This window comes from Peromyscus maniculatus, chromosome 16 (genome assembly GCF_049852395.1).
Source record: "Peromyscus maniculatus bairdii isolate BWxNUB_F1_BW_parent chromosome 16, HU_Pman_BW_mat_3.1, whole genome shotgun sequence".
In the NCBI taxonomy this organism is placed as follows: Eukaryota; Metazoa; Chordata; class Mammalia; order Rodentia; family Cricetidae; genus Peromyscus; species Peromyscus maniculatus.
This window is the reverse complement of record NC_134867.1, coordinates 36,252,210-36,324,298: the sequence shown is the minus strand read 5'-3', so window position 1 is coordinate 36,324,298 and position 72,089 is coordinate 36,252,210. Positions and strand designations below refer to the sequence as shown.

The 72,089-nt window shown below is 42.4% G+C and overlaps 3 protein-coding genes across 3 annotated transcripts in view; all 3 read left to right on the top strand.

The window, feature by feature from the left end:
* Window positions 1–1,161, top strand: part of LOC102913732 (zymogen granule membrane protein 16-like) — a 1,301-nt gene extending 140 nt beyond the window's left edge. Inside the window, exons 2-3 of the mRNA XM_006986713.3 lie at window positions 84–216; window positions 755–1,161. Coding sequence (XP_006986775.1) covers window positions 84–216; window positions 755–1,070 — 449 coding nt within the window. The 3' untranslated portion in view covers window positions 1,071–1,161. The remainder of the gene's footprint in view (window positions 1–83; window positions 217–754) is intronic.
* A 16,950-nt stretch (window positions 1,162–18,111) lies between these two features.
* LOC102903835 (vascular non-inflammatory molecule 3) lies at window positions 18,112–29,655 on the top strand. The gene is given in 8 exon segments (XM_006986680.4): window positions 18,112–18,426; window positions 18,538–18,668; window positions 22,510–22,702; window positions 24,534–24,825; window positions 25,984–26,354; window positions 27,576–27,749; window positions 29,362–29,401; window positions 29,404–29,655. Coding segments are annotated over 8 exon segments (1,530 nt in total). The 5' UTR covers window positions 18,112–18,213; the 3' UTR covers window positions 29,520–29,655.
* A 16,725-nt stretch (window positions 29,656–46,380) lies between these two features.
* On the top strand, window positions 46,381–65,904 carry LOC102904155 (pantetheinase). Its single transcript, XM_006986681.4, has 7 exons — window positions 46,381–47,495; window positions 49,796–49,926; window positions 56,974–57,166; window positions 58,328–58,619; window positions 59,701–60,059; window positions 63,150–63,320; window positions 64,264–65,904. Exons 1-7 carry the CDS (start codon window positions 47,283–47,285, stop codon window positions 64,441–64,443), a joined length of 1,539 nt encoding a protein of 512 aa, XP_006986743.1. The 5' UTR covers window positions 46,381–47,282; the 3' UTR covers window positions 64,444–65,904.
* The last annotated feature ends 6,185 nt before the right edge of the window (window positions 65,905–72,089 follow it).

Sequence of the window (72,089 nt, the reverse complement as noted above, 5' to 3'; positions counted from 1 at the left end):
TTAGACTGGTGGGAAGAATAAAGATGGTGGGAAGCAACTGGGTTTCTGGGGTGTTTCTACCTCCAACTGCTTTCCCCCTCTAGTTCAGGCCAAGTCCTCCTCTTATAATGGGGAATATGGAGGTGTTCAAGGAAAGCGATTCAGTCATTCTGGCAACCAGATGGAAGGCCCCATCACTGCCATCCGTGTTCGAGCCGACACATACCACATCATAGGGTAAGATTCTTCACATTCCTGTGGTTTGGGGCGGGGGTGCCTATCGTGGATGGTACTAAATTGAGAAGTTCTCATTTACTTTGAATCATGTCTCGTTAAATCAACAAATCACAGGTAAATACACGAGCTGGTAAAATGTTGGAGGACCTAGATTCTAGACCTATAGGTTTTTGTTTTGTTTTGTTTTTTTGACTATTTCCCACAATATGCATGAAGCTGAAAAGCCATGTAATCATAAATTCTTAGGGGCCTCAAACTGAACTTGTTGGTCTGTCTCTTTCCAGTTCCCTCATCAGCTAGCCTCCATCTTTTCTTGTTGCCTCTCCTCAGATAGCTCCTTCTGTTCGTGTTGTTGGCTAAAGTTCTCCGTATGATCTTCTAGGGATCACCCACCATTCATATCCGGGGTGGGGACGTTGCAGGGAACTTGTCTGCTCTGTTACCTCTTTGAAAGTCTCATCAAATAGACCAACAGGTCCTGAATTTGGATAACCCTGTTCAGAGTTTCCCTTCCTTCCCTTCTCATCTCTGCCCCCAGGCTCCAGGTCCGCTATGGCAGGGTGTGGAGTGACCCTGTAGGAGGCACCCGTGGAGACTTGGAAGAGATCTTTCTGCACCCTGGGGAATCAGTGATTCAGGTGTCCGGCAAATACAAGCACTGTCTCAGGAAGCTGGTCTTCATCACAAACATGGGCCGCCACCTGTCTTTTGGAGGAGAAACAGGCATAAGTTTCAATGCTGTTCCTTTGCATCCTAACAGTGTACTTCGATACATCAGTGGCCGAGCGAATAACTACATCACTGCCATTGGCCTGCACTGGGCTACCAACCCTAGTAACCATAACAACTGCTGAGCCCTTGGCTTCTTGTTTGCCAGGGACACTGTGTGAGCACTCCCTTGGTACCAGCCCTATGAAAACAACTTAATAAATGCACATGACTAAACACAGTGTTTCATTTGTATCCTAGTTCCTGTGGAAACACATAGCTCTTATTTCTGACCCTCTTTGCATGTTAATCTTGGAAAAATGAGAGGATGAGGAGGAGTACTAGAACCCTGGCTTGTTTTTATGACTTATAATTGGAGATAAAATAATGGCTGCCGCTATATTCAAGGACGGCTTCTGAGAATGCCTATTCAAAGGAGTTCAGAAGGGAGGGAAAAGCAGTTGTGTAATCCTTCCTCAAACCCAGATGTCCCACTCTCCAGCTCTCCCTGCCCCCTGCCCTTTCCCTTGAGGTGTCAGAAGAATGTCACCTCCCTCTCTTGACCTTAAGCCATTTGTTGTACATAGTGGGCCTGGACCATCGTCCTTTGTTCTTTCCTGGAATCCACCTAACTCCTACTATGTAGCCATTCTCACATATTAGTTCACTTCCTCCCAACTTTACTCAGACGCACTGATGTCCTGGCTTAGATATCTCAGAACTGGGACTCACTCCTTGGCGAGCCTCCGCATTCCAATGCGAAACTGCCAACACGCTACTAAAACAAACAAACAAACAAACGAATGGACGAACAAAAAAACATACAAAGTGGGGCATGGTGGCTCAACTCTGTAATTCTAGAACTGGAGAGGCCCAGTCAAAAGGATTTCCACAAGTTCAAAGCCAACCTGAGCAACGTAATGGATTCCAGACTATTCTGAGCTGTGGAGTAAGACTGTCTCAAAACACTAACTAACTAAATGCCTGTAGCAGGAATCTTAAAGGGTCTTATTAATAAAAACAAACCTGGAGCCAGGAATTGGAATGAACGCTGGAAGATCAGAGAAGCAGAACAAGCCACAGCCACCTCACCTCGCCAATTCCTCAGCTGATCCTGCTTCCTTAGACTGGAAGCCTCTGAGTCCTCATCCAGAATGAATCTCAACTGAACCGCTGCTCAAAAGCCTAAAAGCTTAATCAGCATAGTTCCAGGTTTTTACGCCTTATATACCTTTCTGCTTTCTGCCCTCACTTCCTGGGATTAAAAGCTCACTTTCTGGGATTAAAGGTGCGTGTCACCATGCCTGGCTGTTTCCAATATGGTCTTGAACTCACAGAGATCCAGACGGATTTCTGCCTCTGGAATGCTAAAATTAAAGGTGTGAGTGCAACCATTTTCTAACCTCTCTATCTAGTGGCTGTTTGTTCTCTGACCCCAGATAAGTTTATTAGAGTGCACAATATTTTGGGGAACACAATACCATCACAACCCCTCATCAAAGAAGCTTCTTTTAAAAAAAAATAGTATTTTTATTTTATAATTAACTTAATTTCACATATCAGCCATGGATTCCCCCATCCTCCCTCCTCCCACCCCTCAGCCCTCCTCCCAATCCACCCCCATTCCCACCTCCTCCAAGGCAAGGTCTCCCCAGCTGGGGAGTCAGCCCAGCCTGGTAGACTCAGCTGAGGCAGGTCCAGTCTCCTCCTCCCTACACCAAGGCTGAGCAAAGTATCCCAGCATGGGCCCCAGGCTCCAATGTCAGCTCATGCACCAAGAAGTCCCAGTCCCACTGCCTGGGGGCCACCAACAGCTTAAGCTAATCAACTGTCTCACTTATCCAGTCGGCCTGCTCCAATTCCATGGGGCCTCCTCAGCCATTGGTTCACAGTTCATGCATTTCCACTAGTTTGGCTATTTGTCCCTGTGCTTTTTCCAATCATGGTCTCAATATCTCTCGCTCATACAATCCCTCCTTTCTCTCGCCGATTGGGCTCCTGGAGCTCCACCTGGGGCTTGGCTGTGAATCTCTGCATCCACTTCCATCAGACACTGGATGAGAGTTCTATCATGACAGCTAGGGTGTTTGGCCATCCTATCACCAGAGCAGGTCAGCTCAGGCACTCTCTTGACCGTTGCCAATAGTCTACAGTGGAGGTATCTTTGTGGATTTCTGGGAACCTCTCTAGCACTCTGGTTCTTCCTATTTCCCTGGGGTCCTCATTCATCATGGTATGTCCCTCCCTGTTCTCCCACTCTGTTCCTGATCTATCTGGGACCTCCTGCTCTCCTAAGCTCTCTTTGTCCTGACCCTTGCCCTCTATTACCCCTCCCCCAACTCCCAGTTTGCTCGTGTAGATCTCATCCATTTCTCTGTCATTGGATGATCCCTGTGTCTTTCTTAGGGTCCTCTTTACTAGGTAGCCTCCCTGGAATTGTAAGTTGCAGTCTGGTTATCCTTTGCTTTACATCTAGTATCCACTTATGAATGAGTACATACCATGTTTGTCTTTCTGAGTCTGGGTTACCTTACTCAGGATTTTTTTTCTAGTTCCATCCATTTGCCTGCAAACCTCATGATGTCATTGTTTTTCTCTGCTGAGTCGTACTTCATTGTGTATATATACCACATTTTCTTAACCCATTCTTCAGTTGAGGGCCATATAGGTTGTTTCCAGGTTCTGGCTATTACAAATAATGCTGCTATGAACATAGTTGAGCATGAGTCCTTATGGTATGATTGAGCATTGCTTGGGTATATGCCCAAGAGTGGTATAGCTGGGTCTTGAGGGAGGTTGATTCTCAACTTCCCAAGAAAGTGCCATATTAATTTCCAAAGTGGCTGTACAAGTTTGCATTCCCACCAACAGTGGAGGAGTGTTCCACTTGCTCCATATCCTCTCCAGCATAAGATGTCTTTACTGTTTTTGATATCTCATAGCCATTTTGATTTGCATTTCCCTGATGACTAAGGATGTTGAGCAATTCCTTAAATGTCTTTTAACTATTTGAGATTCTTCTGTTGAGAATTCTCTGTTTAGCTCTATAGCCTATTTTTAAATTGGACTGTTGAGTATTTTGATGTCTAATTTCTTGAGTTCTTTATATGTTTTGGAGATCAGCCCTCTGTCAGATGTGGGGTTGGTGAAGATCTTTTTCCATTCTGTAGGCTGTCATTTTGTCTTGTTGACTGTGTCCTTTGCCCTACAAAAGAGAAGCTTTTTTCTTGTAACAGATGTAGAACATCACAAATAACCACAAATGGTCAAGATGCAGAGAACAATGGGCCCTTGAGTGGCTGCCCCAACTGATGCATCTACATCACAATTCCCATGCTGGAGCCTCAGGGAGAGTCACAGAAAAGGGGGCAGAAAGAGGATAAGAACCAGTGGGTCAGGATGTGTGCTGTGAGAGGCTATCTTTTACATATGACAGGGAAGTTGTAAACAAAAAGTCCCAACACTGTGGTCACCTAAATTAGACCAGCAAAATGATAACACCAGTTGACATGCCAGTGTGTATGAGACAACGAAGATCTCTAGACAATGAAGCCTAGATGAAAAGCTCCAGGTAATTAATGGCTGCTAAGAGGAGAATCAGTCTTCCCTAGGGATGAGGCCCCTCATTGGTTATTCAATACCAAGTGGTTAGGCCAAACACACATACATATGACAACATTAAATGGATTCTGTATTGTACATATGTGTGTGTGTGTGTGTGTATACATGTATGTAACAATAATGATTGAAGAAGAAGAGGCTATGAATATGAAAGCGAATCTGAAGGAGACATGGAAGGAGTAAGAGAAAGAAGAATGAGGGATGGAAATGGTGCAAATAATGAAAGCGTAAAGGAAAGAAATAAGGAAGGAAAGCAAGAAGAGCTGAAGAGATCACTCAGAGGTTAAGAAAGTTGACTGCTCTTCCTGAGGACCTGAGTTCAATTCCCATAACCTGTATGGTGGGTCATAACTGTCTGTAATTCCAGTTCTAAGGCATCCAACACCCTTTTCTGGCTTCTATGGGCACTGCCACACAGATGGTACAGAGCATACATGCAGGCAAAACACCTATACACATAAAATAAAAATAAATAAACCTCATTTAAAAAAAAAGAAATAAAAAAGAGCATAGAGAAATGTATTAGGTGGGAGATATGTTAGAACAAAGATGTTTATAATTTTATTTTGAGGTCTGGGGATGTAGATTTTTGGGGACTATTGGGGTCCAGCCCTAATAGTCTCCTTTCCAGGGTCCGCGGAAGGCTCTATCAACCAGCTGAGAATCTATTCTTTAAGGTCGGTAAATCAGTCTACGCACGCAGAGTTCTTTGGTCCATTCGCTTTAATTCTTTTGGCATAACATCCTTTATACACAGCTTCAGTTCTGTTCTCATGTCTAGCTCCTTTCTTGCCTGATTTCTCTATATATATCTACTGTCCCCTCTAAGTTCTATCTTAATTCCTTCATCTAGTTCTGTCCCTTCTAGGTTCACATCTATCTAGTTCTTTCCCCTATCAGTTCTGTCCCTTCTAGGTTCTCATCTATCTAGTTCTTTCCCCTATCAGCTCCTCTCCCTTTTCCTTCTCTCTCATCTGGCTCTTCCTCATCTTGTTCTTCCCCATCTGGCTCTTCCTCATCTTCCATCTCGTTCCTCTAGTCCTCTCTTTTAGCCCTTCAATCTAGTTCTTCCCCATCTCAGCTCGTTCCTCTCAAGTTCTTACCCATCTAGTTCTTCCATTCTCTTTTCTCTTCTCTTTTCTCTTCTCTGCCCATGCCCTGGAAGTCCCGGTATATAAAAGGGAGGGTCCGAGCTAAATTATGTAAAGCTATTACTTAACGTCCACCTCTCTTAGGCTGTGTCTCCTTGTGGAATTTACCGTAAGTCAGGAGACTTGCATGTGGGCTGTTATCATTGTTAGTCCACCTGGGACTAACAATGGGTGCCCACCTGGGTGGTGTTTCCTGTAGTCCTTGAAAGTGGCTAAGGGAGATAATCTGATTCCAGAGAAAGCCTTTCCCTGAGGCTGTTCTCCAAATTACCTGGAATGTGTATGTCCAGAGAGTGCTCAGTCTACACTGTTAGTCCTTCTTGGGGAAAAGTCAATTGGGAAAGCTATGAAGGTACACATGATTTTCATAACCGAAGACAGCTGATATATAACAAGCCAAGTAACACCAAAAACTCCTTGGGATTTGGCTTCCTCTGGAGGAATTCCATGATCCCTCCAGGTAGTGACTTTGCCATAACCAGCTGAGTTCTTATGATATATTCCTGCGGCCCGCAACAGTAGATCAGTTGGTAGTCTCCTTGCCTATAATACCTGATGCCCTGGGTTTGATCCCCAGCATTTCATAAAACCATATGCAGTGGCACACACCTGTAATCCTATTATTTGGGAGGTGGATCAGGAGTTCAAGTTCATTCTTGGCTATACAGAGAGTTTGAGGCCAGCTGGGCTATATGAGACTGATTTGTGTGTGTGTGTGTGTGTGTGTGTGTGTGTGTGTGTGTGTGTGTGTGTGTATTACTTGCATATGGGATACAATGTAATGGTTAAACATTTCTTTATTTCTTCTGAAAGTTTATCCAGGGGTTACCAACCTATCTTTTTGCTCCTGGGAGAGTTCCCACCCTTGGGTTAGAGATTATATCAAAGGACAATATCACAGTTTAATTAATTGGTCACCTTGATTAGCAACTCCAGAATGGAATTTGATTAGTTTCATTAAGCAACTCTAGAATGGAGCACCACTCCACAAATACAATGGTTGTTTTGAGAAAATTTAAAGATAGGAGCTGGTCTGTGAGTTAGAAAGAGCCTTTAATGGCAGTTCTCAGAAGGCAGAGACAATTATCTCTGTGACCTCAACTAGGATGTACCACGGGCACGTGAACATTGTTCTCAGCTCATGCTATAATCCAAACACTTGGGAGGCTAAGGCAGAAGAATTGCCATGCATTTAAAGCCAGCTTGGTCTGTAGTGTGAGATGCTGTGTTAACACTTCCCCCTACCCCTGAAAGTCTTAGCCAGTTTCCAATGTAATAGCCTTGTTTTCTCTAACCCTGTGTCTTCAGGTGGCTGTGTCTTCAGATGGAGTCAGAATCTTAACATAGTTTCTTCAGCATTGTGACTGATCAGTGTGTAAGAGTGTAACCATGATGATCAAAACATCTTCCCTAAAATACTTTAGGATTAGATGTCAGAGTGAGTAGAATAAGAGCTGAAAACAACCACCCTAGTGGCTGTGGATCACGAGCTAGGAATTCAGAGAAGGGAACAGCGACCAGAACTGGAGAGGTCAGAGCCTTGAGTCAGGAGGGCAAGACTTAATGAGGACTCCTAGTTCAAAGCCATACTGATAATGCTAAAATACAGCAAGAAGAATGGTTTTACTAAAGCACAGGAAGGGTGAAATGGGACCAAGTGGAAGAAACCTCTGATTACATTGGCTGGATAAACACGTGGAAAGAATCTTAAATAATGAAAGCTGGACTCAAAGGGACTTGAATGGTTGACAGTACTGTATGAGGTCAGGGAAGGAGGAAAGCAATCAGAGAGGTTGATGGAGAGACCCTATAAGAATAAGGGAAATGTGCTGATGCAGTAGCGGCAAGGCTGTTATGGGGTCCACCAAGGCTTTCTCCCCAGAATTGGGGTCTACTCCACAGGCGGCAATTCCTGTCTGGTACCATAAACAGAAGTCCATGTCTGGGGCTGGAGAGATGGCTCAGCGGTTAAGAGCACTGGCTGCTCTTCCAGAGGGCCTGAGTTCAATTCCCAGCAACCACATGGTGGCTCACAACCATCTGTAATGAGATCTGGTGCCCTCTTCTGGCCTGCAGTCATAATAAATACATAAATGTATACATGCTGCATACATAATGAATACATAAATCTTTAAGGAAAAAAAAAAAGAAGAAGCCCATGGCTGGAGAATAGGTCCTAATGAGAAAACTACAGCTGTTGCTAAATGGAAATGATGTACTGATTAAACTGGCTCTAAATAACTGTTTATCCCCATAGACTGGTGCTACTGCCAGCTTTGGTTAGAGAAACTTCTTTTTCGAGTGAGCAGCAGTAACAGTAGAGACTTATGATTGATCAAAATGCTGAGAATAAGTGACTGTTGAATTTTTAGCCAGAAGTGGGGCATCTGTACTACTCCACCCATAGCTCAGAGAAGGTGAAGAGGATGTAAACGTAGGATCATGCAGCGGACAGTTGCGGAATACTGTCTCCATTTGAGACATGACTGCTATACTCTTTTGTTAGTTTGGTTTTGGGACAGGGTTTCTCTGTGTAGCCCTGGCTGTCCAGGAACTCACTCTGTAGACCAGGCTGGCCTCGAACTCACAGAGATCCTTCTGCCCCTTCCTCTCGAGTACTGGGATTAAAGGTGCACGCACCCCTTTGCCCAGCTATGACTCTTAAAGTCACAGCAGATATGATTGGGTCCATCGAGGCTGTCATGGAAGAAACTGAGACTCACAAGAGTCCCTTCTTCCCCAGGATCTATAGGATGCTAATGGTTACTGGGAGAGAAAGAGACATTTTCCCCCCAAGTGGTGTAGGTAAGGTGCCCATGCTCCTGGAAAACAAAAAAGAAAACAAAACAACCCAAAACAATGAAATTCACTGAGTCAAATAACAAAAGAGTCTGGTAAGTTGGCTCAGTGGGTAAAAGAGCCTGTGCCAAGCTTGGCAACCCGAGTTTGATCCTTGGGAGCCACACAGTAGAAGGACAGCGCAGACTCCAAAAGTTGACCTCTGATCTTCATGTAAGCACTGCAGCACACACTTACACACACATTAAAAAGGAAATCAGGAAAGAATGAAAACAAATGATGTGAAAGGAAATGATGAGCTGAAGGTAATTAGAGGAGAAAATGAAAGGATGGGGGAAGCGGGGGGGGGGGGGGGGGGGGGGGGGGACGGGGGGACAAGAGGGGGTAACCGGGAGGGTGATCATATGATCTAAATACATGCATGCATGTGTTAGCAAGTCACAGTGAGGCTCAATATATGTAATTAATATATGCCAATAGAAGCATGAAATATAAAAAAAAAAAAGATATTGGCAAAAAGAATCATGGGAATGGAGAAGAGATCTCATAATGAATCTGAGAAAGGAAGGCTTGGAGAGTGCCAAGAATGATTTTATTCTGAGGTTTCTCCTCCCTTCTTAAAATTTCTCTTACACACACATTCACAGAGACATACTCATCTTACACTTACATATACATGGAGAGAGAGACTTGTAAACACACACACACACACACACACACACACACACACACACACACACACATTTTGATGATGTTGGGAATCAAACCAAATGGCCTCCTGCATACTAAGCAGTTCTCCACCACTGAGCAATATCTCTAGCTCTTCATTTAAAAGAACAGCTACATTTATTTTAGTATAAAACTTAAAACCTTAAATTTCCCAACATTACGGTAATCCAAACTGTCCTTGAGATTATGTGTAAAATGTTATTTCAAGTAATCTCTGTGGACAGTCCTGGCTCCTAAATACAGGAAGTAAAGGGGTTATTAACATTGCTGGGTAACAAAATATTTATTTTGAATGTCTATTGCTTTCAACATGATAGGTAGTGAACCATTTCTTGGACTGAAAGACGGGGAAAATGAAGGGAAATTCCCATACCTTTTCCTCTGATTTTATTAGAAGGTCAGGTGAGGCAAAACAAGTTAGAATTTCAACATGAAATTTAAAATGCAGTTTTTTTTCTTATTAGGAAGCAATCCTTAGATATTACTTCTGGAGTGGATTTATGGATATCATTTCAGGGCATAAAGACAGAGGGCCCTGAGAGAAGATATACCCAGTGGAAAAGTCTGAAAGACGCAGGAGGGCTTTGAAACATAGAATCAAGCCAAAGGGCAAAAAACCAAAAAGCAAAAAACAAAAAAACCCCAAAACAAACAAACAAAAAAACCACATTTCCAAAGTTTGTAAGTTTCCCTAAATCAGATGAACATCTGAAAGGACCCTTGAAGGAAAAACCAGTATTGATAATTCTGTAATCAGATTTAAATCTTAAAAGAAAATCTTTCTACCTTAAATCAACTCTTACGAAAATGAAGGAATTCAGTTTAAAACCAGGTTAAAAACAAGCAGTTAGCAAAGTAGGAATCAGGGCTTTGTAGTGCACAATTCCACATGAGCAGCTGAACTGAAATCTGGCCTCTGTCCTTAGAGAACTTATAAAGATGTTATGGCTACAAATAACAAACACTTGGCTGGAAGTGGTGACATACACCTGTAATCCCAGTACTCAGGGAATGAAGGCAGGAGACTCAGGAGTTCAAGGTCATCCTTGGCTATATAGTGAGCTAAACTGTGGAAAAATGAGACCCTGTCTCAACCAACTAACCAAACTGAAACAAAAAGACTATGTAATTTTTGAATTATCTGTAAAAGGGAAATAAGACTGAAGTTTCTTTGGTTTTGTTTTTAATTTTAAAAACGAGGGAGGACAAGGAAATCTGTTTGATATGTAAAGTGAATAGAAAATCTCTTAATAATAAAAAAAAAGAAGGAAAGGAAGAGAGACTAGGAAGGACAGGGACATGTGGGATCAACAGGCTGTTGACCTCCATGTAGGAGTCCTGGTTCTTCTCCAAAAATAGGAGCACACATATTCCCTCCCTTGGTGAATACACATGTAGAAGATTTCAGGAACACACAGGCCCTCTTGGGATTTCCCTAGGACCATTTGCAAGAATGTAAGTTTGTTAATTCAAAACAAATGTCATATATGCAAATGAGTTATTTGCATAAATATTTCTATGTGACCGGAAAAAAAAAAAACCCAACTTGTTAGTATGTGTGTGTGTGTGTATGTGTGTGTGTGTGTGTGTGTGTGTGTGTGTGTGTGTGTGTGTGAGAGAGAGAGAGAGAGAGAGAGAGAGAGAGAGAGAGAGAGAGAGAGAATGTGTTGTGTTTTGTGTATGTGAGTGCTACTATGCTCAAGACATGGACCATGTAGGCCAAAGGACAACTTCATGGAGTTAGCTGTCTCCTACTTTTTTCTGGGCCCTGGAGATGACATTCAGGCTCTCAGACTTGCTGAGCAAGCAAGCACTTTTACCACTGAATTATCACCTGACCCTGTTTGTTTTTAAGATATGATTTTATGTAACCCAGAACAGCTCGAACAGCTGATTCACCTTCCTCTACTCAAGTGCTGAGATTGCAGGTGTGCACCACCACACCTGGCTGAAGTTGCTGTTTTAAATGCAGAATGCACACAAAGAGACTTATAATCCATTTGAATATGAGGAAGAATTGTAGATGTAACCAACTGTCTCATTAAATAAGAAACACAGAACCAATGCAAAGAAGAAAGCCAAGAGATCAGAGCTAAGAGCCTTACCCTGCAGCTAGCTCTTAAGCCAAAAGACCTCTCCGAAAGAGGGTCTACTTCCTGTGTGTTTGTCTTTATATAGTCTTTCTGTTCTGCCTTCTCAGTGGTTGTAAACCCAAACACATGACTGCCTTGTCACTGCCTGTATGAACAGCCCTCCAGGTCTTCTATGGTATTGAGATTAAAGGCGTGTGTCTCCAATGCTGGCTGTATCCTTGACCACACAGAGATCTACCTAGCTCTTCTACCAAGTGCTGGCATTAAAGGCTTGCGCCACGAACGTCCAGCTCTGCTATGGCTTGCTATTAGCTCTGACCCCCAAGCAACTTTATTTATTAACATACAAATAAAATCACATTTCAGTACAAATAAAATACCACCACAAAGAATGTTCTAAATATGCATATTCAAATATCACTGGTATGCTAGGCGGTTGAGCAGGATGCCTATAACATAGGAAACATCAAATCTAGTTTGGTTATTTTGCACATTGTCATGAGCTGTTGCTGGCCATGACGCAAATACAGCTCATAGCAACTGATAATTCAGATGTCAACCCAGCAGAGGAATGATTTTCTGATGGAGGAGAATCCCATTCGTGCAAGGCTTGCAGGACCACCAACTCTGGAAACTGTTGCTCCTGTTTGTAATTTCACATGTGGGAAAAAGTTGTGGTATCTCCCCAATACCTGCACTAATTTCATATGAAGTATATATGTAATCTCATGATTGCTTCTCAATCTTATGGGCACATATATTTATAGACGGTCAGGAAGATGACTTCTCATTAAGCTGTATCATTTTGTTCTATGGGAAATACACTAGGACATGCTTCATAACTAGATCTATTGTCCCACGAGGACTGTAAGGCATTTAAAAGCCTGCTTTGTTCCTTCAACTCAAACTAACATAGAAAACAACAATTTTCCCCCAGTCTACAACAAGCTATATATATTTTCCCTATTTGAAACCTCAGAGCAGCTTCAAACTAGACTGAATGTTTTGGTAAATGGATCATAAGTTAAAAACTTTACAGATATGCACAAGGTCAGAACAACAGATGTCTAACCAAGGTTATTAACACAAAGCAACCTAAAAAATTCTTTGCTTGCCAAGTCTGGCTGATAAAGACCTATGCCTCAGCAACTTGTCTCACCAGGCACTGTGTCCCCTTGCCTCAGCTCACAATTTTGTACACAAGGGACCTTGAAATTGGGTGTTGCCATGGTTACTCACCCCCTTCAGATACAGCCCTTTTAGTTTTTCTTTTATTACAAACAATTGTGCTGTTGAATGTGTATATAAGGTATAGAGCATTGGAGAAGAGGAGGCTAGAGGAAATTGGAACTAAAGAGAATTGGAATTAGAGAGAATTGGAGCTAAAGATTTAGAACTAGAGAATTAGAGAAAATTAGAACAAGAGATTTAAGAGTAAAGAGCATGACCCAAACAGCATGTGTGGAACTTATTATAGATAACAACTGTGGGAGCCCATTCTCTGGTTCCTCGTAGCTTTACCCAGCAGATCCGCATAGAGAGGATGATAGGACCACGGGCCCGAGTGCAGGTGTCTGAGATGGTCTGCACTTGGCTGTGCTGGGGGAGAGGTCTTTTGCTCCACCCCTTGGTGTTTCTATAAATGCCTTAGGGCAGAGACAGTCAGGGCTGGTTGGAATAGGTTCCAGGCCCTCTAGAGGCTATCCTTTACTTTCTATCTGTTTATCTCCACAATCCAAATCCTTCTATCTAATATTTCCTGCTGCTTGCACTCAAGAAAACTCTGGGGGAACTGTGGGGTTGGTGGGTAAATGCCCCGCAAAAAACTTTTTCTAACTCCTCACCCTTGAGAAGCATTCCCTGAGTCACCCTGGGTAGTGGCTTGGGAGCTGAACTTCCAGGCTACCAAATCCCATAGATATTCCATTTTTCCTACCTTAATCTCTTTGAGAAGAGAAGATGTGCATCAACAAATTATGCATCAGTAAACCATTTAAATTAAAGGCCACTACAACATCAAGTTATGGGAGATAGTCAACACGAAAAAAGTTGTACGAGTTCAGAGGGGCTGTCAAGATGACTCTGACAGAGGATAAAGACACTTGAGGTACAAACCCTGGCGGCCTGAGCTCAATCCTCCAAACCTACTAAAGGTGAATGTGTAGAACCATCTCCACAAAGCTTTCCTCTCACTTCTGCGTGCATACTCTGACATGTACACCGTAAGCATATAATTAAACATACACATACATTACAATGAAAAGTGATGTTTTTAAAGAAAATATGTCAGGCCGGGCAGTGGTCGCACATGCCTTTAATCCCAGGGCTTGGGTGGCAGAGGCAAGTGGATCTCTATGAGTTTGCTGCCAGCCTGATCTACAGAGTGAGTTCCATGGCAGCTAGGGCTACACAGAGAAACCATGCCTCAAAAAAAATATTTCAGAAAAAAGCGTTTGGAAATACCACTTCTGACTGGGGTGGTTTTGGGATAACTGTAAGAGGACCTGAAGTGTAGACAAGTCAGGCCAGGGACCTTCTATGGAAAATGGGTTTAAAATCACTCATGTAGAGTGATGTGGGTAGTGCTCCTTGGATATAGTATGCTGTGATATCACTGAAGAGAACATATGCTAAGCAAGCCATAGAAATGAATTCTGGACATTCTTATATATAAGGTGAAAAAGTCAGCATTCCCCCAATTTTAAACGTGTTATCATCTTAAGATTTTTTTGTGTGTTAACTATGCACCACTCATTATGTTTTTATGAGAGTAGGTGAGTGAATGTGTGTGTGTGTGTGTGTGTGTGTGTGTGTGTGTGTGTGCGCGCGCTTATGTGTGTGCATGCCTGTGTTTTGTATATGAGCATGGGTGTGGGTGGCTGATGTGTACACCAGACTAGCTGGCCCCAAACCTTCTGTTTCCACTTTCCATTCTTCACAGGAATGAGAGGTTATAGGTCTGTGTTAGAGCATCTGGCTGACATGGGTTCTGGACATCCAAACTCAACTCCTTACACTAACGTGTGTGCAGCTTTATACACTGAGCCATCCTCTGAAGTCCTTAGCATTTTCTAACAGTGGTGGACAGCATTTAGGTTGCCTTATCCTAAACTCCACTGTCTATAAGTTTGATAAATACATCTAAGTTTTTCTCTAATAAACATGACAATTGTCTTGTAGCTTAATAAGTATTTAGCTGAATACCTTGAATTATCAACTTGTTTATTCCTCAGGGATCGTGGAGTGCAGACTGGACTGAAAGTTTTCTGTTCCTTCGATTCTTAGGTAGACTCTTCAAGGTCAAGGTGATTGTATGTGGAGTGGGGACTTACGGTGATCATAAAGGTAGAGTCCTCATCAATGGAATTGTCACCTTTACAAATAGAGACCTCAGAGGGTTCCCTTATTCCTTCCAGCAAACAAGAGCACAGCAAGGAAATGGTGGTTCATGAAATCAGCTAATGAAGTCTCACAAAAATCATAAACTTCTGCTACATTGGTCTCAGACTTCCCAGCAGCTAGAACTATGAGAGACAAATTTCCATTGATTATAAACGCTTTAGTATTTTGTTGTGGCAGCCTAAATAAAGTAAAGCAGCACATTTGTGGAACTGATGCTTGAAATAACAGAAACACTGGGTGTTTTGAAGTCTGGGTGGCATGGGAGCTGTGTTTTGGAGGGAAAATTTCTGGTGATATGTGTAGAAGGAACAATAGTCTCCAGAGGGGGAAATAGGAGATTGACAGCTAACTTAGAATGATGAATTAGGAGGAAATGTTTAAGAGAAATCTTACATATTAGATACAGGAATAGAGGGACAACAGGATGACACATGACTAAGTCAGTAGCTGAAATGAGGATGTTATTTTATATATAAAACATTTAAATTTAAATATATATATTACATTTAAATTTTGCAGCTTGTTTAAAGACACAAAGAAATGACATCCTGAAGGTGGACTTTGGGGTCATGTAATAGAAGAGGACTTCACTAAAGTCAGCAGATTTTATAAAGGTGAAGACAGTATGAGCGAGAATTGTTGACAGTATGAGCAAGAATTGTTGAGACCATGACTGGAAAAAGCACAGGGACAAATAGCCAAACAGTGGAAACACATGAACTATGAACCAGTAGCTGAGGAGCCCCCAACTGGATCAGGCCCTCTACATAGGTGAGACAGTCGATTAGCTTGAACTGTTTGGGAGGCCCCCAGGCAGTGGGACTGGGACCTGTCCTTGGTGCATGAGCTGGCTGTTTGGAGCCTGGGGCCTATGCAGGGACACTTTGCTCAGCCTGGGTGAAGGGAGGAGGGGACTGGACCAGCCTCGACTAAATCTACCAGGCTGGGCTGAATCCCTAGGGGAGTCCTTGCCCTGGAGGAGATGGGAATGGGGGGTAGGTTGGGGAGAGGGCTGGATAGGGGGGTGGGAGGAGGGAGGACAGGGGCATCTGTGACTGATATTAAATTATAAAATAAAAAAGAATTTGTTCAAGTGCATGTAGTATAATAAAGCATTGTTTCATGAGAAAAAAATAAAGGTGAAGACAGTACTTGATGCTGAAGTCTTAGATCCTCTGATTTCTGCATGTAACTTCTTCAGAATTAGCCATGTACCAGAGACATTCAACCCAAAGGTACTTGTCATCAATGGCTGTGCCAAAATCTAAGACTTATGTGGTGTCCAGCTAAATTTTCAGTGTTTCAGACTATGGTGTCGATATTTTAAGAGAGAAACATCAGCCATTGTTCTGGCTAGTATGTGCCAATGATGCAAAACTTGTGTCTGTTCATTCCTTAGCTTGTATGCATCTTTCATGAATGAGTGAGCCCAACATTTTTATATACCTGGGAGCCTAAGGTAATTGCTGGTTTCTTTTGTAATTGTGTAAACTCAGTCAAAACAGGAGCTCCTAATATGTAAAAGGCGTTTAAATGGAATTACTCTCTAATGGAGAACAATGCCTTTCCCAGACACCAGAGGTTATCCAATGATAGCCCAGTGCCAAGTTTGGATTTCCTCTTTGTGAATTGTTGGTCAGTGGGGATGGCTCTTGGTTGCCTTCCAGAGCGTGATGGCAAGACCCATATTGCTGATGACACCACATACTTAAGTCATAGGACATGGAGAATTAGGCTGGGACCAACCTAGTATCTTTGTCTCTAATGGCTAGCTTATATGGTGACAGAATATACTACAGGGAGAGAAAAGTGTTTAACAATCTTATTCAGCTGTGAGGCCTATGAACTATAGTAGGACCTGGCCTGGCAAGATACGCCACCAGTAAAATAATGGCATAAATGTTATGGGAGAAACCAAACACTTCCTGGTTGGATTTAAAGCCTAGTTCATGAGACAGAACTCATGCCTGGTACTGTTAACTGGGCCCAAATCCCATGGCTGATGTATTAGTATCTTTTCTATTGCTGGAATAAAACAGCTTGACCTAGGCAAATTTGTAAAAATAAGGACAGGTTTATTTGGCTTGTGGTGCCAGAGAGATAAGAGTCCGTTATGGCAGAGAAGCAGGGCATAGAGGCTGGAAGGGTTTGCTGAGAGCTCAATCTTGAACTTCAAGCAGAAAGCAGAAGGAGCAAACCAGAAATGGTGCGAATCTTTTACCCTCAAACCCCACTACCAGTGACACACTTCTTCCAACAAGGCCATACCTCCAAAGCCTCCCCCAAACAGTACCACTAACTAGGGACCAGGTATGACATGAGCCTCTGGGAGGGGGGCTTTCTCATTCAAATCACCATAACTAGCTAGTTTATAGACCCTAGAAAGAGAATCCAATACTATTATTCTTCTAAATGGACATAATAATTAACTGCCTCCTAAGTTCTTATCTTTGTACCTGTAGGTTAGTACATCTCTCAACCTTCATCAGAGAAGCTTCTTCTTCATTTTTGCTTTCCTTCTTTCCTTCCTTTTTTTTTTTTTTACAGTAGGTGGTGATTAATACAGTGACCTACAACTGGTTGACACGCAGAGAATGAGAAAGAGAGAGAGAGAGGGAGAGGAGTGCTCACTTCTAAATGAGACATCTATATCACTCACCTCCCCAAAGCTATAGGATGATTGTAGAAGAGGGGATGGAAAGAATGCAAAAGCCAGAAGTAGTGAACATCACTGCAGTAAGTAGTGTTGGCTGGACATGAAAGGACATGTTATAGGCTTGCATGAAATTCTCAAGTGATTAAAAATATGTAAGGGATGGAGAAATGGCTTGATAGTTAGGAGCACTTGTTCTTTCAGAGGACGTGGGTTTAGTTTCCAGTATCCTCATGTCGGCTCATAACAACCTGAAACTCCAGTTCCAGGGGATCTGTCACTTTCTTCTGAACTTCCTGGGCTCCGGTCACGGACATGGTACAATACACACATAGAGACAAAACACCTACACAAGTAAAATAAAGTAAGTCTAGCAAAAAAGTCTGGAGCTTTTCTTATACTGTTTTTTTCACTGTTGCAGCCATGAATATAAACCCTCCAGTAATTGTTGATGTGATAGCTGTCTTCTAGAACACCCCAATATTGACTCTAATATTGGAAATATTGTTGTACTAGTAAAATATGTTTCATCTTAAAATACACCAAATAAGAATTTGACCAGTGTGTTTTGGATGCACTCATCTGGTTGGCTCAGTCATATCCCTTTTAGAGGTGAGTTGGCTTCTGAGCAATGTCAACAGTTGCTGGAAACCCACATGCATGCAATTATGTACTTCTGGCTTCCAGTCTTGCACAACTGCTTTTCTCAATGCTGTGTTGCATAATATATTCATAGGGAGACAAATGTAGCTGGGTGTAGGCAGGACTTTAGTCTGAATATTTTTCCATTGATATACGGTAGAAGAATCTTTTGTTTTTCAAAGATCACTAAATTTTAGCTATGGTTCCATTATATTTTCTTAAATGTGTTGTGAGCTTTGCCCTCTTTGCCCAGGCTGTGGGTGCACTGGATACATTTATTGCTGCTGTATATGAGCATGCTGTTATATTGCCAAACAAAACAGAAACACCTGTTTCAGCAGAAGAGGCTTTGCTCCTGATGAACAAGAACATAGATGTTTTGGAGAAAGCAATCAAGCTGGCAGCCGAGCAGGTATTACTCTTTTGTTCATGTCTGGGATGGTACATAAATTTGCAACTAGACAAGAACATGGGTATTTAGAAATTATGAGAAACTTTTTCTTTTCATACTTACTTTGAGCAGGGTGCACACATCATCGTGACCCCAGAAGATGGAATCTATGGTTGGATCTTCACCAGGGAGACCATTTACCCCTACCTGGAAGATATCCCGGACCCTGAAGTGAACTGGATTCCCTGTAGAGATCCTAAGAGGTAAGATCATGCCAAAGGGTAATGAGTCTTTCAACAAAGAGGTTCTGATGAGGTAGAATAGCAAACTCACCAAGCTTGACTTGTCATTTTTCGGATGATTAGACAGTCAGTGGCGTTGGACTTTAATGTTTCATAGTGTTCACTACTCAGTGTGTCTCCCATCTGGTGAATGACTTCAGATAAGCACGCTTGATTTGTTTCTTACCACAGTTCTTGTTAAAATCTAGCATGTGAACACACTTCTTCCAACAAGTATGTTCAACTGAGTTTCAGCCAAGTGAGAATGTTGTCTCTGGAACCGGTTCTTTCAAGTCCAAGTCAGTCAGTTGACCCAGGAACACCTGCCTCCTTCATGAGGATAGTGTTCTATCATGAGGAGAGAAGATCAATGAGGCTGTGTTTCTAAAGCTGTGCTGTCACCAGGATTTCACAGTAGTCCATGGGGCTTCAGACAGGATGCTCTTTTTCTCAGTCCCCATCTTGCTACCTCCCAGCTGAGTGGTACGGGGTACCTAGCACAAATGCTTGTCATTCTGTCCCCTTCTTTACCTATAAAACAAGAGCAATGAAATCACATCTCTATTTCCCTTATGGAGTAGAGGAGAGCGCCAAATGAAATTGTGTGTGTGAAACCTTAGTCTGTAGCCTCCCCTTGAACGTCTCACGTCGCATGACATCTTGACAGGAGAAACTGACAGGGAACTACTCTGAACTCTTGTCAGAGTAGATCTTTAGCACTTATTAATAGCTGTGGTTTAGGCACAACTTTCTTGAGAATGTGTGTGTGTGTGTGTGTGTGTGTGTGTGTGTGTGTGTGTTATGTGCAATTACAAACGCTTTTAAAAGAACGACAAAATAGATTATTTTAGGCGTCATTATTTGCCTTGTAGCATAGTTCACAGGTAATTTCTTTAAGTGAAGAAATTTGAAAAGTGCTTTCAGTTGCTAATTTTATATCTGCATGCACCTGCTCAGACTCATATTTATTGCCTACGAGGAGGAACTTTTTAAATAATTCTTGCCACATGACATCACCTGGAAAATAAGTACAGTGTTCCCATACTTGAGCCTTGCTACGTAAATCAAGCCTCAATCCGAGACTTCTGCCTTTGGGAAAATGTTTTTAAATGTTACCTGGCCTGTGTGTCCAGAAAGCAAAGTGACTCAGTGTCATCTTGTCAAGGGTTTTCCCTAGGTCAGGAAGCAATTGTTACTTGCTGTAATTCTAGAGGCTTATATTGAAGTATGCTTCATGGGATAATGCCACTAGAGCTGACTCTCCTAGGAGAAGATGCTCATAAATCTGGTAGTTAGGCTTACGTGAATTCTGCTAAGTTGGGATAGTAAATGGCTCATTTTAACACTAATGATTCCAATGATAGATATTCAGTTTTGTGAGATAAGATGGGGAAAATCAAGCTGCGTCTAGCACTATATCCCAGCACTCAGGAACTGAGGTGGGAAGAACTGCTTCATGAGGTTAAAGGCGGCCTGGGCTACACAGTAAAACTCTATTTTAAAACAAAACAAAACAACAATAATAAAATGGAACTATTGGCGAGATGGCTCAGTGGATAAAGCACTTACCAATTAAATGTGAGAACTGGATCCCCAGAACCTATGAGAAATCCAGGCAGACAGGAGGGCCACCTGTCCACCTGTCATCCAATACTTGGGAGGCAGTGATGGAGGAATCCTAGGAAACCTTAGCTAGTTACACTAGTAGGGATTGACAAATTGTGTTTGCTGAAGATTCTGTGAGAATGATGAGGGAAGACATACCACATCAATTTTGGACATCCACCTGGACACCCACACATACGCACATGCACCTTCCCACATGTGTGCACTTACACACAATTGAGCACACAAGCACGCATACACAAGCACGCGCACTGCCACTGTTCTACTCGTCTGCTCACAATTACAGAAACCTGTAAGAGGTGTTGGCTATGCATTGTGCTTTTCCTGGATTCCGAGAGCTGTGTCTGGTGTGCTGTGTGTATTCAGTCTTTCACTAATGACAGTAGGCGTCACTATCTGCATATTAACTATGAGAAGAAAGGAGACTTAAGGCTGCATAATTAGTAATTAGGTTAAGTGGAATTAAAGAAAGCCATTTTCAGGCTGGGGCTCAGACCATAAAGTGCCTGCCAAGATAGTGTGAAGGCCTGAGTGTGATCCCCAGAACCTACTTAAAAAACTGGCAACAATAACACACACTTGAAACTTTGGCAGTGGCAAGTTGGGAAGCAGAATCATTCAAATCCCTAGAGTTTGCTGGCCAGCCAGCCTAGTTTTCTTCCTTGGTGAAATCCTGGGCCAATGAGAGACACTGTGTGAGAAGGGGCAGGGAGGGGGAAAGTGACTGAGGAATGGTGTGGTGTTATTGTGTTCCCCAATATATTGTGCACCCTAATAAATTTATCTGGGGTCAGAGAACAGAACAGCTGCTAGATAGAGAGGACAGAAAATGGTGGCACACACACACTTAATCCCGGCATTCAGGTAGCAGAGATCCATCTGGATCTCTGTGAGTTCAAAGCCATACTACAAACAGCCAGGCATGGTGACACTCACCTCTAATCCCAGGAAGTGATGGCAGGAAGCAGAAAGGTATATAAGGTGGGAGAACCAGGAACTAGAGCCCGGTTAAACTTTTAGGTTTTGAGCAGCAGTTCAGCTGAGATCCATTCGGGTGAGGACTCAGAGGCTTCCAGTTTGAGGAAACAGGATCGGCAGAGAAGTTGGCGAGGTGAGGTTAGCTGTGGCTTGTTCTGCTTCTCTGATCTTTCAGCGTTCACCCCAATACCTGGCTCCGGGTTTGTTTTTATTAGTAGGACCTTTTAAGATTTGTGATACAGAATGGCATCCAGGGTGGTCTTCTGATTCCACACATGTACATATGTGCACCCACACCCACAAGTGCACCTACACACACACACACACACACACACACACACACACACACACACACATGAACAAATGCATATATATAATCACAGCCATTTGCATTAAGCCATGGTACCTTAATAGATTTGTCAGCATACTACATTATACTGAAAATTATAATGACTAACAAATATATTTATTCAGGAAAGGTAGTCTGTGAAATCCTCCTCCTTATGCCTTTGGCCTCTGATCTGTCTTGCTGAGTACATTTTTATTCACAGCATATACCCCTCACATGAGAGACATTCAAATATTTGAAGCCCTCTGTCACCTCACCACATTCCCTTCCTATTTCTAGGATAAACACAAAGACTATTTCATAATGTGTGCTTTTCTCCATGAGAACCTTCTAAGACAGAAAGGAAGCTGATTTGTTGGGTGAGAAAATCAAGCCAAGCCCATGGACTGTCTATGTAAACTTTGTTTACATCCCCACTGCACAGTGCTACATTTGCTCCCTGTAGAGGACCACCTGCACAGGACCAACTGTTTTCTGCCACTTGGTACTTTGCTTTCAACCACAGTTTACAGCCACAAGTTTGTAATATTCTAGCTGGGGTTACAGATGAGGCCCTTCTCATAGAGGGTTTTGCTGCATTTCAAACCTGTGCACAGCTTCTCTTCCCCCTCTAAGAAAGAGTCTGTCTCCGTCTCCCATCTTTCTATTGCTAAGATTACAGGTGTATGATGCTGTGCCTGGCATTTACACAGGTTCCGGGATCTGAACTCAGGTCCTCACACTTGGAAGTGATTTACTGACTAAACCATCTCCCCAGTCTGTGTGTGAGTTTTAAATTCTTTTCTCCTGATTCTTGACCTAGAGCTGTTGCATTATAGGAAATGACAAACTATAGTATCACTTTGACATTTTGATATTTTGTTGAATTAGGTTTGGCTACACACCAGTGCAGGAGAGACTCAGCTGCCTTGCCAAGGATAACTCTATCTATGTTGTGGCAAATATTGGGGACAAGAAGCCATGTAATGCAACTGACCCTCAATGTCCTCTGGATGGCCGTTATCAATACAACACCAATGTGGTATTTGATTCTGAGGGTAGGCTAAAAGCCCGATACCATAAGGTAAGAATTACCCATGCCTTTGCTAAACTTAGTTTATTTCTGTTGTCTGTGATGTGATGTGTGTGTGTGTGTGTGTGTGTGTGTGTGTGTGTGTGTGTGTGTGTGTGTATTTTAATATTGGATATGTAACTGGTACAGAAACATCTCATAATCATTACCATTTCTAGTTGAAGAGACAATTTCATTTGTTTGTATACCAATTAAGGATTCTCTGTGTGAATTAGTCATAAAGTAGAATATGGTAAAATGTCAAAATGGATGTGATAATAGACTCACAAAGACTGAATATCTTTTGAGAAAGAAGGAGAAATGTTGTTTCCTATTTGAGTTAGTATCAGAGGGTTTGGGGGGATGTAATTTGTTATTCTTTAATACTAAGTTACTATTTATTTCAACATAACTTTTTGACTGCTATGCAACAAAAACTCCAACAGAAACTGGTTCTTAACAAAAAGGAACTGTCCTTGTTTGTATAACTGAAAAGAATCCTTATCACAGAAAAGGTAGATCTCATTCCAGGAGCAGTCAGTCCATTTCTCAGAGATATGATCCACCCCTCTAGGTCTTACTAACAGCTTTTGCTCAGGATAATTGTCATTTTCGAAGCCACGTGGCCACAACAGCACAACACAAAATTTTTATCTTTATGAACAAAGTCCACAGAAACATGCATTTCTGCATGTTATGTACACACTCAGCAACGGTCTCCTCACCCTTTCATGCCAGCTAGGTCACAGGCCCATCCTGACCCACTGACTATTCTATGCAGGATGCAAAACCACAAAGGAGGTGGGTGGAGGAGCAAGAGAGCCTCAGGAACACGGGGATGTGGGGTAGCTGATGCCAGACTGCACTAAGGCATGCATCAGACCGAGTGAAGACTCAGCTGAATAAGCGTCCTGCTCCTGAGCTCGAGTTAACTAGTCAGGATTCAGGAGAGACCATACTAATGGAAGACACATTCGGGTGCCTGACAAGGATAATGATGATGTGACAAATACCGGGAACGAAGAGCTGTGAAACTTCAGTGATCTTCAGTATTCCTGCTCCGTCCCCATGATTGCCATCAATACAATACTTAAATTTTGGAATCAACAATCAGACAGAAAAAAAAAAGATTACTAATAACTTAGTAAGTACCAAGATTTAGCAACTCCAAAGTTGAAAACAACTTTAAGTCAACTTCAAATGAATTCAAATTCAACTGATATAAATGCCACAGTAAACGTGATGAAGTTTGTTGTATTCACACATGTTAGACCTCGCACAGGGAGTGCTTGCCGCTCATGTTTAAAGAACACAGTGGAAACAGTTTAAAAATTATGAGACTCAAGAGGTCATCCTGTCTGTGGGCTAGATAGATGGTTCAGCTCAAGAGCACACACCGCTTTTACAGAGGTCCTTAGTTCAATCCCCAGCATCCATCTCGGGTAACCCACAAATGCTTGTCACTTCAGCTCTAGAGGACCTAAAACCCTCTTCTGATCCATTGGTACCCACACTCACATGCACGTGCTTAAGCATAGATACTGCCAAATCATTAAAAATAATGTGAACAATTTTTCATTCTGCAGTTTGAAAGGTAGAAATATCATATCTTAGATGTCATTTGATTTCATTTGTTCACTGATGCTTAAAAATAATGTGTTTTGATTAATGTCATGGTGTGGAAACTCACAGATAGATGGTATAATTGGCACGATGTTTGAAAATCTTTGCAAACCATACGCACACCAACGCACATGGAAGAAAAGATTTGGTGGGTATTGACCACCTCTATTGGCAAACTCGTTCTTTACTAGTTTCTCCCTTCTCTGCTTGTCTTGGACAGTACAATCTTTTCGCACCAGAGATTCAGTTTGATTTCCCCAAAGATTCAGAGCTGGTGACCTTTGATACTCCCTTCGGGAGGTTTGGCGTCTTCACTTGCTTTGACATTTTTTCTTATGATCCCGCTGTGGTGACGGTGAAGGACTTTCAAGTTGACAGCGTTCTCTACCCTGCGGCATGGTACAACACCCTGCCTCTCCTTTCAGCCGTCCCATTCCATTCAGCTTGGGCCAGAGCCATGGGAGTCAACCTGCTCGCTGCAAACACCCACAACACCACAATGCACATGACAGGTAACTGGCCAGTCATCCAACCATCAAGTGGCAATGACAGTCTTGGGGAAGGACTCCTCACTGAGTTTTCAAACCAAACTTTTCCTTGACGGCTAACTTCACTACCATAAAATTAATAATACTATAGATTTCTGTTGAAGGTTTGATTTATTTATATGTTTATTTTCGGAGGACAGGAAATCAGTTGTTTTATTTTTGAGACTGGATCTTGCTATACAGCCCAGGCAGGCCTTGAGTTTATGATCCTTCTGCTTCAGCCTCCCGATGGCTGGGATTACAAACATTCACTGCCATGTCTGGCTAGTAGCATAGGCTTCTGCTTAAGAAGCTTTTTCATGGCAAGGAAAGGGAGCAAATATTATCTCAATCTTCAAGATGGAAAATTGAAGTTATAAGGAGGTCAAGTCATGTAGGGGGTGGTGGTGGCTGCAGAGATGGCTCAGTCAATGAAGGTTAGGCTCACAACCAGAGTTACTAAAAGAAAAAACAAACAAACAGGTCAATGCTAGACCTAAGGTAAGTCCCAGCCAACCACCTATTAGTAGTACTGAAGTAAATCTTGAAATGACAGAATAACTAAGCTAAATTGGTTTTAGAGTTTACTCTTGGTAGTACCCTCACTAAGAGTAATACTTGACTCCCTCTTGACTGGTTTTCACTACGGCAAATTATGGTAAATTTCAAATCAAATCCATTAATTAGGTCACCAGAGAGTTGGAATTATTCATGTTTCAGGGAATTTTTGATTTTCTTGTTAAAGTGGTTTAAAGAAGAAACATTTTTTTGTTGTTGTTGTTGTTTTTTCGAGACAGGGTTTCTCTGTGTAGTTTTGGTGCCTGTCCTGGATCTCACTCTCTAGACTAGGCTGGCCTTGAACTCAGACATTCACCTGTCTCTGCCTCCCCAGTGCTGGGAATAAAGGTGTGTGCCACCACCGCCCGGTGGAGAAACAATTTTTAAAAGATTTAAAAAGTAAAATCTTTAAATGATCATTTCAGTACCTTATGCAGAAAGCAGAGTCAGACTGAATTTCCGATAACGTCTTCTAAAAATGCATTGTGCTTTAATAACATTATGTTTAATTTCTCACGGGAATGTTCTCTTTGTCGCCATCAAAAGTTTGGAAGCAATACTTGTGTTTCTCTGTGTTGGCCACAGGGAGTGGGATCTACAGCCCAGAGGCTGTCGGCGTGTACCACTATGACATGGAGACAGACAGCGGCCAGCTACTGTTATCAGAATTGAAGTCTCGGCCCTGCCGGTCCACGCCCCCTGCAGAAGTTGACTGGAGTGCTTATGCCAGAAGTATCACGCCATTCTCATCAGAGCAGGCAGACTTCCCAGGGATGCTTTATTTTGATGAATTCAGCTTCACCAAGCTTTCTGGAAGCACCGGAAATGCCACAGTTTGCCAAAAGGACCTGTGCTGTTACCTGACTTACAAGATGTCAGAGAATCGGATGGATGAGGCCTATGTCCTGGGTGCCTTTGATGGACTGCACACAGTGGAAGGCCAATATTACTTACAGGTAGAATGCTTGAATGTGTTAGGATGACCTGATGACTATGTTTTATTCTAAGTTGTTGGTTTTTATTACTGTGGTTAAGACCATGAATAAAAGTAACTTAAAGGGGAAAGGACTTAATTGGCTTACTGTGGAGATCACCAAGTCCATCACTGAGGCAAGTCAGGGCAGGAACTCAAGGCAGGAACTAAAACAGAGACCATGGAGGAATGTTGCTTACTGGCTTGTTCCCTGTGGGCTGGCCCAGCCTGTTTTCTCATACAACTCAAGAGCCCCCACCCAGGGGTGGCACCACCCATAGTGGGCTGGACCCTTCCTCGTAAATAATCATTAATGGAGAAAATGTCCCCTCAGACTTGCCCCACAGGCAATTCCTCAATGGAAGTTCCTCTTTCCAGATGACCTTAGCTGTATCAAGTTCACAAATAATTAAATATAAAATAATCAGCACAGGTATCATAGTTTTTCCTTCAAAACTGAATTAAATTCAGTTAGTTTGTATCCAGACATATGTAAATATGTAATGTCACACTTACCAGATTTATTTGCAGCCACCGAACATTTAATTTGTTCCATTTTTTTTTTTTCCAGAACAAATTCTTTTTCTTGGCTACAAGGTGAAAAGCATAAGGCAGATTGAGGAGTTCTCTGCAGGCAAGTTCAGGTTTAAAAGGCTGCAATGTCTATGCATCCTCTTGTTAACTTTAGAGAAATGTTTTGCAAACTATCTTCAGCTGGGGTCTAAATTAATTTGTGACCCAGTGTAGCATCTGGCTGCATGACTGAGTTAAAAGAAAAATTTAACCAAAACAAATGACTTAGATAATAATCCAAATTAGAATTATCCAGAGCACTGACCTTTAAAATTCAATCACATTTGCCTTTATTAAAAGTGTAATAATTGCAGGGTGGTGGTGGCAAACATCTTTAATTCCATCACTTGGGAGGCAGAGGCAGGTAAATCTCTGAGTTTGAAGCTAGCCTGGTCGGCAGGGTGAGTTCCAGGACAGCCATGGCTACACAGAGAAACCCTGTCTTGAAAAACAAAAACAAAAAAAAATCCAACCAACCAACCAACCAACCAAACAAACAAACAAACAAAAGAGTAATAATCTTGTCCCGCTAAATTTGACATAAGATTTAACAAGCTGTGACAGTTTAAATGGAAACTCTATTCTTTGAAACTGAATTATGACTATTTTTTCCTTCCCCCCTTTTACACAGATATGCACATTGCTGAAGTGTCAAACCACAAACTTGAGAACTTGTGGGGAGCCTGTGGGTTCAGCTTTCACCAAGTTTGAAGAATTCTCTCTCAGTGGCACCTTTGGGACGAACTACGTTTTCCCTCAGCTTGTCCTAAGTGGGAGTCAGCTTGCCCTGGAAGAATATTATGAAGTAGGAAGCCTCCAAGTGGACACATTTTTTGAGTGGATGAAGTAGAGGAACATAATCGTGATCTTTGAGATAAAGGGCTGGGCAGTGGTGGTTCACGCCTTTGGTTCCAGCACTCAGGAGGCAGAGGCAGAACAACCTTTGTGAGTTAGGGGCCAGCCTGGTCTACAGAGTGAGTTCTAGGACAGCCAGGGCTACACAGAAAGACCCTGTCTCAAAAAACAAAACAAAAAGAAAAAGAAAAAGAAAGGAAGGAAGGAAGAGAGGAAGAGAGGGAGGGAGGGCAGTACTGAACTATTGCCCTCTGCAGTCTATGAGAGATACTGTGAAACAGAGCAAGCTGTAGTTGCAGACTGTATTTATCCTGTAATAGACAAGTTGGGGTGCATTGTTCTGTAAAAATGCGAAGTCATGAGGGAATTAAAATTAGAATACAGATTGCTAGTAACCGTTTGTATAACGTAGAAGATTCAAGTTAAGTATAGTTCCTTAAATAGCACAAAGCTGGGCCTGGTGGAGCAGCCTGTGTTCTAAACTACTTAGGAGACTGAGGTAAAATGGACAGAAGTTCAAGGCCTGCAGAGGCTACAAAGTGAGTCAAAGGCCAGTCTGAATGGATAATTTTGTGAGATCTAGTCTCAAAATAAAAATTTAAAAATTTAATTCCAGTGCTTTGGAGGCAGAGGCAGGTGGATCACTGTGAGTTTGAGGCCAACCTGGTAGGCACAGCTAGGTTCAGGACAGTCAGGACTACACAGAGAGAGACCCTATCTCATACATACATATATATATATACACACAGAGCTATATATATGTAAACACACACACACACACACACACACACACACACACACACACACACACACACACACACACACGAGCTGGCTGAAGGGATGGCTTGGCTGTTAAGAGCATTTTCTAGTCTTCGAGAGAATCAAGATTGACTCCCAGCATGCACATGACCAGTTACAACGCTGTCAGTAACTCCTTTTCTAGGGACTCTGATGCCCTCTGCCGACCTTCTCAGACATTGCATGCATACGGTGTAAATACGTATGTGCAGGCAAAAACATTTGTATCCATAATATAAAAATTAAGCTGGAAACATGGCTTAGTGGTTTCGAGCACTTGTTGCTTTTGCAGAGAACCTGGGTTTGATTCTTAATATCCACATGCACGTAGTGAGCAGACGTGCATGCTGGTCAAACACTCACACACAAAACCAATAAGTAAGGTGAAAAAGTAATAGTATGTTTTAAAGAGGTTGGAATATAGATCACGGGTAGAGGCTTTGTCTAGCATCTACAATACCCTGAGTTCAGTGCTCAGTACAGGTGGGAATACTGCATATGGAGCTTACTTCATGGGAGCTGAGAAATTGTTATCATGCTTACAATAGTTGTGTAGTGGTTCATGAGTTTTAAAGGAGATTATTTGCTACATTTTCACCCCATCCCTCTATAATTAGACTAAAGTCAGAAAGGTGAGTCTTCTGCAACCAAATCGTGTGTGCTTTATACCACCCATTGCTGCTTTTGGAAGGATGTTTCTAGAAGGAGATGTTGGTGGAAACCGAGCTTTGTATTGGAGATAATCCTTTGCTATCTTTCCTCAGGTTTCAAGAGATGGACGTCTCAGAAGCCGAGGTGGAGTCCCTTGCCTGTCTTAGTGATGGCCCTATATGGAAGAATGTTTGAGAAGGACCCTCCACGCTTAGGGCAGGGACCTGGGAAGTTACAAAGGAACCCCTTCACTGGGGGCTGTCAGGATTAGCTTGGCAAAGAGAGGGGTCATGAATGAAAGAGGGAGCAAGCATCTGTAGTATTTGATTAGAAGATACAATGTAAGCTGTTGAAAGGGCAAACGAAATGAAGAAACAAAACAATAAAATAAAAAGCAGTTGGTATGCTATGGCCTGGATATGGTTCGTTCCCTCCAAAATGCACTATCAAATTTAATTTCTATTGTGAAGTATTAAGGGAGTGGGCCACTTCATTCAGCCTCGGTTTTTAGAAGTGAGCTTTTAGGGAAAAGATGAGGATTATCTAAATAACTAGGGTGGAGACCCATGGTTGAATATTGTGGCTTTATAAATGTGAAGGTGTGTGTGTGGGGGGCCGGGGTGTAGCACACAGCAGCACTGTTTCGTATCTTGTGATGTCTTGCACCACTTTGAGACTCTGTTGCTAAAAAGAGTATTACCAGATGAGGGCCCTTGTCTTTGAACTAGAACTGTGAGCCAATGTCAATCTGTTTTCTTTATAATGTACCCAATATACAATACTGTGCTGTTAGCAAATGAAAACAGGCTACCATAGGTAGGGGGTGCACATACTTGGGATAGCATAAATGTGTTGTTAGTTGGAGTGGCATCCAGCTTTCATGAATATGTCCAGATATATGCAAATATGTAATGTAGAATGTGTATTTAAGGGAGAGCCGGGCTTCTTTCGCAGGAACCTGCTCTGCTGAATCCAAACAATGATTCCATCAGGTGAAGGTTAATTTCATGTATTAACTCATTTAGACATGGATGCTCAGTTGGCTGATTAAACACTTCTGAGTATGTGATGCGGGTATTTCTGATAGATTACAATTGGTGGGCTGACCCTGGGTGAGGAAAGGCCCAGGCAAGCAGGCATGGAGAACAGGAGGGACACACACTAATGGACCAAAGGCTACAAGCTCTGTGAAGCTGGTTTAGGGTTCAAAATGCCTGAGAACGCCACCTTTGGTGTCTAGGAATAGATCTTACCAGCTGAGAATAAACCTGGAGATTGATGGTCTGAGCCCGAGGTTGGCAGATGGATCAAATTCTGAAGCTGTCAGTGACTTACTACTTCAGAGGCCAAGGATGGTGAAGTTCCAAGCGCATGCATTATACTCACAGCTCTGTCCTTCCACCTGGTTCGTTAGCACTCAGAAGGCCTTGTAAGTACGAAGGCAGATTTCTGCCTGAACTGATGGTAGTGCTACAGTTGCTTCCCGCTCTCCCAGCATCCTTGGGAGGCGCCCCTAAATAAAACAATCATTCTGGGGGCGGGGGCTCTGCTCTGGAGGCTAGGACAGTCTTCTTACTCCATAGACTGCAAAACCAAATGTGGCCAGCAGAGGCCCCTGATACACAAAGAAGTAAAGCAGCTGCCAGGCAGAGGATCCTAGCAGACATGAGACATCGGCTCCATACAGACCCTGCAGCCGCGTAAACCAAAGGGAAAACAAGAATCCACGTGTTCAGTGGAGCCCGCCTCTGTGCCTGTGACTGGCATCTCCAACTTTCCACAGATGACGAAGCTGCATCAGCACCTCATCTTCTCATGTGTTTCATTTTTACTCTCTACATGGCCACCAGGATTTCTACTGCATTGCCGATTTTTAAAATGTTCTATGTTTTTGTTATTTTCCTTCATACAAACATCTAATTTTGTCTATGTGTTTTTCCATTATTGGGCAATATATTTTCTTTGCCTCAGCTTTAGCTATCTTTGTGTGTGTGTGTGTGTGTGTGTGTGTGTGTGTGTGTGTGTGTGTGTGTGTGTCCCCTTCTGTCTCCTTTCTCTACATTTAATATTATCTCGGTTTTATTTTATTGGTTTCTGAAAAAGAGACTCTCATAGCTGGGCATGGTGGCTGTCTTAGGATTTCTATTGCTGTGAAGAGAGACCATGACCATGGCAACTCTTATAAAGGAAAATATTCATTGGGGCTGGCTTACAGTTCAGAGGTTTAGTCCATTGTCATCACAGCGGGAAGCACGGTGGCCTGCAGGCAGACACGGTGCTGCAGAGTAGCTGAGAGTTCTACATCTGGATATCTGGACCCGCAGGCAGCAGGAAGAAGAGACAGTGAGCCCCTAGGCCTGGCTTGAACTTCTGAGACTTCAAAGCCCACCCCAGTTACACACTTCCTCCAACAATGCCACACCTACTCCAACAATGTGACACCTCCTAATAGTGCCACTCCCTATGAGTCTATAGAGGCCATCATTTTCATTCAAACCACCACAGTGGTGTATAACTTTAACCCCAGCACTATCAAGGTAGAGGTGGGTAGATCTCTGAGTTTGAGGTTAACCTGGTCTATATAGAAAGTTCTAGTCCAGACAAGGCTGCATAGTGAGATTCGTCTCAAGAAATAAACAAAGAAGGCACTAATGATGACTATTCTTGGCTGTTAAATTGATTACATCTAGAATTAACTAAAACACAACTGACTGGTTATACCTGTGAAGGATTTTCATTTTTCTTAATTAAATCATTTGAAGAGAGAAGACCCACTTCTAGTCTGGATCTTTGAGGTGGGAAAAATCCACCTTTAATTCAGATCTTTTGAAGTGAGAAGATCCACCCTTAGTCTGGACCACACCTTCTGTGGGAAGCCTATATAAAGGATGTGGAAGAAGGAAGCTTTCTCTCTTTGCCTCCTTGCTCCCACTCTGGCTAGCAAGTCTATTCCTTCATTGTCATTAAAGCCTAACTCTTTGGGATTCCAGCCTATACTGAAGACCAACTGAAACATCCAGCCTCATGGACTGAACAACTACTGGATTCTTGAAACTTCTGTTGGTAGACAGTCTTTGTTGGACTAGCTGCACCACAGCCTGTAAGCTATTCTAATAAATCCCCCCTCTTTCTCTTTCTGTCTTTACACACACACACACACACACACACACACACACACACACACACACACGAAGGGCTATGTGCATGGTATGGGTACACATGGAGAAGCCAGAGAATGACAATGGGTGTCCTGCTCTGTCACTCTCCATCTTATTAACCTTATCAATGTTAAGAATGATAAGCGGCACTGGTTACTGCGCGGAAAGGTCATGAGCCACAACAAAACTCAGTATCAGAGCTTTATTTGGGGGGGGGGCGGACAAAAGAACCAGGCCTGGGGGAGACACATGTGCAGAGAGAGAGAGAGAGAGAGAGAGAGAGAGAGAGAGAGAGAGAGACAGAAAGACAGACAGAGAGACAGACAGAGAGATAGAGAGACAGACACACACACAGAGACACACAGAGAGACAGAGAAGAGATAGTGGGGGAGACGAGAGAACAGAGAAGAAAAGAAAGGGGTCTGTATCCGGCTTTTTAAGGGTTCCCGCAGGTGGGCTTATGGAGCTAAGCCACACGTGCTGATTGCATGACTGTGCTGCGTGCACATAATCACCAGCATGCACTGATGACACAAGATGCAAGACCCTTTGCTTAGCTCCTGAACTGCGCATGTGCAGTCCTGCAGCTGGAGTGGTGGCAGAATCCCAACAACTGGTTTCTCATTGATTCGGAAGCCAGGCCAGCGGTCCGCAAGCCCCAGAGATCCTTGTCTCTTCTTTCTACAAGGCTGGGGCTACCGAAGTACATGTGATCATCTTTGGCTTTCACCTGTGTGGTGCAAGTAATTGTCCCCCATAATCTCATAGGGAGTGGCACTATTAGGAGGTACGGGCATTGTTGAAGGGGGTATGGCCTGTTGGAGGAAGTGTGAAACTGTAGGGGCAGGGTTTGAGGTTTCCTGTGCTCAGGATACTGCTCAGTGTCTCAGTCAACTTCCTGTTGCCTGCAAGTTATAGATGCTCAGCTACCTCTCCAGCACCATGTCTGCCTGCATGCCATCATGTTCCTGGCCAAGATGATAATGGACGGAACCTCTGAAACTGTAAGCCCCTCAATTAAATGTTTTCTTTATAAGAGTTATTGTAGTTATGGTGTCTCTTCACAGCAATAGTAACCTTAACTAAGACAGCCTGGGTTCTGGAACTTCAAACTGAAGTCCACATAAGGTGGATGTGGTTTTGTGTGCTCCTGCAAGCATGGTGGAGGCTTCAGACCAGAGGAATTTAGGGGCTTGCCTATTAGTCTAGCCTAAAATCTGGAACTTCAAGTTCAGGGAGAGACCCTGCCTCACAGGAATAAGGCAGAGAGTGATAAAGAAGAACATTAGACTCTGCTCCCCTGCCTCTGCAAGCACTGTGTACATACATACATACATACATACATACATACATACATACCATATGCATGTATGCACACACATACACACAAATTCATGAATAGGAAGAGCTGAGAGATACCACCACTAAAGGCATAGAGAATCTAGTTAATAAATTATGGCAGAAATTTCCTTAATCTAAGACATTCAGATACAAGAAACATTTAGGATCCCAAATAGAAGTGGCTAGAGAAGAACATTTCTATGACATGTCAAGGCAACAGAAAACTGTTAGAAACTGTAAGAGAGAAATACTCCAACTCACTTTCAAGGCTGAAATGTCAGAATAACATAGGATCTTTCATTAGTAACTCTTAAAGCCAGAAAAGCATGGGCTCATGTATTTCAATTTCTGAAAGTAAATAACTGCTAACCAATATCCAGCAAATGTATCCTAAAATTGATAGAAAGGACTTTCATAATGAGCACAAACTAAGGCAGATTGTGATCAGCAAACAAGAACTATAAACCACTAAAAGGAATACCGATCACAGGAAGAATAACTAAGTCTCACTTAGCAGCGAAAGCATGGAAGGAATACATTCCAGAACAGTAGATGAAGAAAAATAAACCTAGGGGAAAATCGACCACGTTCAACACACTAAACCAACAAACCTAGGGCATTAATGGGGGAAAGGAAACAACAAACAGCCAACAAAATTACAAGAGTTAGTAATTATCTCTCTATAATAACCTTTTAAATGTTTCAGCACACCAAGGAGGAGACAAGCCATTTCTTTTTGCAGTAGATGAAAATTAATACAGAGATCCACAACTGGCCAATGTGTAGAGGGAAAGGAAATTTGGAGCTCTCAGCTCTAAATGAGACATCTATAATCCTCACTACCAAGGCTCAGGGATCATCATACAATATCACATCTATAATCCTCACCACCAAGGCTCAGGGATCATCATACAATATCACATCTATAATCCTCACCACCAAGGCTCAGGGATCATCATACGATATCAGGAGGAAAGACGGCAAGAGCCAAAGTAGTGGACATCTGAAGCAACACAGCATTTGCGGGACATGGCAGGGCCATCACACACTTGAATACATAGCAGCTGCCTCTACATACTTGTGCAAAACCTACATAGCTGTGTCTGTGACCTGTGCAAGATCAGACCAACCAAAGTTCCAGCATTGAAGTAGGGCAGTCCTTACTTCAGTGAAACCTACCCCTAACTGAGAAATTGATGGCAGCTGGCAGAGCAAGAGTCCATTTTTTAAAGGGGTGTGATCCTGAAGAGACGACCCATGCTCCAGTTGATGGTTCTACTCCCTTGTACATATAGACGACACTAAGTGGACAAAGCACATGAAATCAGGAGGGAAGGGGATGGGAAAGATAAAGGGCAAATTGGAGGAGAGGGGATGAGGGGGTGGATTTGGTCAAAATGCATTATATAAATGCATGGAATTCTCTAACAGTAAAAAAATAGGAGAATCATTTTAAGAAAAAAAATATTATAATCAACGTCTTGTTGTCTCCATGTAGAGGACACCCATGGACTAAGAGTCAAAGGACAGAAAGCAATCTATCAAGTGAACAGAAATTGAAAACAAGCTGGCATGGCTCTTATGGGGTCTGACTAAGCAGACAGAAAGTCAAAACTACTTAGAAGAGATTAGGAAAGCCACTGCATGTACATAAAGGGTTGTAATAATTGTAAATCCGAAGTACCAATTTTCATAAAATAAACACCAATGAACATGAAATGTCAGATGGATCTACATACAATAATAGTGGGTTATTTTAATATCTTATTCCCAACTCTAGATAGATGTGCAAAGACTCCTTAGAACTAAAGTACACTGCATATCGTGGAGACTTAACAGATAGTTACGGAATATTACAGAATATACACAGACTGTTGGTTATAGGCTATTTCTTCTAACAGATACAGACCCATGGAGCCTTCTCTAAAAAAGGAGCACATTCGAAGGGACAATTCAAGTCTTACCAGATACAAAGGAATTGAAATAGTCTCTTGTATCTTACCAGATCACAGTGCAGTAGAACTAGAAATTACTACTAAAACAATAGAAACTACACTAGTACATAGAAAGTGAACAATAGACCTTTACAAAAGATTTTTAAAAGTTTTAACATGCTTGAATGTTTTTCTTGCATGCGTGTATGTGTGCCCTGTGCATGCCTGGTGCCTTCGAAGGCCTCAGACACTTGGAACTAGAGTTAAGGGGTGGCTGTAAGCCATCATGTGGGTGCTGGGAACTGAACCTGGATCCTCTGCAAGAGCAGTAAGTGTTCTTAACTGCTGAGCCAACTCTCCAGCCCATGAACAATAAACTCTGGAGTGGCCACTGAACGTATCAGGGAGGAAATTTAAAAGTTCTGAGACTCAAGCAGGAATTAAATGAAAGCACAACCTACTAGAACTGTTGGAGTACAGGTAAGCAGTGTGAAGAGGAGATGTTATAGCTATGGACATTAAAACAGTCACATCAGGTGGTGGTGGTGGTGGTGGTGGTGGTGCACACCTTTAAGCCCAGCACTCCAGAGACAAAGCCAGGCAGATCTCTATGAGTTTGAGGCCTGCCTGGTCTACAGAGCAAGTTCCAGGACAACCAGAGCGATACAGAGAATCCTTGTCTCAAAATAAACAGTCTCAAAAATCTCATATAAATATTACTGCACTAAGGGCTAGGAAAAAAAAAAGAGCAATCTAAACCTTAAAGTAGAAGATGGCAAGAAATAGTAAAGATGGGCTCAAAAATGAATGAAATAAAGACTTAAGGAGCAATATTTTCTTAATTAGGGTTTCTATTGCTGTGAAGAGACACCATGACCATGGCAACTCTTTATAAAGGAAAACATTTAACTGGGGTTAGCTTATAGTTTAGAGATTTAGTCCATTATCATCATGGTGGGGAGCATGGTGGTGTGAAGGCAGACATGGTGCTGGAGAAGGAGCTGAGAGTTCTATCTCTGGATCTGCAGGCAGCAGGAAGAGATTGCCACGGTGGGCGTGGCTTAAGCATCTGAGACCTCTAAGCCCACCCCCAATGACATACTGTCTCCAGCAAAGTCTCAGTACTCCAACAGGCCACACCTCCTAATAGCGCCACGCCCTCTGGGCCAAGCATTCGATATGGGAGCCAGTCCTATTCAAATCACTACAAATACGTAAAGTTGGCCAAAGACTGCATTCTTTGCGAGAATAAAATTAATCAATCCCTGGCCAAACTAACCAAAGGAAACAGAGAGAAGATCCAAATTCATCCTGTGAGAGATGAAAAAGGAGAGATTACTACAGAGTCCAGTGAAATATAGAGAATCACCAGGAGGTACTTAAAAAAATATTTTGAAGTGCTGGGAAATATAGATTAAGTGTATAATTTTCTAGATATATATGAAAAAATTATTAAAGTAAACAAAGAGATATAAAGAAGCTAAGCAGATGCATCACAATCAATGAGGTTGATGCAGTAATAAGACATTTCACAACAAAGAAAAGCCCAGGTCCAGATGGATTCCCTGCCAATGCTTCTCAAGGTGTAGAAATAGAAAGACTCATTCTGTGGGGCCTGACCTGTGATACTTGATACTAAAACCAAATAAAGACATAATAGGAAAGAAAACTATGGACCATTTTCTCTGATGAACACATAAATGTTCTCAATTAAAATTCTTAGAAATTGAATTTGAGAACACATCAAGAAACTCATATTATAATGACCAAGTTGATCTCATTCAGGGAAATGATGTTGGTTCAATTCATATGAATGGTCACAGAAGTGTAATCCAGTATATAAATATACTTAACAACAGAAATCACACAATCATCTGTCAATCAGAGAAAAAAGGCCTTTGACAAAGTTCAACTTCAATTCATGGTAAAAATCTTAAAGAAACTAGGGATAGAAAGAATACATCTGAACACAATAAAGGCTGTTTATGACAAACTCATAGCCATCATTATACTAAATGGGAATAAAACAGAATTTCTTCTAAAATCTGGAACAAGACAAGTGCCCCTTCTCTAATTATTATTCAATATAGCGCTCAAGTCTTATCTGGATCAATAATAGCAGAGAAAGAAATAAAAAGGATACAAATAGCTAAGGAAGAAATAAAATTATGCCTAATTGCAGATGGAATGGCCCTCTACATAAACAAGCATAAGGACTCACCAGAAAACTCATAGACCTGATAAATACTTCCAGCAAAGTAGTGGGATACAAAATCAATACACCAAAATAAGTAACGGGGTTAGAGAGAGATGCTCAATGGGCAAAATGCTGTGAAAGCACAAGGACCTTACCTCAGATTCCCAATGTGAATGTAAAGGCCAGGCATGGCAATGCTTAGTGCTTTGGGGGTGGAGGGATGGGCAGAGACAGACAGATCCCAGAGGTTCACTGGCCAGCTAGTATAGCTGTATTAATAAATGAATAAACAAGAATGTCCTCAATTAGACTCCAATAATAGCACAAGAAACTATCCTAATAATGGACAAATGGGACCATCCGGAAATTATAAGACTTCTATTCTACATCACAAAGGAAACAATCACTAGGGTGAATAAAACAACTTACAAAAGAAAGGAGAGAAAAATCTTTGCATTTGACAGGGAATAAATATCAAGGATATAAAAAGAATTACAAAAATTAAACACCAAAACCCTCCAAATTATCTAATCAATAAATGGGCTTATGAACTGAACAGACTGTTCTCAAAAGAAGAAAACACGGGTAGACAATACATACTTGAAAGTTTATTGAACATCTTCATCCATCCGGGAAGTACAGACTAAAAATATTTTGAAGGAATAGTGGTCGAGGTTTTTAATCCTGCTGGGGAGGCAACGGGTTGCTGGGGCTTGTTGGACAACCAACCAGTTGAGTTAAGCCAAGACCCAACTACATTACCTTTGAGTATGTGCCTAAGTACTCATATCACAGAGATTCATCTTTGTAACTGTTCTATTCATGACATCCAGACAATGGAACCAGCCTAGATGTCATCAACAAACAAATAGATAAAAAAATGTGCTACATAATACAATGGGATTTTATGCAGCCATAAAGAAAAATGAAATTATGGCATTTGTAGAAAAATAGATGGATCTGGAAATCATATCTTAATCAAAATTAGGCAGCCTCAGAAAGACAAATGCCACATTTTCTTTCATATGCATGTCCTAAATTAAAAAGTATTTCTGTGTTTGTGTGTAGTCACAAACTATAAAAGAAATCATGAAACGGGGGAGAGATCTTCAGGAAGGTGGGGATTATAAAAATTGATGACATGTAAAAGAAAGGTAGAATGGGGGACCAACTGGGAAATGAATCAGCTTGAAGTAGGTAAGAGGGAAAGGGGAGGGGAATGACTGAGGACAAAGTGTAATGCCACATGCACATAAAGATGCCATTATGAAACTATGTGTGTTGATCTGAACAATAAAACAAAAGAAAAAGCACAACAGAATCAGCGGGCTGACATTTGGTATAATATCAAATTCTAGCACTAGGAGGTAGAGGCAAGAGGATAAAGAGCTCAAGGACATTCTTGGCTACGTAGAGTAAGGCTAGCCTGGGCTACATAAGACTTTGTCTCAAATACAACACCAACAAAAGAATTGGTAGGCTGAGTTAAGGAAATGGTTCTCCCCACTGTAGGTAGATGCTACGGTTTGGGTGTAAAATGCACTGCACCTCAACTTACGTGTTTTAACTCAGTTCTCAGAAGATGGTAATGTTTTGGGTGGGTGTGTCACCATTAGGAGATAGGACATGGCTGAGTGGGTCACAGGGGTAGGGGACTGGAAATGGGTGAGCCTTGAAGGTTATAGCCCCACCCCACTTCTAGCCTGAACAATCCATGCTTTCCTGTCTGATGAAATGTCAACAAGTGGCCTCATGACCTCTGACAGGGGCTGGTTCCATCACCTTGCCTTCCAGGTTTGATGGACTATAGCCTCAAATAGTGAACGCAAATACACCTGGTCACAGGCACAGTAAAATCACCATATGAGCAGATGTCACCCAGCCTCTGGAATGCCTGGATAGAACCAAAAGGCAGAGGTATTGAAAACAAGGACTTTCCACTTCTGTGAGCTGGGACACAAGATCTTCTACTGTCTGCTGCTCAGGTCTTCAGATCCGGATTTAAATCAACAGGATGAGCATTCCAGTTGTTAGGCCCTCAAACAATGCCTTTGGCCTTCATCCTCTCCAGGTTTTAGATAGCATCCTTCTCAGTTGCCATAATTGTGTGAGCCACTATTATTAATTAATCTCCTTCCCTTTCCCTTTCTCTTTCTTCCATACATCCTTTTTGATTTATTACTCATCCTTCCTTCCCTCATGATCACGAATCCTAACATCCATCATTTATAAATATACAGGGTGAGTTTTGTATATACAAAAAGTAATTGATATTAAAGAACAAGGGCATGAATCAAGTAACTATGAATGCCTTGTGGCCATGCAAATGGTTCCATTGTCTTGTTATTGTAGTCTATAAACTAGATACTTGAAATGAAACAATAAACAAACGATCTCCTTCAGAATCCTTTCATTTCCTGAATCTACTGTAGTCTAAATTTAACCAGTCCTCATTCAACTGCCTTGTAGTACTCAGGGATTTATTGTGGCCTGTGCTTGCCCAGAACTTCCTGAGGGCCACCTTACCTTTCCCCTAAAAACCTTTAGCCCATTTTTCCTGGTCCTGGGAGTCCATATTCAGGTTGGTCATTGATTAACTTTGGGAAGAGTTATGGGTCTTTGCTCACCTGAGAGCAGGTCAGTTATTTGGGTTGTGCAATGACAGTTGAGGGTCACTGAGTTCAGAGACACCTCTTATCCCACAAAAAGTGACACTGCATTTCTAGACTTTCTTGGGTGCTTCTTTCTACCCACTATAACCTACTTTAGTACCAGGAAGTCAGCAACAATCTGGGCACTAGAAAATGCTTTTGGACTCCCTGGTCCTGTCTTGCTTAGGTTCTTTCTGCAGGAGCTATATGACCCTCAGTTCCAAAGATGACAGGAAACCAAGGCTTGAATTCCTTTGTCCTTGTGAATCATTTTCCTTTTTTTTTTTTTTTTTTTTTTTTGTTTTTGGTTTTTCGAGACAGGGTTTCTCTGTGTAGCTTTGCGCCTTTTCCTGGCACTCACTTGGTAGTCCCGGCTGCCCATGAACTCACAGAGATCCACCTGGCTCTGCCTCCCGAGTGCTGGGATTAAAGGCATGCGCCACCATCGCCGGGCTGATCATTTTCCTTTCTTCTGGTCTCATGCGAGTTCCGTCTATACTTCTTCTTTGGCTCCCTAGACAGCTGTCTGGAGGCTGTCATGGTGACCTCAGCATCCTCAATATCCTGCACCTTGTTACATACACAATAATGTAGGTAGACTTCTGCCAGCTTTTTGTTAAAGAGGGCTCCAAACCCAGATCTCACTATCGCTTCTCAGCTCTTGTGTTTGCTTGGTTATTTTAGAAAAAGAGTCTCACTTTGCACTATATAGCCCTAGCTAAATAGAACTTATCACACAGACCAGCCTGGCCTTGAACTCACAGAAATCAGTCTGCCTCTGCCTCCCACGTGCTGGGGTTAAAGGTGTGTGCACTGCTACGTTTTCCCTCATTTCTCAGCTCTTACTCATAAAGACAAAACAATGAACTGGAATCTCCTCGAAACCACCTTGCCCTTTTTCTTTAATACCCATGCTTTTAATTTTCTTTTACCTCTACACCCCCACCCCGCCCCAACACACAAACTACAGTCATGCTTTTCACTTTATTTACCATGACTTACAAATGATGAGCTTTGCCAGGACTGGTTCAGTCTACTTGTTTCTTTCTTTGCTCTGGACCATTCCAGATGCTCTGGCTGTTCCTTTCCTCATCTCTACAATAAAAACCTCCCGCTTAACCATACCATGGAGCAGTCATGTCCTCAGTTTATACGCAAATGATGAGCCTTGCGTGATTCTGCTTACACAGTTGTGTCTCTCTCATCCAGACTCTGTGGAGAACAAAACCATTCCTGGCTTCATCACATATTTCTGGTATTGCAGAGTATAACTTACTAGTTAGAAGATCTTTTTTTTTCCTTGTGAGAACTAATTCAAGCTGTTAAATGAAAAATGTAGGGCGTTACTGTTTTGGACTTAGGTCCTGCTCTGGACTCCAACAAAAGTAGACTAAAAATCTGAGTAAAATCTTCCACACCAACCAAGCCAAAACCATATTGCTTATTTTATCCCCTGAGAAATCGGGATTATTAAGGTGACACCACAAAGACCCAATAGGCCAGCTTCTGCTAGCATTCTTGGCAGTGACTAATCCTCTGTTTTAACTCTTACTCCAAGAAGTCATCTGGAACAATCTGATGCTAGCCAAGCCCTTTCTCCCCCATACTTCTGTATGCCTGCCCACACCTGATGAGGAAAGCGACTTGGAAAGACTAGCTTTCTGTTCCGTTCCAGCTGCCAGCAGTCTCTTCCTGTTTAGATAAACAGGATTTTGCCCAAGACTCTCACCCATTCTTTAGGATATGTTGCTTTCTTCTGAGCGCCTTTCTCTCTTAATCCTCATGCTTAAATCTGTGTTAAATCATCTTTATTAAAGCTAGGCCTGGTGGCTCACACCTTTAATCCCAGCACTAGGGAGGGAAAGGCAGGCAGATCTCTGAGTTAGAGGCTAGCCTGGTCTGCAGAGTAAGTTCCAGGACAGCCAGGGTTACACAGAGGAAACTTGTCTTGCAAAAAATGGAAAAAACAAAACAGGACAAAAAAAGAAACACCACCCACCCCGTCTTTATTAGCTTCCTAGCCTCAGCTCCTGCAGGTGTTCTTGCTCAGTCCATTAGAAGCTAATTTTCATGGGATGAAGCATTGGTTGATTCCAGAACTGAAAATAAAATCAACAAAGATCTTAAAACAAACTGTCATTTTGTCCTTTGACAAGAACGTATAACTCTTAGCGGCAACCCTGAAAATTGAAGTGCAACGGTGGACCACTTACACAGCCTTCATGAAGCTCTGGGTCTGGTCCCCAGCACCATTATAAAAGTCAAAAGTCTATTCTTACACTACAAACAACTTTATGGACCACACTGCAGTTAATCAGAGAATTGCTTTGAAGTTATGACTAGCATCTATATATGCTGAGCAGGGACACAGAGGCCTATCTCTAGTCTTTCATCACAAACGTGCACACACCTGTACACGTTGCTCTGCAGGTTCAGAGTGCAGGTGGCAGTGTTAACCCCACTCAGTTCTTGTTCTCTATTTCTCTTCCCTAGTTTATGGTTCTGTTTGCTTACATGGTTAGGAATAGTTTCCGAGATCCTTTGGGACCTGCTGTCTGAGTTAATGTCATCACTGTTCTCTCAGCAAAGACCAGACCCGCCCCCTCTTTCTCCCTTCCTTCCTTTCTTTTTAAATGGAGTTAAATCCATTACCATGTAGTTTAGGTTGTTCTCAAACTTGTGAACCTCCTGCCTATCAAGTACCTGGATGGTTGGTGTGGGGTGCCACTCCTAGCCTAATGGGATCTTGTCTGCATTCTAAGGAGTGATGTCCATTTTCTCTTCAAGAAGTAATGTGCTGGGGCTGGAGAGATGGGTCAATGGTTAAGAGCCCTGGCTGTTCTTCCAGGGGACCCATTACAATTCCCAGCACCCACATGGGAGCTCACAACTGTCTGTAACTCCAGTACCTGACACCCTCAAACACATATATACGCAGGCAAAACACCATTGTACAGAAGGAGGAGGAGAAGAAGAAGAGGAAGAAGAAGAGGAAGGGGAAGGGGAAGAAGGAGAAGGAGGAGGAGGAGAAGGAGGAGGAGGAGAAGGAGGAGGAGGAGGAGGAGAGGAAGAAGAAGAAGAAGAAGAAGAAGAAGAAGAAGAAGAAGAAGAAGAAGAAGAAGAAGAAGAAGAAGAAGAAGAAGAAGAAGAAGAAGAAGAAATGTATTTCATCCTTGTAGGGTCAGTCTGGTGAAGCCTGGAGGTTTCTACCAGGGCTCCGCATTTTTAGCTTTTTTGCTAGAGACGGTCTCTGTGAGCAGACGGGCTATGTGTGTGAAGCAGTTTAGCAGGCTGTGGGAGACCTGATCGCTGGGATATCACAGATACTGGGGATCTGAAAACCCAGCAGAGGAGCTGAATAGAAGCTGCTGGCAGATCTCAAATCCAGGTCTGGCTCATAACACTCAAGAGCTTTAGTGTTGCCTTTGACGTCTGGTTATGTTTATAGGCCAGGAATGTCAGATTGATACACTGGGACACACAGGGCTGTGGGAAGCATTCCCTTGTTCTTTGGTGCAGCCTCAACCTTTCACAAAGTCTCTGCTCAATCTGCGCTTGGCTTTCTAAGAGGCCCCATTCATTTTCCTTCTGTGGCTCCCTGAGACAAGAACCAGGGAGAGGAGGCAGGGACTAGTGCTTCCTCCTGTCCAAGGTTACAGGAACTGGAGTTGTTTGCCCTTCTCCAGGTGGATTAGGATCTAGTGAAACCTTGAAGGTTTTTGTTTTGTTTTGGAGATAGGGTCTCTCTATGTAGCCCTGGCTGCTGTGGAACTCACTCTGTAGACCAGGCTGGCCTGGAACTCAGAGATCCACCTGCCTCTGCCTCCCAAGTGTTGGGATTAAAAGTGTGCACCACTGCACTTGATGTTTTATTAAGGAGAATAAAAATGGAAGGTTCTGGGCCTTTTGGAAGATGAGCTCACAGCACACTCCTCTTCTCAGCTCCTTATGGCAGGAAGCTCTAGGGGATAGAGCTTTGTTGTGAAAACTTGGTAGGGCTCCTGGAGACAGAACTCACCCTGACAAAAGGATGAGACCCCTTCACTCCCTGCAGAATTTTCTCTCTCAAGAGGATCTGCACCACACTTTTGTCTATTCACCCACCACAGGCAGTGTTGTTCCTGAAGGGTTGGCTCCAGCATCAGGCTCTGCTCCTAAAAGCTCTTGTTTCCTTTGCCTTTCTCTCCAATTCAGAGGGCTAAAGACTGTTCTGTGACCTAATTCTCAAGGCGTTCCTGATGAATCAGTTTTTTTTTTCTTTCTCTTGTGGTGAGATCCTTGCAAACCGTCATACATTTTGAACAGACACCTCAGTGGGAGATTCTTTTTAAAATATTTTGAGTCAGGTGTGGTGGTGCACACCTTTGATCACAGCACTTGGGAGGTAGAGGCAGGTGGATCTCCCTGAGTTCCAGGCCAGCCAAAGCTTGCTACATGGTGACACCTGCTTTAAAAAAAAAAAAAAGTAAATATTTTGAACGTTAGTGGGTCTCAGAAGGACTCTTCGGTAACTCATTCTGGTTGCAACTTTTACCTCAGAGTGCCCATTCACAAACTGTTACGTAACAACTACTTGCAATGCTTGTACTGTTTTCCACCTGCTGCTGACTCTCAGGACCTCTCAGAAGGAGCGGTCAGGGCTATAGCAGGTACTTGCCATTTTTCTTCTCTCCTTGCAAACTATATAGGTCCCTACCCACTTAGCCAGGGAAACCCCACAGGAGGCCAACACTAGTCTGACTGAACTGGCACTTAACTGTGTGACTGAAAGTCAAGTGGTCACATGGAGATGGCTTAATAACTTCAAAATTGTCAAGCTAGGGACTCTTTGTGCTACTTAGACAGGTCGACATTCTACGATGTAGGAGTTCCAAAAAGTCCTGTGTTAAAATCCAGTTCCTCAGGATGTGATGTTGCTCTCTTCAGAAGCAGGGTTTAAGATGTCATTAGTTCAGAGGAGGTCATACTGGAATGGAGTAGGAACATCTACTATCTGACAAAAAGGAGAAATTTGGACACACACATGCTTACCACACACGCTTGGGAAGAAGACAGTCATGTCCATGCCAAGGAGAGACAGGAGCATGTCCCTCCTCATGACCTTGAGTAGAGGTCAACCTTGCTACCAGGAGACAATACATCTGTGTTCTTCACACTGCTCAGTTTGTGGTATGTGGTTACCCAGGTGGCAGTCCTAGGTAACATCCACATGATCCCTTACTTGTTCCTCACATGTTATGTGAGAGAAAAGGCCTTTTGTTCTCTCAGCATAATGTGAGGGTGCAATGTTTACTTTCTTCCTTTCTTCCTTTCTTTCTCTCTCCCTCCCTTCCTTCCTTCTTTCCTTCTTTCTTTCTTTCTTTCTTTCTTTCTTTCTTTCTTTCTTTCTTTCTTTCTTTCTTTCTCTCTCTCTCTCTCTCTCTCTCTCTCTCTCTCTCTCTCTCTCTCTCTCTCTTTCTTTCTTTCTTTCTTTCTTTCTTTCTTTCTTTCTTTCTTGTTTTTGTAGACAGAGTCTCACTATGTAGCTCTGGCTTCACTGGAACTCACTATGTAGACCAGCCTGGTCTTGAACTCTCTGAGATATACCCTACCCCTGCCTACTGAGTGCTGGGATTAAAGGTGTGTGCCACTATACTTGGTTTGACAATGTTTTCTTTACCTTTACCCCCAAACAACAACTTAAAGACAATTGTATTTGAGATTCAAGAAAACCCCAGGGCAGGCAAACTGTAAATCTCAGAAGCTGCCCAGAGGAAAAAGAGTCAGAGCTAGGCTGTTTGAGTTAGGCTTGGAGGTTGGCCAAAATTTGAGCAAGCAGCCTTGGCTCTGGCCAGCATCTGAAAGAAAGAGCAGAACGAAGAAGAAGGAAAACAAGGAAGCAAGCAAGAAAGAAAGAAAGAAAGAAGAAAAGAAAGTAAGGAAGGAAAGAAGAAAGAAAGGGAGAGAGAGAGAGAGAGAGAGAGAGAGAGAGAGAGAGAGAGAGAGAGAGAGAGAGGAGAAAGCCACACCTTTTTGAGTCAGAAAGACAGGCTTAGTGAACAGAACTTCCAGATGCCTTTGGAGTAACTGCCCTAGGGTACAGGCACTCAGCACTTTATTTCTTGAAGGGACGGTTATTCTTTCTGTCTCTTTAGCTTGGCTTAAAGTGAATCCGCCTTCCTGAGGGGTGGTCCTTTGGCTAGGTGAAGGATTAGGTCCTTTGGCTAGGTGAAGTTAATCCAACACACCAAGTTGGATTAACTCTTAGGTCCTGGGTTGCTTGGAATGTTAGGTATCCACCCCGTCACAGGAATAGCTCTCCCTAACTGGCTTCCACAGAGCTCTGATCAAAGCTACTGTGATACCCCCCTCTGAAGGGCTAATTCTAAAGCTATTTTGGAGACAGGCTGAAATTGAGAGATGGATATAAGCCACGTTTACCCTGCAAATTTAGATACAGTTCCAAAGCTTTTCACCAAAAGGGACTAACCACAGGGACTGGAGCTCCAGTCCCAGCCACCCTCACGTGTGACTTCCAGGCACTGGGTGGGGCTCGCTTAGAAGAAGATAAGTAACCACAGTTCCCTTCCGGCATTCCTGACTACAGAACCAAGGACATTTCTGGAACTGTTGCTTTCGGGGACAAAGTTTTCTTACAGTTAACCTTTTAAGTTTATTTTGAAGATTCCAAGGTCTGGGAAACACGTGACCCGTGCTTTCTTTACATAAACAGCAAGCCACGCTTTGGTTTTTCAGCAGTCTTTGGACTTCAGCATGAGTGCGTCTCGGTGGCTGGCTTGTGCCGCGTTTTCTGTCTTCTGTGTCTTAAAAATCAGCTCTCTGGACACTTTTGTTGCAGCTGTTTACGAGCATGCCGTGATCCTGCCTAGCAACACCCTCTTACCCGTGTCTCCCAGTGAGGCACTGGCATTAATGAATCAGAATCTGGATCTTCTGGAAGGAGCGATCGTATCAGCAGCAAAGCAGGTATGGGCGCCCATCTCTCCAGAGTGCCAAGCCCTGAGAAGAATGGGGGCGGGGGAGTGCATGGGAGGGGTTGGGGGTGGTTCTCAGGGACCGGGTTGTTGTCAGAGTCGGTTACGCTTACAATATTGGCATAGCAAGACGCTTTGTTTTATTAGATTCTTTTCACCTCAAAATTATTAAATGTACTACTACATACCCCTAACAAAGGGAGGGAGCAAAGTTGGAAAATAACATTTTGCTTATTTTTAAGCAGGACTTTGAGGAACTGGCCATATATTGAACATTTTTTGTTTTCATTTTCTGCTAAACATGGAGGGTAAAGTATAACCAGGATTGGGACCAGTTGCTATTCTTCTTTATTTTATGTGTATGAGTGTTTTGCTTGTGCGTACCTGTGTTTACCAGGTGTATACCTGGTCCCCACAGAGGGTCGAAGAAGGCATTGGATCTTCTGGAACTCGAGTTCCAGGCAGTTTTGAGCAGCCATGTGGGTGCTGGGACTTGAACCTGGGTCCTCTGGAAGAGCAGCCAGTGTTCTTAGCCTAGAACCATCTCTCTAGCCACGCCCCCTCCAGTTGCTATTTTAGACTATACCAGCTTCAGGAAGTATATCTTGGTACTCTGCTTTCTAGGGTTCAGATAAGTTTACAATCTGACAAGATCTGGCCTGTGCAGAGTGCATGGCCACAGACTTGAAGCTTATAGTCTGAAACAATTAAACCAGTTACAAACCTTGTACACTAAGTAACATAGTCATCCATTCATTTTAATTCACTATCAAAGTGTCTGTCAATGTCACTGAGTTGGATGAAATGTGACCTTTAAAGCAAACTTTATACAATGTAAATGTGGTTTAGCCGGACAGGTTTAAGTAAGATACTCATAGGTCAGTTCTAGACCAGGGACATGTGAAGTAACGACAACAGTAATAAATAGAAACCTGCCAGTGTGGTGGGTTGTCGTGGCACACGCTTTTAGTCCCAGTGCCCCAAACGCAGAGAAAGTAGATCCCTGCGAGTCTCAGGCCAACCAGGGCTACATACACAGTGAGAGCCAATCTCCAACTAACATTTTTATATATATTAAAATTTACAAGGTTATTACGTGTTGGATATTGTATTTCACCCTTAGTCCAACTGTTTCTTTAAAGGTCACAGCAACCTTTAAGGTGACTCTCCAATCCACCTTAGCTGAGAGATTACTCTAGGCCAGGGATAGCCTAGCTGACCTGTGTATGAGGTTCTCCCTCCCAAGGAGCGGGAATCATATTTGTGGGTGTTGCGGAGGAGAATCTCGAGGCAAAAACAGGGATTGGGTTATGAATCAATCCAGATTCAGCCAGGCACAACTGACCAAAATTTAAAGAGGGCTTGACTTGGGGGGGGAGGGGTGGGAAGAAATAGGTTTATAATTAATGGGAGCAGGGTGTTACAGGGCTGTGAATGGCTTTGACAGCTGTTAGTGACCATTAAAAAAAAGTCACCAATGTGACAATGGCGGGTGTAGAAAATTAAAGTGCTTGGGAAAATCAGATGCATACTTGTAATCTGAGTATTATTGGGAGGTGGAGGCAGGAGGCTCGGGAGGTTAAGGTTATTCTAAACTATACAGTGAGTTTGAGGGCCAGGCTGGGCTACATGAGATCCCACCTCAAAACAAAACAAACAAACAAACAAGCTTGGAAAAAGCAAAATAGAGAAAACAGAAGAATAAGATAAAAAGTGCCCAAATAGTTTAGTTATTTGACTCTCTCTCTCTCTCTCTCTGTCTCTCTCTGTCTCTCTCTCTCTCTCTCTCTCTGTCTCTCTCTCTCTGTCTCTCTCTCTCTCTCTCTCTCTCTCTCTCTCTCTCTCTCTCTCTCTCTCTCTCTCTCTCTCTCTGAGATGGCATCTCTCTATGTAGTTCTGGCTGTGCTAGAACTCTCTATGTAGTATATAGGCTGGCCTCCACTCATTGAGTTCCTCTACCACGCCCAGCTTGCTACTCCATTTCCTGTTCTCACAGCAGCCCACCTCTGATTGTTTGCCTGTTTGAGAAATATTTTTATTATTTATTTATTTATTTATTTATTTATTTATTTATTTATTTATTTATTTTCATTCATTCATTCATTTATTTATTTGTTTTTTGAGACAGGGTTACTCTGTGTAGCTTTGGAGCCTGTCCTGGAACTCACTCTGTAGACCAGGCTGGCCTTGAACTCACAGAGATCCGCCTGCCTCTGCCTCCCAAGTGCTGGGATTAAAGGCTTGTGCCACCACCGCCCAGCGAGAAATATTTTAACTCTCCGTTTCTAACAGGGTGCACACATTATTGTGACTCCAGAAGACGGTATATATGGTATGCGTTTCACCAGGGATACTATCTACCCGTACTTGGAGGATATCCCAGACCCTCAAGTGAACTGGATCCCCTGTGATAATGCAAACAGGTGAAGAAAACAGTCCACGGAAGGGAGCGGGTTGGGGGAGATCTAGGGGGGAGTTGTAGGGAGGGGGAGGGTAGATATGATCAGATTTTACTATATACATATAAGAAATTCTTAAGCCAGGCAGCGGTGGCACACACCTTTAATCCCAACACTCGGGAGGCAGAGCCAGGCAGATCTCTGTGAGCTCGAGGCCAGCCTGGGCTACAGAGTGAGTTTCAGGACAGGCACCAAAACTACACAGAGAAACCCTGTCTCAAAAAACCAAACCAAATCAAACAAAACAAAACAAAAAAAAAAGAAATTCTCAATACACACACAAAAAATGAAAAATTCAACTATGAACCTTTACTTGCTTTACCTGGAAAGGGGTTGTTGAAAACATGGAACAAGTCCTGTGTAGTCAGATTGCTGCTGCTGTCTGTCACAAAATAGCTGAGACAACCAACTTCAAAGGAGACCCAGTTTCAGGGGTTTTAATCGATGGTCACGTGGCCCAGTTTCTTTAGGCCTATGGTAACATCATGCATCATGGTGGCAAGGCGTGGCAGAGCACTTAAATCACTCCAGGGTAGTCAGAAAGAAAAAAAAAAAGAGGAAGGGGCCAGGGTTCTAATACCTATTCATCAATATACCCCAATGACACACCTTCCTTCTCTTAGTTTTAACCTCTTAAAAGTTTCACCATCTTTAAGTACTCCCTTGGACTGGGGACCACGCCTTCAACATGGACCCACCATCAGCCAAGTTTGGTTTAATTTTCATCTCCTGTGAATATATTTATCAGGAAAATGAACATAAGTTATGAGATCACCAATCAATGCTCTAACATTTATTTCTATTTCCTAGTACCAAAGGGAATCACATCCAGTCTGGGGGGGATGGTAGCTGATAACTTGCTTAAGGTCTTAGAGGCAGTTAGCAGGAGGAACACGACCCAAGATATTAGCATGCCCACGTTTGCCTTTCCTCTTCAGAATCAGCTATTTTTCTCATTGCTCCAGCAAAATACCCAGTAAGGAGCAATTTCAGGAAGGAAGGAGTGACTTATTCTGGATTGCAGTCCGAGTGGGTACAGTCTATTATGGTAGGAGAAGACCCCATGGTAAGGAGGGTGAGGCTGTGGCCACACTGCACCTGCAGCCAGGAAGCAGAGAGTGATGAATGGCCTATTCAGCTAATTTTCTTCTTCCTCTTCCTCCTCCTCCCCTCCTCCTCCTCCTCTTCTTCTCCTCCTCCTCTTCCTCCTCCTCCTTCCTCCTCCTCCTCTTTCTCCTCCTCCTTCTTCCTCCTCTTTCTCCTCCTCCTTCCTCCTCCTCTTCTCCTCCTCCTTCCTCCTCCTCTTCTCCTCCTCCTTCCTCCTCCTCTTCTCCTCCTCTTTCTCCTCCTCCTTTTTCTTCCTCCTCCTCCTCCTTCCTCCTTTTCTCCTCCTCCTCTTCTTTTTTTTTTGAGGCAGGGTCTCATTATATAACCTTTGCTGGTCTAGAGTATGCTATATACTCAGAGACCCACCTGCCACTGCCTCTTAAGTGTTGGGATTCAAAGTGAGGACCACCCCAGCTATCTGAGCTGTGCTTCTTGGAGGTATCATATTGATGGGGCTCCTAGTATTTAATTTAAATTGCTGGTCTATGTCTTTCAGAGAGTTTAGATCATCGCCATTCAGAATTATTATTCAAAGATACGAATTCATTACTGTCTTCTTTTTCTTTTTGTTTCTTTTGAGACAGGGTTTCTCTGCATAGATTTGCTCCTTTCCTGGATCTCGCTCTGTAGACCAGGCTGGCCTCAAACTCATAAAGATCCACCTGGCTCTGCCTCCCAAATGCTCAGATTAAAGGTGTGCGCTACCATTGCCCGGCTTACTGTCTTATTTTTCTTGTTAAAATTTTTGATACTTTCCACTTTTCCTAATCCTCCTTTGCTTATATACTTTCCTAATCTTCCTTTGCTTATATACTAGTGTGGTTTATTCTTCACTGTAAATCCATACGTATGCTTATTTTGCTTCAGTGTGTAAAATTCCTTCAAACGTCTTCTTTAGGGCTGCCTTAATAGCTATGACTTCCTTTCAGCTTGGTTATCATGGCAAGGTTTTCTTTCTCTTTCAAGTATGAAGCTACAGCTTTGCTAGATATAGTACTCAGGGTTGACAGCTAATTTTCTTTCAAAACTTAAAGTTCATTGCTCCATGCTTTTTTGGTGTGTGTGTGTGTGTGTGTGTGTGTGTTTAATTTTTAGAAATCTACCATTATTCTGATAGATTTGTCTTTACACATGACTTGCTACTTCTCTACGGCTTTCCAAGTGTTTTCTTTGTTCCCTATATTTAGTATGCTAACTATACTATTACATAGGGAAGCTCTCTTCTTGTCTTCTATGTTTGGCATATACATTTGGGTGGCCATCTCTTTCCCTAGCTTTAGGAACTTTCCCTGCTATGATTTGAAAAAAAAGATGTATTTATTTTATGTGTGTGAATGTTGCCTTCATGTATATATGTGTACATGCCTGTCAGCTGCCTGGGAAGGTCAGAAGAAGCACAGGGTGGCCTAGAATTGGAGTTATGAATGGTTGTGAGCTACCATGCAGGTGCTAGGAACTGAACCCAGGTCCTTTACATGCAACATGTAGTGCTCTTAACCACTTAGCCATCTCTCTAGCTCCTCAGTTATGATTTTATAAACATACTGTTACTGCCCTTAACTTGTAGTTCTCCTCCTTCTGTGCCCATGCATAAATTTGGCTTTTTAATGGTGTCCCTTAGATATTGTGTGTTCTGTTTGTGTTTTCTTCTTACTTTTGATTTGTTCATCTGGGTGTCTTAAGTCATCCTCCTGTCTTCAAGCCTTGATATTCTTCCACTTGATTCAATCTGCTGCTAGGGCTTCTGTATCCTCCTCTTTTATATCTTGTAGTGTCTTCTTTATTTCATTTAGCTATTCATACTCTCTATCTTCTGATCAGGAGTCTATGTCCTCTCAAATTCTGTTCTCTGATGTCATTTAGGAGTCTGTTGCTTTAATTCTGTCCAACATCCTTATAATCAAGCCCTTATATTCATTGTCTGGTCTTTCTCGTTGGAGGCCATTTCTGTGGGGTTGGTGATTTTCAGGAGTCATGTTCCTTGGCTTTTCATGCATCCTGTATTTTCCATTTGGCATCTGTGCAACTGGGATTAAGTTGTTGGATTAAAAATCAAAAAACAAAACAAAATATAAATACAAACTCTCCCTTATTATTTCAAGTGAAGTGTTTGTAGAATCCAAGAGTGACTGATTGTAATAGGGTTGAGGTGCTAGACCTCCCCTCTGGGCCTGGGGTTAGGGTGTATGGTTTCTTTTTTTCTTCCTTCCTTCCTTCCTTCCTTCCTTCCTTCCTTCCTTCCTTCCTTCCTTCCTTCCTTCCTTCCTTCTTTTCCAGAGCTGGGGACCGAACCCAGGGCCTTGTGCTTGCTAGTCAAGCACACTAGCACTGAGCTAAATCCCCAACCCCTCTTCCTTCTTTCTTTCTTTCTCTCCCTCCCTCCCCTCTCTGTCTCTCACCCTCCATTCTCTCTGTCTCTCTCTGTCTCTGTCTCCATCTCTGTCTCTCTCTCTGTCTCTGTCTCTCTCTCTCTCTGTCTCTCTCTCAATACTGTTTTGGTTTTTCAAGACAGGATTTTTCTGTGTAGGCCTGGCTGTCTTGTAACTTTCTCTGTAAACCAGCCTAGCCTCAAACTCAAGAGATAAGCCTGCCTCTGCCTCCTAAGTACTGGGATCAAGGACCTGTGCTCTCACTGCCCAGTGGGTGTGGGGTTCAATGCCTAAACCTTCAGCCTCTATGCTCAGGGCACCAGGCACATTTCCCAACACTACTCCAAGAGCAGATTATCAACCCTAAAAACAACCTCAACTGAAGGCAAGGCCTGCTTTGAAATTGGAATTTTTTTCTCTTATCTGAGCTCAGGGTACCTGCAATCACCATCATCTAGGTGTGCCTACCCTACTGAATTTCAGTTCATACGATTCTCTTCTCCAGATACCATCTCTCAGTGGAGAACTGGGTTTTGGAGTTTGGAGACGTGTATTTTCTACTTTTCCAATCAATTGGCTGATTGTAGATTTTCTCTCAGGTCTGCTGTCTCCTTGCTACACCCATAATTTGTTGAGTCTCAGACAGTGGGTATTAATTTCTCAGTTTCTGCTTTCACAGTTTGTTGGTGTATCATCAAAATTTTTGGCTTTTGCTTCTGATCATCTTATTTTCCCTCTGTTTATCAGAGTAGGGGATAGAGAGGGTTTTCCTTTCTTTCTTTCTTTTTTTTCTAGCCAGGGTTTCTCTGTGTAGCTTGCGCCTTTCCTGGAACTTTGGAGACCAGGCTGGCCTCGAACTCGCAGAGATCTGCCTGCCTCTGCCTCCCAAGTGCTGGGATTAAAGGTGTGCACCACCACCACCGCCCAGCTTAGAGAGAGGGTTTTCATTCACTACTTTTGGTCAGTGTTTTAGGGTACAGTCTTACTTTCTTGATACATCTAACATTCTTTAAGGTCTCACTGTGTACCTCTGGCTGGTCTGGAACTTGTTGGAACTTCTAATAGGCTGTCCTCAAACTCCCAGAGATCTGTCTGCCTCTGCCTCTGAGTGCTGGGGTTAAAGGCGTGCGCCGCCGCCGCCGCCGCCGCCGCCGCCGCCGCCGCCGCCGCCGCCGCCGCCGCCGCCGCCACCACCACCCATCTCATGTACTATCTTTTGCCCCTTGTCTGTAGTGGTTTCTCCAGTCCCGCCTGGCCCCTGCAGTCCTCTTGGCCCCGAGGTACTGCAGCCACTTATAAAATAACCACTCATAGGCTTAATATTATTTACATGCGGCCTATGGCAGGCTTCTTGCTAGCTAGCTCTCATAGTTTAACTCAACCCACAATTACTAGTCTATGTATAGCCACATGTTCTGTGGCTTTACCTGTGTCTCATTACATGTTGCTCCTAGGATGGCAGTCTGGCATCTTTTCCACTCTGCCTTTCTCTTTCCTGTCTCTCCCTTTGGATTTCCCGCCTGCCTCTAAGCTGCCTTGCCATAGGTCAAAGCAGCTTATTTATTAACCAATGGGAACAACATATGTTCACAGCATACAAAAAGATATTCCCCTGGCCCCCAGCACTTGTCCTCTCATATTTCTCAACTTTTTGTTTGTTTGTTTTTGAGATTGGGTAGCCCTGGCTCTGGAGCTTATTATACAGACCAGGCTGGCTTTGAACCCAGTGAGATCTGACTGCCTCTGCCTCCCTAGTGCTGGAATCTATCTATCTATCTATCTATCTATCTATCTATCTATCTATCTATCTATCTATCTATCTATCTATCTATCTATCTATCTATCTATCTATCTATCTATCTATCTATCTATCTATCTATCTATCATCTATCTGAGACAGGGTTTCTCTGTGTAGCCTGGCTGTCTGGATCCCACTCTGTAGAATGGCCGCGAACTCTGCCTCCAGGTGCTGGGATTATAGTCATGCACCACCTCTGGGCCAGTCAACCTTTTTTTTTTTTTAAAGACAGAATTTCCCGAGTTCTGAAGTAGCTCTGAGTTTAATATGTGGCTGAGAATGACCTTGAGCTTCTGTCTCCTACCGTGACTGTTCTAGCGCAGGAATCATAGGAATCATAGGACTTACAGTGTATGTCACCATATCCAGTGTATTCAGTGCTGGGGATAGAATCCTGTAATTCAATCATACTAGGCAAGCACTCTACCAATTGAGACACATCCCTAACTCTCATCTCTCTGTCTCAGTCTGTCGCTCTCCCTGTCTTCCTCTCTGTCTGTCTGTCTGTCTCTCTTTATCTCTCTTTCTCAAAGCAAATTGAAACTTTTCAGACTTATGGGGACAAGAGAGTGCAGCTTGCCCCCCCTCTGCCATTTTCAGGAACAATATTTCTCTACTTGCTCTCAAATTTGTAATAACTACTGTAACTGCTGATTAAAGACATATCACCACACCTAGTGCCATTTTCTTACATTTGCTGTTTCTTTGTTGTCATATGTTTCTTTGTTGGTGGTTAAATATTTCAATCTTAAGATTCTTATTTCCCCCAAGGTTTGCTGTATCTCCTCTTCAAAATGGGGGGGGGGAGGTGCTCTCTCATACCCTGGTAGTCAATTCTACCAGCAAGAGCAGGTTTTTAAATAATGGAGCATGCGTACAAAAATTACTCTCTCTTTGTCTGTATCTCCATGTTCAGAAGCAGGTGTTCAGACAAGGACCTTGATATTTAGTGTCCAGAGTCCTTGTTGCCCAAGCTGTCTGCAAACTGTACCAAGAGAGGACAGCTTCCTGCTGCAAGGCTAGGGTCGGGAGATGGATGGCCACTGCTAATTAGAAACGAATTGATGACATTAACTACCATTTACCTTCTGGGCCTTTGAACGTGTTGACTATAGAATTCCAAAAAGTTGGGACAGACTCTGTCTAGGTAGGGAGTCAGACTCCAGAGTGTTCTCTGTTCTGCTATCTTTCCAGCATTCTTCTGGTTCTAAGTTTTGGTTCAGACATAGTGCTTCTTCTATTAGGCCTGGTTTCATCAATAGAATGTGGAAGGTTTTGCTTTATAATATCCAGAGTATGCTGCCGATATTTTAAAATGAATATACCACTGGGCGGTGGTGGCACACGCCTTTAATCCCAGCACTTGGGAGGCAGAGGCAGGCAGATCTCTGTGAGTTCAAGGTCAGCCTGGTCTACAGAGTGAATTCTAGGAAAGGCGCAAAACTACACAGAGAAACCCTGTCTCAAAAAAAAAAAAAAAGAAAAAAATGAATATATCACTGCATGTATAATTATAGATTTGATACATATTATGATTCAAAAGTATGCCTGGACTCTTAACCCCAGAATAGTTTTCTACTGCTAAATTCCCACTGTTGGTGTCCTTTGAGGTCTCTTATTTTAATCCTATTTCCCCCCACCCATTAGTTGGAATCATTGTATATACCAAGCCTTAGATTTTTGTTAAAAACTAACCCAGATTTTTAAAAAAATTCTCTTCCAATGGACATATACCAGATTTGGCTACACCCCGGTACAGGAAAGACTCAGCTGCTTGGCCAAGAACAATTCGATCTATGTCGTGGCCAACATGGGAGACAAGAAGCCGTGCAACACTAGTGACCCTCAGTGTCCTCCTGATGGCCGTTTCCAGTACAACACCAATGTGGTGTTCGATTCCCTGGGCAAACTGGTTGCGCGATACCATAAGGTAATATTAATTAATTGGTTAATTAAGGGACTATGGAATAAAAGTGAGGAGAACAATTATTATTTACAACAATAAACCACCTTTAGAGGGTGAGTTCAGAAAGTAGTATTTAGATGTAAACAGTTCCTACAAGGAGACCCAAGGCATTCCCAGTGCATTCAGCAAACCAGGAGTGTATCATTTGGGGTAGGTGAGTGTAGTTTTTTTTTTTTTTCACTTTTTGGTGTCCCACCACCCAGCTCTCAAATAAATACACAGAGACTTATTCTTACTTATGAATGTCCGGCCTTAGCTTGGCTTGTTTCTAGCCAGCTTTTCTAACTTAAATTATCCCCCCCTTTTGTTTTGTCTCTGGGATTTTTACCTTTCTTTACATATCTTTCTTTCCTTCTTACTCTGTGGCTTGCTGTGTGGCTATGTGGCTGACCCCTGGCATCCTCCTCTTCTTTTCCTTTTCCTGCTTCTAGCTCTCTTCTCTATTGAGCCTAATTTCTTCTCCTATTTATTCTCTCTGCCTGCCAGCCCCGCCTAGCCTTTCCCTGCCCAGCTATTGGCTGTTCAGCTCTTTATCAGACCAATCAGGTATCTTAGACAGGCAAAGTAACACAGCTTCACAGAGTTAAACAAATGCATCATAAAAGAATGAAATGCATCTTTGCATCATTAAGCAAATATTCCACAGCATAAACAAATGTAACACATCTTAAACTAATGTTTCACAACAGGTGAGACTCACCTGGAGCTACCTTCATTGAGCTATACTCTGTCATCTTTTGGGTTTTGACTTTAAAAACTCTCCTGAGGTAATGAGTCAAAAATGAATTAAAAGGGCCTTATGGGACAGATTTAGCTCTGAGGAAGGAGTGAAGTTCCTTGCACATAGTGAGGTGTTTTGTCAATGGTTGTCTGTTTCACTGTTACTTTTTAAGATTGAAAACCATCTGTACAGACAAGTGCACCCATATACAACATCTGTACTGTGAAGGGAGTTGCTGGCTCCATTTTATTGGAGTGGCTCTGATTTTCTAAGGCACCAGTCTTCCATAGAGACTGTGGTCACAGATGAAATGTGCACTGTTGAATGAGCACATTTTACGTCTAGAGTAACGTCCTGGGAAGCTTCCTAGAATTTTTTTGCTCTGCATTGTTTGTTTATTACAGCAAAACCTTTTCATGGGTGAAGAACAATTCAATGCACCTGTGGAACCCGAGTTTGTGACTTTCAACACCCCGTTCGGAAAGTTTGGCATCTTCACATGCTTCGACATACTCTTTCATGATCCTGCCATCACCCTGGTGACAGAGTACCAGGTGGACACTATACTGTTCCCAACCGCCTGGATGGATGTTCTGCCGCATCTGGCAGCCATTGAATTCCACTCAGCTTGGGCTATGGGAATGGGGGTCAATTTCCTTGCAGCCAATATACATCATCCCTCAAAGAGAATGACAGGTAGGTAATATGTGGTCTTTAAATTTTAGTTAGAAAGAGCATTTAAAAAAATAGTTTGTACATCTTTTATTTTTCAACTCCTATTTTTTAAAGCTAATGTAGTCTATCTTTTTTTAATAGAAAGTACCTTTTAAAGATTTATTTATTCATTGTATATGTAGGTATTTGCTATATCCATGCAGCAGCTGTGTGCATTACCCTTGGAGGCCATCAGATCCCCTGGAACTAGAGTTACAAACAGTTGTGTGCCACCATATGGGTTCTGGGAATTGAACCCTGGTCCTGTGGAAGGGCAGCCAGTGCCCTAACCAGTGAGCAATCTCTCCAGCCTAACTCCTAATTTTGAATATTAAGTTGGTGATATGCTGTCCATTCAATTTTTATTGAAATGTAGCTGGGTATGGTGGTACACAGCTGTAATCTGGGGAGACTAAGGCTGGAAAATCCTGAGTTCACAGCTAGCATGGACTACATAGAGAGACCCCCATCTTAAGACAAACAAAAACAACAACAAAAACCCCAAAGGAAATAAAATTATAAACACCAAAATAAAACATACCTCCAGCCGGGCAGTGGTGGCACCTGCCTTTAATCACAGCAGTTGGGAGGCAGAGGCAGGAGGATCTCTGTGAGTTTGAGGCCAGCCTGGGCTACAGAGCAGGTTCCAGGACAGCTAGAGCTATGCAGAGACCCTGTCTTGAAAAACAAAACAAAACCAACCAACCAAACAAAAAAAAACCCAAAACAACAACAACAACAAAAAACATACCTCCATTTGGTATATTTATTTAATATTAATTATCTTGAATATTTATTTAATATTATTCAACTTGAATTTATTTAATATTCTTCAATGTGCACCTTTTCTTCTTTTCAAAATTCAGTTTATGTGAACGTCTTCTTTTTAAATGTCCTTACTGTCATGCTCCACGTGTGGATTTCCTTTTGTCTTTGTCCCCGGTCAGCCTATATTACAGAAATTAGTGAAATATATTGCTTAGAGGGGGTAGAATGATGAATCTTCGATAGAAGTGGCAAACACAAAATCTCTTTATTTTCCTGTTTCCAACTTTATTTGCAGGAAGTGGCATCTATGCACCGGACTCTCCAAGGGCCTTTCACTATGACAGGAAAACCCAGGAGGGGAAACTCCTTCTCTCACAGCTGGATTCCCATCCACGTCACTCTGTGGTGAACTGGACTTCTTACGCCAGCAGTATAGAAGCACCCTCAACAGGAAACCAGGAATTTCAGAGCATTGCTTTCTTTGATGAGTTTACCTTTGTGGAGCTCAAAGGAATCACAGGAAATTACACCGTCTGCCAGAATGATCTCTGCTGTCACCTGAGCTACCAGATGTCTGAGAAGCGAGCTGATGAAGTTTATGCCCTTGGGGCATTTGATGGGTTGCACACCGTGGAAGGGCAGTATTATCTGCAGGTAATGTCAGTTTCAGAAAAGTCTCTAGAGCAAATGCACACAGCTGGGAAAAACTGGATGTCAGATAATCAATGGGAGATTGTTTTTAGTATGGTATAATACATCTCGCTTCAGGAAAAAAATACATCTCACTTCAGGAAATATTTTAGTTAGGGTTTCTATTACTGGGATGAAACACCATTATCAAAAGCAAGTTGAGAAGTGTCTTGGTCACTGCTCTATTGTTGTGAAGACACTCCATGACCAAGGCAACTCTTATGAAAGAAAGCATTTAATTGGGTCTTGCATATAGTTTCAGAGGTTTAGCCCATTATCATCATGGCTGGGAGAGTTTCGGCAGGAGTTCAGTCATGGTGCTGGAGAAGTAGCTAAGAGTTCTACATCCAGATCTGCAGGCAGCAGGAAGAGAGAGACACTGGACCTAGTTTGGGTTCTTGAAACCTCAAAGCCCTCCCTCAGTGACACACTTCCTCCAAAAATGCTCCATCTCCTAATCCTTTCAAATAGTGTCATTCCCCGGTGATCAAGCATTCAAATCCGTGGGCCTCTGGGGGCCGTTCTTATTCAAACCACCGCAAGGAGGAAGTTTATTTTGCTTATACTTCCACGTCAGTGTTCATAATCTAAAGAAGTCCAGGTTGGAGCCTGGAGAGAGGAGCTGATGCAGAGGTGGCGGGAAGTGGCAACATTAATTTTAAAATCATTCAAATTACAGATAAAGGATAATGTAATACTTTGGATATATATCCTGCATGGACAAGTTTAGCATTTTCTGTGTGCTCATCCATGCCTGTCTTTCTTTATAAAGAACTTAACACCAAGTATGCACTCAGTGATTAGTATAGATGGAGTTGCCCCTAAGATTGTTTCCAGAGTGGTTTACTGTAGCTAGAGTTTTCCTGCCTTGCCCACAGTCAGGACAAATCTTTGTCACCCGCCAGTCCCACAGCAGCTCAGACTCAACCAAGTAAACACAGAGACTTATATTGCTTACAAACTGTAAGCAATTATGGCCATGGCAGGCTTCTCGATAACTGTTCTTATAGCTTAAATTAATCCATTTCCATAAATCTATACCTTGCCATGTGGCTCATGGCTTACTGGCATCTTCACATGCTGCTTGTCATGGTGGCGGCTGGCAGGTCTCCCTCACTTAGCCTTTCACTTCCCAGAATTCTCTTCTCTCCTTGTCCTGCCTACTTCCTGTCTGGCCACTGGCCAATCAGTGTTTTATTTATTGACCAATCAGAGCAATTTGACATACAGACTATCCTACAGCAGTTTACTGTTGAGATGTAGGTATCTCCCAGTCCTTAGCAGGAAGGAAGGATGCAGGAATCTCCCAGTTCTTAACAGGAAGGATGCAGGCATCTCCCAGCCCTTAGCAGGGAGGATGCAGGCATCTCCCCGTCTTTAGCAGAAAGGGTTCAGGTATCTCACAGGCCTTAGCAGGAAGGGTGCAGGTATCTCCCAGCCCTTAGTAGGAAGGGTGCAGACATCTCCCAGTCCTTAGCAGGAAGGATGCAGGTATCTCCCTGTCCTTAACAGGAAGGATGCAGGCATCTCCCAGCCCTTACAGCATACTCAGATACAGTCTGTGCTTTGATTCCTTGGTCTGGCTTTCAGCCTATCTCACTCAAAGTATTGCAATGCTCTCCTAATAGGGCTACTTGTTGACAGTTTCTGCTCTATCTAATCTATTCCTTATACGAGTACAAAATAAATTACAGTGCTTTTTCTGATTATATGATCTCCTTGCTGAAAATTCCTCACTAAACTAGTAATTGACAAATCAAATACTTGAATATCAGAGACCCAGAAAGTCTTATTATATGGTCCCTGTAGCCTCTTCTTACACATGCTCCAGGATTCTGTATATTGAGATGCTTCTAGCATTTACCCCAAATTTCCAGCATCTAAAGGATCTCTACACGTTTTTAAAATTTTATTCCTTTATTGATGGTGTCTCCCACCTGCTCACCTTTCATAGCACTTTTCAGTTGTTATCTTTGCCATAAAGGATGCTTGCCACATCTGCGGGACCTCTGCCACTTCTCAGCTAGGTTATTAACCTCATTTATACGTTCCAGAACATCCTCTGTTTGACTTTATCAAAGTCACAACATGCTATATTATTTACACACTTGAGACTGACAGTCCCGGAATGCTAGAACTGTGCCTACTGGGTGACATTTTGCTTACTGTGTAAACCCTGCAGCCACACCTGTTCATCTCCACAAACATTTGAGTACTAAGTATGTACTAGATGCATAATAGTGTTGATGATGTAAAAGTGAGTGTCAACCATCCACTTGAGAAATACAGTGCCTAGTGGAGTAGAAAGTCATGTGAGTACATAGCTCCTCAGGGGCTGACATGTGATAGAGCATAGTGTATCCATTTGGCTGCAAGAGTTTCAAGTTCCTGAACTTAATCTAATTTGCAGATCCAGGGAAATTTCTAGAGCTGCTGCTTGTGAGAAGAATGGGAGTATGGAGGTATCCTTCATAGACCTAAATATCTACGGTCGATACCTTTGCAGTGCATTACAGGAAGCATTGAGGACTAATATAATTAAGTACATTGGTTGTTGAGCAGTAAGCCAGATGACTCTGATGAGGAAGAAATATTTTACCAGCTAAAGATGCAGAAGCAGTTTTCTAGAACAGGGCATTTCAACTGACTTTCTTTTCATCTTCCTTCCTTCTTCCTTCCCTTTCTCCCTCCCTCCCCCTTCTCTTTCTTTCTTTCCCTTCCTTTTATTATTGTTATAAAAATGGGTTCCTATTATGTGTCCCTGACTATGTAGTTCAGATTAGTTGCGAACACTTCATTCTGCCTCAGTCTCCAGAGAGCTAAGATTACAGGGGTATGTCACCATATCTAACCTATCTGATGACTTCAATTTGTACAAAAGTAGAAAGCTTTAAATTACATGAACGAACACAGCTTTAAGATATAATTAACAAGTGAACATATCATGGCATACATCATGGCACTCTGATACATAGCTACATTGTAGGGTGACTAGATGAAGCTAATTACATATTCATCTTGACCCTGACATCTCCGTTTTCATTTCTCATCTAGATTTGTACTCTGCTAAAATGTAAAACCACCAATTTACGCACTTGTGGTAGTTCAGTGGACACGGCTTCCACCAGGTTTGAAATGTTCTCCCTCAGTGGCACTTTTGGAACCCAGTATGTCTTCCCCGAGGTGTTGCTGAGTGAAGTCAAGCTTGCTCCTGGGGAATTTCAGGTAACAATCTTTGATTGATGTTGCCAATTAATTTAGGAGAAGAGGAGGCATTTTGACATCAAATCTTAACCCAAATTCTTCCAAATATAAATATCCCCATTTGAAAAGGGTAACATTGTCTTGGAGGATCAGGAAAGACTCTGAGCAGACTGTATTTATTACATGAAGATTAATATAATCTGCATGTCCTTTTTACCCCTAAAAAGAAAGAAAGAAACTCACTGAGGGCACTCTATGGAGGAGGCTGGGCTGTTCAAGGTCTGTTGAGTAAGAAGAAGATTCAATGATAGTTGACAGGACCCATCTCAATAGAGAAGCCCCTTAGGATCTCGGGTTAGTGATGGCCTGGGGCTTTGATGCCCAGGAAGATTACTGGAAAAAAGGAGGGAGGGAAAAGCTAAAAGAGAGAATTCAACAGTGGTTGTTCGTAAGCCTCCAAAGTCCAGAACTAACGGCTTGCTTCATAACCCAGTACGTCCTCCGAGCCACGTTCTTCCCTGATTGTGCAGGGTCTCACTTGCAGCCCCCTCTCCTTCAGGGAGTGACTGCAGGGGTGGGGGTGCACTGTGGGAGGCCAGGGGCTGTGGGGAGCCCGTGACTATAAGAGACGCAGTCCAAACCCCACCTTGGCCCACTGCTTCTATTTGCCATGTCTTCATGGGTCTGGAAGGGCGGGACTAGAAACGACTACCTGCTGTTTTACATGCTAACTCATGGCATGCTTCCTCAGACAAGTACATTGTCAGGAATCAATTTTACACATCAAGTAATAAGTGAGCTGGTGTCAGTTCACACTTCAAATTTTCTTACACCCTGCAACGTTTTAAATATTTGAAGAACAAAATCGGGCTGTCATTCTAAGCTATTTCTTTTATTTATTAAAAGGCCTGTGGGATTTTTGTAGCTTCAATAGATCTTGTCTACTTTCCCGTGTTTTGATCAGGTGTCAAGTGATGGGCGTTTGTTTAGCCTGAAGCCGACATCTGGACCTGTGTTGACAGTCACTCTGTTTGGGAGGTTGTACGGGAAGGACTGGACTTCGAATGCTTCCTCAGACCTCATAACACACTCGCTGATGATAATAATGCTGATTGTAACACCTATTATACATTACTTATGTTAATAGAATCTTTACGTTTTCTATTTTGTTTGCAATAATTTAAAATTGGTGGATGAAGAAAAGATCTGTTTGCCAACGATGGCCTCTGGTGTAAGTAAATAAAGTGCCTTTTTCTTTAGAGAGGTATGTGCACCCCAGATACATTTCAGGGAAATTAATAGAACTTTGGACATTGGTCTGTCTTGGAACTCAGCTGTTGAATCAGGTGAGTCACATGTGTTTTATTCAGAAGACATAAAAATTACAGTTAAAAGGCATGTCAAAATATCAAAACATATATTTACAAGAGGTTTGAATCTATTATCACCTCATTATGACAGACACCTTATTCAGTTAAGCTTAAGATTTCCAGTGAGTTTGTTCATTTGTGCTGTTAAGTATTTATCTAAACAATACATTTCCATTCTCTTATCGGCCAAATCCTGTCCCTTTAATTGCAATTATTATTATTATTTTTTCATATTTCGAGATAGGGTTTCTCTGTGTAGCCTTGACTGTCCTGGAACTCACTCTGTAGCCCAGGCTGGCCTCAGACTCACAGAGATCCACTTGCTTCTGTCTCCCAAGTGCTGGGATTAAAGTGTGTGACACTACTGCCCTGCAGTCCCTTTAATTCTTAAATTCAAGTCTCAATTCCCATGACCTCAGAGTGTGACTATTTGAGGAAATGGCATACTTAAAAGAGGTAGCAGGAAGTCATTAGCTAGGACTTTAATCCAATATGGTTAATGTCCTTGGAAGAGATTTAGGACAATGACAAACATGGCGTGAAGTCTGTGGAAACACAGAAAAAGATGCCCATCTACAACAAGGAAAGGGGCCACAGGAGAAAGCGAACCTGTTGACGTGTTGAACTTTCAGGCCCCCAGAATCATGGGACAATATTTCTCTTTAAGTGCTCCAGTCTTTGGCTCTCCATTACAGAAGTTCAAACAAACAAGAACAAGCCCAACAAAGTTCTCTCCTTGGCCCCATTTTCAAATCTAAAGGTTTGAACAAAATGGTTTACTTAGTAAGAGTGTCAAGAGAGGCCCTCTTCCCAAGACTCCAACAGACTCCCAGAGAAGGTGATTCATGCATTGACGGTATAGCCAGCAGATCATTGAACAGCTTCTAGAACTAGGAAACCAGAAAGTCCCATTTTTGAAAATACATTTAATATAACACTAAATGTTTTCTTTTTTAACAGCAAAATATTTAGATATTATACCACTTAGTAAGCAAAGGGCAACTTTTAAATAAAAAAAAAATCTCTGAGTGGAGGATGACCCATACAGCACTATTGTATTATCAGTATTTTCTAGTACAAAGTGTGCTTTTGAAAAAGAGAGCAGGAACTCATAGCAGTGATCCAGTATGGTGTTGCTGTGTGTGTGTGTGTGTGTGTGTGTGTGTGTGTGTGTGTGTGTGTGTGTGAGAGAGAGAGAGAGAGAGAGAGAGAGAGAGAGAGAGAGAGAGAGAGAATGTGTACAATACGCAAGAGAATATAAGTGTGTGCCTGCTCTTGTGTTTGAGTATGGGTATATGTGTGTAGAGGTCATAGGACAACTTTGGGTTGTCATCCTTACCTTACCTTCCACCTTGTTTGAGACAGTGTTATGCTGGTAATTCATTGTTGGTATGCAAGGCTGGCTAGCCACCAAACCTCTAGAGACTCTCCTGTCTCTACCCCCATCTAGCCAGAGGAGAACTGGTATTACTGTACACATGATACAGTGTCTGGATTTTATGTGGATTCTGGAATTCTGAATATAGGTCATCAGGCTTGCAAAGCAGGTGCTTTATCCTCTGAGCCATCTCCCCTGCTGAAAGATACTGATTTCTTGCTCAATGGTGACTAATGCCATGTCACAACTACATCTTTACCTTTGTAAGAGAGACAAGTTACATTCCTCATCATTAGTTTCATAGCTAGGGTGTGAGAGAAGGCAGACGAAAGGCTAAGGAGAAAGTACATGATTAATAGTGACATATGCATATGCCCTGGAATAAAGATCAAAGTGAGTTGAGCATGTCTGTTGATGTGTCACAGAGAACAAAATCTCGAGATACTGAGAAAAAAAATCTGAACATGAAGAACAGAAAGGTCTCGGATCTGAAAGATAAGTTTACAACAATAAATGAACAATCAATGATCAAAAGAGTGAACAGAGTGAGCGTGTGTGGGTGCGCTCGGGTGTGTGTGTCCAGTGCACATGTGTATGCTTAAGTGCAGGTCAGAGATCACTAAGTGTCATCTTCATTCTCCACCTTGTTTTTTGAGACAAGCTATCCTTTAGCAAGCAGCTTGCTGACTCGGTTAGCCTGGCTAGATAGCAAGCCTTGGGGTTTTGCCTGTCTGCCTCTTCAGCAGTTGGGATTATGGGCATGCACCACCATGCCTGGCTGTTCATGTGAGTGTAGTGTATCTGAGCTCAGGTTCTCATACTTAAGCAGCAAGCTGTTCACTGACAGAGCCATCTCCCCAACTGTAAGAGTGCATTCTTTTCATTTTGTTTTGAAGTTGCTCTTTCTGGTGAAAGGACCGCAGAGATAGCAAACACTCTTATCATCTAGAGCAGCCATTTAGACATCAATATGTTCTGCAAACTTTGACACCCTGCCAAAGCAAAGAGGGTCCACCTGTCACTATGGTGGTAATTTATGTGATAAATAGTTAATGTTCTGGCAAGTGCATTGTAGACATGTTAATTGGATAAACTTTAAACAGAATTGTGGAAATATTAGTATCACCAATTATGGTGTTAATTTAATGAAATTTGTGGTAAACCAGCTGACTTCATTCTATATATAGTAAAGTTTTATCTTGTTTTACCAAAACAATTAAATGAGGGTTTATTTGCTGTTACAATGTGAGTGAAAATAAATCAAAGAGCCTGCTGTTATGTGTACTCAGTGCTAGGAAAGTAGATATTGTAAAGATTAATTATAAAAACATTGTAGTAAGAAAATAAAATCTGATAGCCGGGAATTAGCTTCCCAAGCATACATGTAACTTAACAGAAAGATGTAAAAATTGCCTTCAGAGATTGCAACTAATATATACAATACTATTAGTGATGAGGATAATTTTAAGTATTTGGAAATGCTTGAAAACTCTAATTGCCATTTTTATCTCATCTGCCATTAACTTCTCCTTAAGAAGACTTTCTTACTCAAACACAGAAACCCCTACCTGGACAATGGGAAGAGAGGGAGAGACCTTGGAACACTCAGTCCTAAAAGGGGATGTCGCCATCAAATCCCTCCTCTAGGGGCTCAAGGAACTCTGAGGAAGGAGACTAAGGGTTTGTAAGAGCCAGAGGGCATGGCAGACAACAACAAGAAGCAAGGCCTTCGAAACACAGCAGGACCAACATTCATGAGCTCACAGAGACTGCAGCAGCATGCAAAGGGCCTGCAGAGGTCTGTACCCGATGGGATCACAGTGCTGAGGGGAAGTGAGCACAATTCCCCTTCCCTAACCCGGAAGCTATCTCAAATTGACAATTACTTGCAAAGGAAAAATTTCTTCTCTCCAAGGGAGTCCAAACCACACTTAAGGGCAGGTGCCAAGCCCAGCAGTAGATGGCCAACAAAATGAGAACTCAGTGGTATTTTTGGAGGGGTTTTATCTCATGATGCTTTGTCTGGACATTTTTTTTTCTCTTATATGTATTATGGTTTCTGACTTGGTGCTTTTATGGGATTTCTGTTTGTGCTTGTGTGGGAGGGTGGAGGGATTCTCCTACTCACCTACCCATAGATGGCCGTGGAGTCAAGTTCTTGTGAATGCAGTAATATTTGTTTCTTTATTCAGGTGTTTAGAGGATTCGGGAGAGAAAGCTATAGAAAAGGTTGAATCTTTTCTTTGATATTTTTCTTCCAAATTCTAGATGGTGGCTAGGAGCTGGAAATTGGAAATCAGACAAGCCCAGAACAAAATTCCGTTACTGATTCTGTAATAATTTATCAGAGTCTTGGTTCTTTGCTTTGGAAATAAATGGTGAAATTATTTAAAGTTTTGGGAAAACACCTGGGACTTCGTGTGCTTGGCTCAGGAGTGAGTAGAGGGTCAACAAAAGTACTTCATGTTTGAGGCCAGCCTGGGCTACCAAGTGAGTTCCAGGAAAGGCGTTAAGCTACACAGAGAGAAACCCTGTCTCGAAAAACCAAAACCAAAAAAAAAAAAAAAAAAAAAGTACTTCATGGTTCTCTTCTCTGTGTCTCCAGTTTCCCACAATTCCTCCTCCTCTCCTTGCTTGTCCCCTCCCTCTTCCTGCTCCTTCTCTGCATCGTTGATGGCTGCAGCTGCCCAGGCTGTTGCTGCCACAGGCAGCCTTCAGGAGTCTCTAAGACGCAAGGAAAAAATGCGGATGGCAGACTGTGGGAAACTCACCCTCCTTGGTATTTTCTTTCGACCTTTTCCATCCTACAGAGGAAAAAACAATGCAAAATGGCTGGCTCTGCTCCCACCAGGTCACTTCATTTTGGGCTTTTGGAGTCAAGAAACCCAACTTAAAACCCCGGGCTTCCGAAATCTGTGGAAGGCTGCCCTCTGCAGGTCGGTATGAACTGAATAACTGTATTAGAGTCTGCTAGGGTAAATCCACCTTCCAGCTGAATGTGGAAGTTCATGTCCGCAATTCCAGAATCCAGGAAGTGGAGGGAGGAAGAAGGTTTCAGGTTTATCCTTGGCTAATGAATTCAAGGCCAGCCTGGGCTATATGAGACACTGTCTCAAGCAGACACACAAATAAACAACAAAATGACAACAAGAAGAGATGAATGGCCAAGGTGCAGCTTCTTTTTTTTTTTTGTTTTTTTTTTTTTTTTTTTTTTTTTTGTTTTGAGGCAGTCTTACTATGCAACCCAGGCCAGCTTTGAACTCAACATCCTCCTGCCTTCAGCATCTCAAGTGCTGGGGTAACAGGTGTACACTACCACACACAGCCTCAAGGTGTAATTTCTTTGGGATGGTGCAGAAAGAGGCAACATATCGTCTAAAATAAACAGGCAAGCAGAGTGCCACGTTAAGACATTTCTTCTTCTTCTTGAGACAGGGGTTCTCTGTGTAATAGCTCTGGCTGTCTTGGAACTCGTTTTGACAACTCAGCTGGCCTCGAACTTACAGACACCCACCTGCCTCTGCCTCCTGAGTGCTCAGATTAAAGGTGCGTGCCACACTGCCCGACTGTTCTTCTTTTTAAAGTTATTTAGTTTTATGTATTTGTTTTGCCTGCATGTATGTATGTGTATTGCATGCATGCTTGGTGTCTGCGGAGGCCAGAAGCCCCTGGAATTGGAATTGCAGATGATTGTGAGCTGCCAGGAAGATACTGGGAACCAAAATGCTGGTCTTCTGCAAGAGCAGTACATGCTCTTAATTGCTGGACCATCTCTCTGACATGCTACTCTATTTATGGTGGCCAAAGAATTGACAGACAACACTCTAAAGCCCCACCCTGGAATGTTCATGGAAAGTCTCTGACTCAGTAGCATCATGATGACTTTAGTCAGCTAATCTATTTCCTGAAAGGAGTCTTAGGAGATTTATAAGATCTGCCAACATTTGGTACATCTCTGGGGCTCTGAATTGAATACACACACACACACACACACACACACACACACACACACACACACACACTATCTTCACGTGTTCTAGCCTCCATGTTGTTATTAATATCCCATAGATATAGATATTACTAAGTCATTAACAAATTCCAGGAGCTGTGTTAGGCTCTGTACATATAAAGATTACACACATGCTAGGATATTTAGACATAAATGCTCTAGATATGCAATTAGATATAATTGCTTATAATGTAATATTTTGGCTCCAGTTGAGGAAGCCACATAAAATATCTAAAAAGTGAATGGACTCGAGGGCTCCATGTATTTTTCAAGGTTAGGCCCAAATGCAAAGAGCATGGCTGCCAGGTTCTATACCTAAATATTCTAGTAATCAAAATGGTTAGTTATGTAGAACTGCATGATAGCTCAATCTTTAAGGAAGTATACAGTTTATTATGATTGGTCAAGAAGCAGATAGACTGCATCATTGCCTTAAGTAGCAGGTCTGTTTCTTTTAGTCTATAACCCAAGTCAAAAAGCCCATTTCTTTCTAGCCTCTCCACTGGGGACTGAGCTATTTCCACTGAACTCACCAGGGATGACTGATACCTACCTGGATGGTTCTAGTCATTTCTACAAGTGGGAGAGATAAAATGACAACACAAACGTGCAATTTAGAGCTAGTTTGCCTTTGATTCCTGGACTTCTACTTGATGATGAAGTCAATTCCTAAGTTGCTGTGAGCGCCAGTCTCATAAAATGTGAATAATGCCTCCAGAACCTCAAGACTGGCATAAAGATAAAGGTGACTCTACAATAGATAAGTTTTGGCACACACTAGGCAAACCCATAAACAATTTTACTGCTATGCTAACTGAATACTATTTCTAGAAAGCAATAGTTTCATGATATAAAGCTACTTGAAAACCTAATTAAAAATGTGTTTACCACTTGCTAAGCTAATTTAAAAATTAAAGAGAGTTTTGTCTTTTTATGGGATTTTTTTCCCCCACAAGGCCACAATGGCCTTCTTGACAGTAGGTTTAGAAATAACCACATGTGCATGTCCTGTTTGAGGAGGCATTCAGCTGTGGACAGTGCAGGCTCCACTCTGCAATATCACAGAGTTGAAATCACATCCTTTAACCAAAACCTTTCTCCCACCAGCCCAAAACTGTACTCACTGGGACATTTCTTCATATATTGAACACCTGATGGTTTCTTTATGTTCTTTAATGGCAAATACCTATGAGCATAGTTATCTTCATTTATCTGTTGAAAGTGTAGTGCCTTTTTTGAAAGTTGTTGAAAGCTTGGGACCTATAGAGTTCTCCTTGGTGGGAAAAGAAGAGCTCTTAAATGGAGAGGAGTGTCTTTCTCTAATCCATAGAGAAAAACAGGTGGAGAGATCCAGATCAAGCCTTTACCAGCGGCACTGGGCAAAGCTGGGAGATGAGTAACAAAGAGGAGGAGTCTCTGACACAGGGAATTCTTCAGAAGCCTGAGACATATCGGCACAGTTTCCAAGAAATAATTAATCATGCCGCCCATGACAACCTTGCAAAGAGGTTTGGATGCAGTTTCTGTGGAGATGAAATTGTTTGCTTTTTATGCCAGCAGAACAGCTAAGCCCATTTGTAAATGTCAAGTGCAGTTGTGGAGATTCGTATCTATTTCCTTATTTTTGCTTCAATCAATTGGTGTTTTGTTTCACTGTAAGTGATATTTCCTCCCTACTTATTTATGACATTCTTAACAGACTAGAGGAAAGGATATCACAGAAAAAAAAAATCTTTGAGTTCCAGTCTTCTTCCTTTGATTGGTGGTAGACTATATCACAGTATTTATTCTATTCTCTACTCCAACAGGGAAACACTATTTTTTTTTATAAATAAAGTTTTATTGGTGCTCTGCTGTATCTATTCATTTTCTATTGACTATGACTTGCCTTGTTTTATAATGACAAAGTTAAGTAGTTGCCATAGTCCTTGGGTCAAAATTCTTAAGATTTTGACTTCATAGAAACATTTTGCCAACTTATAATGTTTATGGTGAGAACTCTGTGAATGCAAACACACACACACACACACACA

What these genes read in the sequence shown, in the direction of transcription:
- LOC102904155 (XM_006986681.4), top strand. Translation starts at nt 47,283, where the DNA reads ATGAGTGCGTCTCGGTGGCTGGCTTGTGCCGCGTTTTCTGTCTTCTGT. An exon ending in CCCTGTGATAATGCAAACAG is followed by an intron (nt 49,927 to 56,973) that starts GTGAAGAAAACA and finishes GACATATACCAG; the next exon opens with ATTTGGCTACACCCCGGTAC. An exon ending in AAGGGCAGTATTATCTGCAG is followed by an intron (nt 60,060 to 63,149) that starts GTAATGTCAGTT and finishes TTTCTCATCTAG; the next exon opens with ATTTGTACTCTGCTAAAATG.